Source organism: Lutra lutra, chromosome 1, assembly GCF_902655055.1.
Source record: "Lutra lutra chromosome 1, mLutLut1.2, whole genome shotgun sequence".
NCBI lineage: Eukaryota > Metazoa > Chordata > Mammalia > Carnivora > Mustelidae > Lutra > Lutra lutra.
The window spans coordinates 5,703,513-5,771,196 of record NC_062278.1 but is presented as its reverse complement, the minus strand read 5'-3'; the positions used below and the strand labels follow the sequence as shown (position 1 = coordinate 5,771,196).

Genomic DNA, 67,684 nt, shown 5'->3' with positions numbered 1-67,684 from the left:
AGAATATGGAGTCAGGACATGTCAGCACTGACAGCCCGTTTTGCAACTTAGACAGGACCAGGACCTATTCTTCTCTGCAGCCTTTGCAGAAGTGATTTCTGCAAGATGTCCTAAAATAAGACTCCTTTTTTTTTTTTAAAGATTTTATTTATTTATTTGATAGAGCTCACAAGTAGGCAGAGAGGCAGGCAGAGAGAGAGGAGGAAGCAGGCCCCCTGCTGAGCAGAGAGCCCGATGCGGGGCTCGATCTGAGGACCCCCGCATCATGACCTGAGAGCCGAAGGCAGAGGCTTTAACCCACTGAGCCACCAGGCGCCCCACTAAAATAAGACTCTTAACCACAAAGCACTTGTCAATATCACAGGCAAAGGGCAGTTAAGACATACGCCCCCAGATGTCAACAGAAACAAAGACCATCAGCATGCGGACACTAACATAATAGCTAGACAGATAGGGGACAGGGACTTGATTGGCATGACTCAGCTCACCCTGATTGTTTAAGATAGTTCCCCGAAAGAGCCCATAAAACCCCCTAAACTTAGAAACTCTGAGAGCAGCCCACTCGGGCCCCCTCCCTCTCTGGAGGCTCTAGACTCCTGCTCAATAAACTTGGCGCTGCTGGTGCCCCATGCGGTCCACCTCTTCATCCTTCCGAGCGGCGTGACCAAGGACCGCGGGCACTGAAGACGGGAGAACCTGCAACGACAGCAGTCCCATGAAAATGAACCGGCAAAACACCCCAAAACAAGATCCTAAGGGTAACCAGGGATCAGAGTCAGGTGACCCACGAACAAAACCGAGATGCCGCCAGACTTCTCAAGGGCCATGGTAGTGATTGAGGTCAGGCCAGAGTAATGGTAAGAATAGGGCAGGGTGGGCTCGCAGTGCTTTATGTTCTCTATGGTGTTCGGTTCCACGCCCTCGAGGGCAGGACAGGGGTGGTTTCCCACGTGGCCAGTTTCGATGCTGAGCTCAGGCTCTGGGAGTCCCGTGTGAGCGAGGTCCTAGAGCGAGGGATCGGGAAAGCCCGCCGGATTGCGGGGATTCTCCACAGGGAGCCCGTGCCTGTGAGGATTATGCTGCAGCTAAGAGAAAATCCCCTTCCATCTGGAATTCTGTGGCTGACCAGGAACCACTGAAGACTGAGGGCGAAATAAAGATGTTTTCAGGACAAGTAAAATGTAAAGACCTTTCACTGAAAAGGTCTTAAAAGAAAAAAAGCACAGACTCTATAAAATAACAAAAATAAGGGGATGCCTGTGGGCTCCAAATAAGGGGAGGCTGAGAGTGGGCAAGGGCCGGGCGGACTCTGGACGGGGAGTCCTGGCGTTGCGGGGAAGGCGGGAGGGCTGGTGGATTTTGGACTGGGTCATGCATGCCTACTCTCATTTTAAGAATGACCACCCAAAGAAGAGAAAAAGAAAACATAATTTCCAAACCCATGAGGAGAAAAAGGGAAATAGAGGAAACTTAATTTATCCAATAATTGTTTTGGTATAAAATATTCAAGATCCTATCAATCCTCTTTTCATAGATTTCTATTATTGGATATAAATGTAAGTGGGACTCATGTCGACAGGAAGGACACTAGCATTTATTGAGCGCCTGCTGAATGCCAGCTGATTTGCTTGTGTTGTCTCAGTCAGTCTTCACAGCAAACCTATTAGGAATGAGCAGGGCCTCCAAGTTACAGATACAGAAACTGAGGCTCAGAGAGCTTATTAACTTGCTCACAATCACACAGCCTTTTCCAAGGCGGGAAATGTCTTTGAACATGGTTGTCTGACTCCCGGACAGGGTATTCTCACTTCACTGGGGTTTCCAAATTCCCAAGGAGCAGAAAGGTTGGTAAAGAGTTTGTCTAGTCCCTAAATGTTCCCAGCATTGTGTTATCCAGGTAAAGTCTTGCTCCCACGTGTCTTCCGTCCTTCAAATACGTGGAGAGGCTGTTGTGAAACAGAAGGTACAAATTTACGTAAGATGGACAAGTCTTTTTCATCAGTATTTATTTTCCTAGACAACACACATCATCACATGGTGGTAGGGGTGGGGGATGCAGTGTATCTTCTTTATGTAAAGAAAGGAGAAGCAAGCAGTCCCTTTACTAAATATGTGGGATTCCCGGAAGTTGGCTTTTCACCCAAGACCCTTAAAGACTGTTGAGGTACCTTCCGTGGCTGGCATGGACCCACTTTCTCCTGTGCACAGACTCATTTTGCCTTTCTGCAGGAAACCAAATTCTTTGTGCCCCCCATACCCCCAAACCCCTTTTAAAAATAGGCTCCATGCCCAACACGGAGCCAATTACAGGACTAGCACTCATGACCCTGAGAGCAAGACCTGGGCTGAAACCAAGAGCTGGATGCTCAACTGACAGAGCCCCCCGGGTGCCCCCACCCCTTTTTGTTTTGATTCCGCAGGCCATGCCAATCTTCATCAGATTCTAGTCAACTGTAAAGGTTTTACAGGGATCTTTCCTTGGGTTTTAGCACCTGCTGCTTGGACTCTCAGCTCACCCTACACTCATTTGCTCGTTCACTCATTCACTCATTCGCTCATTCATCTGGGCCTTGCTGAGGGCCACTGTGTACTAGGCCCTGTTCCCATGAAAACAGCAAACAACCCTTACGTCTGAGAGCATTTCAGTGGCTTCCTCAAGGTTATGAGTTTGTATACAGAAGGGCCTTGCCTTTAGCTTCATTTTATGGGGTTCTCCTGTTCTATAAGTACCTATTTCTGCTTAATCTCCTTTCTCGGCCTGGTAAATATTTATCTTAATTGATGTGTATTCAATACTGTGCTTTATTGAAGGACTGGGGTAATCTGCTATCTGCAATTCTTCTTTTCTGGACCCAATATGACCTGCTGTGTTTGTGGCTGGGCCCTGGTGGGGACTAAATCAGTCTAGGGAGGAGGTGGGTTCCCAGACAATGCAGGGGGTGGGGGTGGGGAGGAGAGTTCAGGCTGGCTTCTGGTCCTGACAAGGTCACAGTAGTGGGGAAGTCATCAAGGGCAGAAGATGGTGCCAGATCTAGAAGGAAAGGAGGTTCATCCTCTTGGCAACCTGAGGGCCTATTTCTGGATGAAGGGATAGAGTCGCTGAAGAAGTGTGTGGAGGGTTACATTGCGAGAATAGAGAAGGAGGGCCAGTGGTACCAGGCCCTGAAGGCCCATGTGGAGGAGAAGCTACAACTAGCCAGCGAGGAGATTGCCCAGGTGCGCAGCAAGGCCCAAGCGGAATCCTTGGCCTTCCAGGCCAGCCTGAGGAAGGAGCAGATGCGCATCCACTTGCTGGAGAAGACAGTGGAGCAAAAGACTAAGGAAAACGAGGAACTGACCCGGATCTGTGATGACCTCATCTCCAAGATGGAGAAGATCTGACATAACCCCACCCCGTGTGTGTGTGTGTGTGTGTGTGTGTGTGTGTGTGTGTGTATGCGCGTGCGCGCGCACACCTATCTTTCTGTCTGCCTGTCTGTGGAAGTTTTCCTGTTCTTCTCTCTTGATCTCTTGTTTTTAAACTAGACTGCTTTAAAAAGAGTAAATAAAGATTGCCTTTGGTTCAAAAAAAAAAAAAAAATCCCAGGGGGCCATGGGATCCGAGTGGAAACGGGCTCCAGATGTCCTGCTTTTGCCTGCTGGGTCTCAATGTCCTGCCTTACTGAGCACTTGTCCTCGCTTTCATATAGACTTAAGCTTGAGAGATGACCAGCAATAAGCTGTCCCTTTCTACCTGAACCTTCTTTTCAATGACAAGTACAAATGCAACCAGGCAGGTAGGCCTAGGGGCCATGACTCATCTCTTGAGGGACCTAGCAGTGGTGTTTGACCCCTGCAGCCCTTGCTGGCCACTGTCAGCCAGTTGGCCAAGGCCTGTGTACAGATGCATGGAGTCCCTCAGCCACAGCTATGGGGGTCCCTGGGAAAGTGAGCTATTTTAAGTTGGGTCTATGTAACTGTAATATCTTCTCTCTTCTATGAGAGTTAATTGAGAAAATGTACATGTCACAGAATAAATAATAAAAAAAAGCACTGAAATCATTACAAAATAGATAGGAATCATTACAAAACGCATCAACAGAGTGCATACCCGGTTGGTTAAAAGAAGACCCATCGGGTACTGGTCAGTGTGGATAATTCCTGGACAAGGGATGCTGTAAGTCAAGACAAAACTCCTGGGGCCCTCCCATTTCCTGAGGTGATGGGCTGACCACAGAGAAGAAGGCAAATCATCACACTTCGGGTCTACACTACCAACTTGGTTTCAGTTTGTCACAGAAGTTAGAAGTAGGAATGTCACGATGAAATAACTGGGTGATGGGCATTAAGGCCGGCACGTGACGTGATGAGCACATTATATGCAAATGATGAATCACTGAACGCTGCATCAAAAATTAGTGATGTTCTATATGTTGGCTAATTGAATTTAAATAAATTAATAAAATGAAAAAACAAATAATGGTGAACAAATTAAGTATAAATCATACCTGTCTACATGTATCATAATAATAATAACATCAGAATGAAAGAAAATATTTTCCTTTAGGGCAGAATATATATACACATTTATAAGATATTATTATCAATAATTACCTTAAGATAGGAGCATATTATAGCCAGTGGAGATGGGCTTTATTTTTTTTAATTAAAAAAAAAATTAAAATAATCTCTATACCCAACATGGGGCTCAAACCCCGAGATCAAGAGTTGCATGCTGAATGAGTTAGCCAGATGCCCTGCGATGGGCTTTATCTTAAACCATAAAGTGTAAACCATAAAGTTGAAAAGGGTACTTACATGTAGAAACAAATCCTTCTTAAGACACATCAGTTGGTAGACAGTTAACACATGTGTTTTCATACTCGAACATGAGTATCCTTCTTCTCAGCCTGAGAAGTATATAATCACTAAGACATTGCTACATTAGCAACAAATCACTTCTATAAAATTAAGCTAGGAAGACTAAGTTTCTTATTTATTTATTTGTTTGTCTGTTTGTTTATTTGTGTTCTGGGTCCGATAAACAAAAGAGCTCTCATGATAGTTTTGACTTAATTAAAATCTAGAGAATGCCAAACAAACCCAGTTATTTTTATTTTTGCTTTTCCTCCTTTTGTAAGACAAAAGAGGCAATATTCATGTTTACCTCGTGGCTGTCCAGGAAACTGCAGAGATATTTTAGGTGTAAAAGACATCTTAACAGCTTCATGATTCTAAATTTGGGGCCTGAATTTAGGAAAACAATATTCAAGTGACTTGTCAAAAGAGATTGGCCGCAGGACCAGAAATATGTCCTCTTGGCATCCTCATTAGTGAGGCTGAAAATACGCCATTTAATATGGACATGATGAAAGCTAACATAACCGTAATTAAGAATATTAATCCTCATCAAGGAAAAATCCCCATAGCTGCATCTGAAATGACCTAAGGCACCCACTTCTGACGCCGCCAATATGGAGTAAGCTTCTCTCTACCACAGATGATACAAATTACCCTGCAACCCACCATGACAGCTTTTCTCTATCACAGATTATAGCTCAAAACTCTGGACAAAACATACATAGAAATTACCCAAGGACTCCGAAAAGTAAAAATAGCAGATAGATTAAGGAGAGGGGTCAAAGCTTGAAGTGTTGACCCCTATGGGGTGAATTCTCTGTTTTTTTTTTTTTTTTTTTTTTTTTTCATTTTTTAATCTTTCAGCTCTGACCTGGGGATGGTACTGGTTGTGGAACTGTGCAGTGGGTGTGGGCAGAGAAAATGAAGAGAAGCCCCATGTTTCTGGCCACGGTGCCTTGAGAAGCAGCCTCTGCAAATCTGAGAGGGCGGGATGGGTGAACTCCTCATCCTCTTCCCGCTTGACCATGTCCCGGGTTGTGGCTCCACTGCAGTCCCCGTATTCCTGGCAGACACAAGTACCTGGAGAAAGGGGCCCCTGAGTTCCCTACTTTTCTTCTCCCCATTCTCTTACTGCTTTGCCCTGAGTAGAACCCAGTTGCATCAGTGCAAGCTGCTGACACTCTTCCAGAAATTTGCTTTTCTGTGTGGGACTAGAGGAAAGGGGGCATCCAGGAGCTGGAGAATGTAGAGACAATTCTGACATTGAAAACAGAATTGACACTGAAGCCACTGCCATAGAGGGTGAAGCAAAATTCGTGGTCTGAACTTAACCAGGTTGGTTGACTGCTAAGGTAACAATAACAACAACAACAACAATGATAAAACATCAACATTCTCTGGAAGATTTTCACATGACCCAGAATCTCACAACACAATATTTGAACTGTCCAGAATATAGTGCATATTAATTCAACCTACAAAGAACCAAAAAAACATGACCAATCCTCAAGGGAAAACACAGTCAAGAGATGCCACCCCCAAGATAACTGAAATGTTGGAATGATCACATGTACACACTAAAGCAGCTATTATAACCATGCTCTGTGAAATAGTCTTGAAGGGAATGGAAAGCTAGAACTTCTCAGCAGAAAAATGCAGAGTAGACAAGGTAACACGGAAAGTTGAGAAGTGAAAAATGCAACTCTCTGAAATTTAAAAAAAAAACACAATAAGCTAGATAGACCCAATAGAAGAAAGGAGCTGATGGCTGAAAAAGAAAAGAATGAAGGAACTTGAAAACTTGGAGAGACACACAAATAGAGACCCCGGACTTCTCAGATTTAGTAAGACGTAACTGTATAGAGTCAAGACACCCAGCAAACCTCAAACAGGATGAAAATAAAGAAAAGCATATCCAGACACGGAAAAACAAAGCAAAAAAAAAGAAGAAACCTTGAAAGCATCCACAGAGAAAAGAAACTTTGCATACAGGGGAACAAAGATTCAGATGACTATGGCGTTCTCATCTGAAAACCTGGGGGCTGGAAAGCAGTGGGTACAAGGCTGGCTCAGCTGGGCCCTGAGCTGGGTGGGGAGCCCTGAGGCCAAGAGTGGCTGGTAACCCGAGACATGGGGGTACATTCGACAGGCTGAGCCAAGAGATGCACAGAAGAATTGGGGTTCCAGTGCCAGAGAGGAGGCAGGAAGGGATTGCTGTCCACAGGGTTTGGAGGGAGGATGGAAGCCTGGGCATGTGTGCAGCAAGCAAAATGGGAAGGAAGATTCTGGAACCTCCCTATGGGGTAGGGGAGCTGAGGTCACCTGACTGATGGCCCAAAAGGCTGCCTCTGCATGCAGTTTGCTTTGCTGGCCAGGAGGTGAGACAACCTGGTTTGGAAACTGGGTTTGTTGGGGGGGGGGGGTCCCTCGGGCTACTTCCTTCCTGACACTCATCATACTCGTGGGAATTGTGACCTGCACACTTCTCTCCCTTGTCACATTGTGAGCCCACCATGGGCTGGGACCCTTCTTCCTGCAGGACACACCAGGTTGCACCATTTGTTTCTTAGTGTCTAGCATGTGCCTGACATAAGATAACTCCCTGTAGATCCACGTTGAACAAAGGAATTAATAAAGAAATCAAGTTTGCAATCACCACTTTCTGTTGTACAATTTTTATTCATAATGCATAGTAGGTTTGGGGCAAGGACCAGCTGAGATGGCAAAGCCAGGAGGAAGTTGTAGCAGGGATTTTAACACTGACTTTAGATTTGACAGGAGCAGGTAACCCGAGGTGGGAGCTCAGGCTGATGGCGAGAACGCCCAGTAAAAACCTTCTTGGCTCCAGTGTTCTCAAGAGCTCTGGAGGCCAGTCAGATGTAAAGACTGGAAACAATGGTCCTGCCCTGGCTCGTCCTGGTAGAACCCATAAGGAAGAACTCTGCTGTGTAAAGTATTAAGTAACAATTTCTTTTACCGATGAGGAAATCTCACCAATTTTAAACAGTTATCAGTATCACGAAAAATACAGACGGAATGAAATTTATAGGGCTTCATTTAGGCATGGAACACTTAAACAATTTTCTAACACTATAAAATAAGATTAGTGATGTGTCTTTTTTATGAGCTCTTTTCTGAGATTAAAACCTTTGATGTGGAAAATACCAGCTACCGTCCACCGGAGACCTCGTGAATTTCTTGAAACTCTGCTCATGACAGACGCCTGTGCCAACTGCACTATTTTGCCCTTCCTTCATTTAAATACATAAAATTGTTTCTTCAGTTTCTAAATTTGTTGATTTAACACCAGTAGTTCAATTTCTTCCAGAATTTATCCACTGGCAGCATGACACTGCACTTTCTCATAGGAGGGAGTCCTTTTACGGTTGGTGATAATTCTATCAAGACAGACCCATGAAAACCTTCTGTTTATAGTCCTGGAAGTGGAGATCGGTTACATAAGGGGTCCTCATTTGTTTGTTTGCAGCTCCTGCCAGGATGTGTTGTCGAAATATTAATTGTATGATGCTACTGCTTTTGAGCAGGTAAGTAAGATAATTTCCAAAGTCTTCTCACTGTGAGCAGGGCTTGAAATAAGTGGCAGAATGAACAAAAACACCCTCCCCCAAATATGGAGCATGACCAGAGTCAAAAATGACAAAGGGAGGCACAAGTTTTGCTGTTCTTCCTGGACATCACAGGCATCCCCTCCCCTCCCTGTGTCCCCAGCCCAGTGATGCCTGGCTCTCCAGAGTCCTCGCTGCAGCGAGACTGCTGTCCTCCACAGTGCTGAGCATGGCCTCCTATTGACGTGGACCAGTCTTGTGTCCCAGCACAGTCTTAGGTGCCATCGCTTCTGCAAATAATGCTCTCGTTTTCAACGCAGCTCTTCCATATTTTAGTCCAGATGGCTGACAAGTGGCTGTGTCCAGGCATAAAAAGAGCTGCCACTTCTTCCCTCTCTTCCATCTGTGTGATACAGAGGGTGGGCTTCTTGGGGGTCATAGCAAGGCAGGCAGGGATTTCCTCTGTGTCTACCTGTGCATGATTTAACACTTCTGTGCTAACCTCACTTGAGGTTCAGGGACATTAAACCAATGATGTGAGGTCTCTTTGTTCTCAAGTGAGCTGACAGGTGTGTGAGCTGATAGATGGGACCCTTAGGGGTGCAGAGTGGGGAGGCTGCTGCAGACACATGACAGGATGGGAGGATGAAGTCACCGACTTGGAGCTGGCGAGAGAAGGTGGCATTAGATGTGGGTTTTGATAGGTAAATAGAAGTTTTCTAGGGACCCTGGAAAGGGCAGAATGGGCAGAAGGTGATCAATCATGTCAGAGTGCTGTGTCACAAATAACAGACTGTCAGGAATGGTTGGTAAGTGGTGCCATGCTCCTCATGGCTGGTACTGAGGCTGGGTGAGGATTGGGGCCAAGTTAGAAATGGACTTTCAGTGTGGGCACGCATCTGTCCAGGAGCAACCAGAGTTCTCAAGCAAGGGCCTAATTTAGTGAGGTTCGATTCCTCTAACAGTGGGGGTCAGAGAGAGACTGGTCATGGAGTGGCCATAAAACCACTGGACAGTGGGGCTGGGATTGGGGTGGGAGGAGGGACTGGACTCAAAAGATTTGCTTAGGGAAAATGGACTGGGTTGTGATGGAGAGATGTGGGAGCTCAGACTTCTGATCTGGGTGTCAGACTGGAGGGTAACGTGTAGACCCAGAAAGATCATCATGGGAGGTCTGGATGGCTGGTTGGGAAGCTTATGAGCTCAGTGATGATGGCCTGCCTGATGGGTCCCTTCCCTCATGGATGGAAAGATCTCAAATGTATGTTTGCTTTTTCTGCTTCCCACTTCTTGTCCAGCCTACTTCCCAGTCTTGTGAGCCTTGGTAGTTGTTGGAGAACAAAGAGACAAGGGAACTTTAGAGAAAGGCTGAGCTGTGGTCTAAACCATACTAGCATGCCTGGGCTCCCAGGAGATGCAGCCAGACGGAGGTTTGGCATGGCCGGAAGGAAGCCTGCCCACACATCTCTGTTCATGGTAGGAATTTTGGCTTGTGTTGGCATTTTCATGCCTGGGCATTCTATAAATAGGAGCCAGTCCATGGATGAGGGGCTGCGTCTCATCCAAATGGGTAGATTTGGAGCTTCCTGCTTTGTCACTCATTATTTCTTGGACAGGGCATATGAGAACTCCATCCTTCCCTGGCTGCATCAGGGGCACAAAAGGGAGTGCTGAGAAAAGCATGTGCTCCTGGTTCTGGGGAGAGGGATCCAGTCCCTGAAAACAATTCACATGAACACTTTTTAAAAAAAGTTTTATTTATTTATTTGACAGAAAGAGAGATCACAAGCAGCCAGAGAGGCAGGCAGAGAGAGAGGAAGACGCAGGCTCCCCATGAGCAGAGAGCCTGATGGGGGGCTCAATCCCAGGACCCTGAGATCATGACCTGAGATGAAGGCAGAGGCTTAACCCACTGAGCCACCCAGGCGCCCCAACACTTGGCTTTTTAAGCACTCAAGTTTTCTTTCCAAATGTAGTAGTTATTCTCTGGCTTGTGGGCTTTGAGGAGAGAGTGGTCCAGCCCCACAAATGTCAGAGACTCAAGTTCCCACCTCACCAACGAACTTCCTTTCCTCTGTGTTCATGAACTTCACTGTCCCATTACTAGATTAGAGCAGAAATAGCAGATGTATCACATCTTTATTTATTTATTTATTTATTTATAATTTAAATTCGATTAGCCAACATACAGTACATCATTAGTTTCATTTATAGTGCTCAATAATTCATCAGGTGTGTATAACACCCAGTGCTTGTCACATCATGTACTCTCCTTAATGCCCATCACCCAATTATACCATCCCCTCACCCATCTGCCTTTCAACAACCCCAAAAGATCTGTACTTTAAAAACTATAGAACATTATGAAAGAAACTGAGGAAGACACAAAGAAATGGAAAAACATTCCACGCTCATGCATTGCAAGAACAAATATAGTTAAAATGTCCATGGTACCCAGAGCAATCTACACATTCCAGGCAATCCCTATCAAACTACCATCAACATTTTTCACAGAGTTGGAACAAATAATCCTAAAATTTGCATGGAACCAAAAAGACTTCGAATAGCCAAAGGAATGTTGAAAAGGAAAACTAAAGCTTGCAACATCACAATTCTGGACTTCAATTATGATGTCCATTATTACAAAGCTGTCATCATCAAGACAGCATGGTACTGGCACAAAAACAGACACATAGATCAATGGAACAGAATAGAGAGCCCAGAAATGGACCCTCAACTCTATGGTCAACTAATCTTTGACAAAGCAGGAAAGAATGTCCAATGGGAAAAAGACAGTCTCTTCAACAAATGGGTTTGGGAAAACTGGACAGCCACATGCAGAAAAATGAAACTGGACCATTCTTACACCACACACAAAGAGAAACTCAAAATGGATGAAAGACCTCAATGTGAGACAGGAAACTATCAAAATCCCTAGAAGAGAGCACAGGCACTAACCTCTGTGACCTCAACCACAGCAACTTCTTGCTAGACATGTCTCCAAAGGCAAGGGATACAAAAACAAAAAATGAACTATTAGGACTTCATCAAGATAAAAAGCTTCTGCACAGCAAAGGAAACAGTTGACAAAACCAAAAGACAACCTACAGAATGGGAGAAGATAGTTACAAATGACACATCAGATAAAGGGCTGGTAACCAAGATCTATAAAGAACTTAACAGACTTGACACCCAAAAAACAAATAATCTAATCAAGAAAGGGGCCAAATATTTATTTTGCTTTAGAGTGTTATTACCCAAAGTGGGGACCAAAGTTGGAACTTCAGCCCCACAACAGGCTCTTTGGAAAATGGGTTGCATTATTTGGTAAGTTTGGAAAAGGCTGCATTCCTTAAGTCCTTCTTGAAAATTCACAGTTCATAATAAAAGCCCTGAGAAGTCCTGGCTAAAAAGACTGCATAGTAACAAGCACATGGTGATGTAAGGGCCTATTCAGCCAGAGTGGCCCCACCCCGGTTGAACTGCCATTTTGTTGTAAAACTTAAATTGACTTTGCCCCTCCCCCCCCAGGGGAACTTACTTCAAAACAAGTCCTAGAAACCAGTCCCAGGTAACAAAGTCCAAGTACAAGGGTGGGTCAGGCCAGGTGGAGGTATTTAATCGGAGGTATTTAACAGGGTGCATACTGTCTCCTAGCTACCAAGGAGTCATCTACTAGGGTAAATTGTAATTCAATTGGTCACCTAGCATGACTGTGCAGCTTTCTCTGTGTGTTACAATTTCACTGGCCACCTATGTGTGGCCAGGCCCAACCACTTGGCCTTTGCTCTATAAAAGTTAGTCTGGAAAGCAGGGAGGAGTCATCCCTGGCCCCGAGCGGTCTGTTTGATGGTCGGTTTGATTCCTGATGCTTGGCGTGAAATAAAGCTTTGCTTGACTTTCGCTTTGTATCAGTCTTGCTCCTTCAATCACGGACCCATTATTGGGGTACCCAATTTTTGGGGGACCCAACAGTGACATTATTACCAACAGTGTTTTCAGCGTTTTGTATATTGAAAGTCGCTAAAAGAGTAAATCTTAAAAGTTCTCATCACAAGCAAATAAAACTATAATTATGTGAGGTGATGAATGTCAACTAAATGTATTGTGGTAAGCATTTCATAATATGTAGGTGTATCAGATCATTATGTTGTACACCTTACACCTATTCAGTGTTGCGTGCCGGCTACATCTCAGTTAAACGGGGGAGAACTGTGTAGACAGGGTCTCCCAAAGTTAGTTGTAAGTACCTGAGACACTGGACCCTATATTTTGTTTTTTAAATACATTTTTAATGGTCAGGGATAGACTTTTGTAAAGGTTTCCCTGGCATAAACCTTAAGAACCTTAAAAACCATGTTCCTGGGACGTCTGGGTGGCTCAGTGGGTTAAGCCACTGCCTTCGGCTCAGGTCATGATCCCAGGGTCCTGGGATCAAGTCCCACATGGGGCTCCTTGCTCAGCAGGGAGCCTGCCTCTCTCTCTGCCTCTGCCTGCTTGTGTGCATTCTCTCTCTCTCTTTCTGACAAATAAATAAATAAAATCTTAAAAAAAAAAAAAAACAAAAAAAACCCCCCATGTTTCTGAGTCCAGATGAAAGCAAGGGCCAAGTACCATGGACAATGGGCGACATGGCTGGTCTGGGGCCTTGAGAGAGGATCCTACTGTCTTTGGTATTGAGTACTCTTTTCCTTTATTACATTGTGTCCACTTCTTATTTTTTTTTAATTGCTTTCTACCCTATTTCTGGATGTTTTGCCTCAGGCATAAATAGGGTAATTGGTTCCTTATATCTTTTTAAAAGGTATCTCAACTAACTTCCTGCCTAGGGGCTAATGGTGGATTAACGGGTTTCCTCCTTTGAAACAAATCTGAGCTAACCTCTGCCAGCTCCCCATTCATTCAGACTAGAGTGAGAGGCACTGCCTCCTTAAGTCTTCCCCTCAACCTTAAATCCGTAACATGTGTGAGAAAAAGTAGGGGGAGGAGTTGGATGGGCTAATGAACTAATGGGCATACATTATAACTTTTTAGGTTATTTCTGGCCGTTAAGAGATTGTGTTTTGTGCGCCAATTCTTTGCCCTCTGTGTGGTTCAGTATTCTCATCTGTAAAGTGGGGATCTATTAGCCTCTGCCTCACACAGCTGCAATGAGAAATAAGTGAGTTAACGCATGTAAAACATTTAGACTACTGACTGGCATAGAGCTCTAATAATAACTAATAGTAATTCTCTTTCGACAAAAGATGGCTAAGTGAGCTTCCCTGTGTGGGCTATGATCAATGCTCTCTCCCAGGCTACACGCAGTAAAACCAATAATGAGAAATGCTGGAAAATAGAGTCTTCACACAACAGCATTATTTTTTCTTTCACCAAGCATGGCTAGCACTTCTTATGTTATTTTGGAGCTCAAATGTGCTTCTATGGGCATGTTCTGTGGGTTGTGTGGGAACAACAACAGAAAGGACCCTGGAATAGCACGGCTGGGGAGGAAGTCCAAGGGGGGAGTCCGAGGCCTGGGTCCTGGACCTCTGCCCCCCACCCCCAATTCTTGGGGATGTGCTCCTGGGTCACTTAGCCAACCCTCAAAGCTGGCATGTTTGGAGGGCTCCACGCATGCCAGACACAGTTCCAAGCTCCTTCCTGATATCTTCATTGTGGATGCGGGGCAGAGGGGACAGGGCTGGTAAGGGGCTTGGAAGCCCGTGCTGCAGCCCCCGTTTGGCTTGCCGAGTGGCGTTATTAGAAGCTTGAATGAGACTGCTTGAATAAAAAGTGCTTTGGAAGCTGGAGTGTCTAGGGAAAGTCAGTTTTGGTTCTAGTGTGATTCTACCCTATGGAAGAAGGCCAACAAGAAACACAGAGATGAATGTTCTGTTTCCTTGTCCCACCCTGGCATGGCCACAGGTGGGCGAAGGAAGGAGTTACCTAGAAGGTAGGAGCCTAAGAAGCAGCAGAAGGACCCCAGAGTAAATCATCAGAACCTGCCAGTACTTGGCTTCCCTTGGCTTCCTCTGCTTGCTACTGCGGTCCCATTAACCATAGTGCTGAAAACCGGAAGGAATCCCCCATCCTCCCACGTAGACATGTGGAAGGATCGTGGGGCAGAGTCCTGGGCATAGCATGATATCCCGGAGGCAATGGAAGGAAGGGGAAGCGTTGCGGGGTCTGGTGACTGCCTCCACCCCCCAATAGAATGGTTTTAACCTACCTCACTTCTGGACGTTGGAGGCCCACACACAGAGCATTTGAAAAAGGAGCTTCCAATGCTAAAAAAAGATAGAACACAATGGATCAAGTCCAATGACTGGTTAGAATCAACTGGCTCTGTGTACTCCCACCACATTTCGTTAAACGTCTGTTAACTGTAAGGGCGTATTCAGCCAGAGCAGCCCCACCATGGTTGACCTGCCATTTCGTTGTAAAACTTAAATTGACCCTGCTCCCCTTCCCCCAGGGGATTTACTTAAGAACAAGTCCCGGAAACCAGTCCCAGGTAACAAAGTCCAAATACAAGGGTGGGTTAGGCCAGGTGGAGATATCCAATCAGTGGGGGTGCATACTGTCTCCTAGCTACCAAGGAGTATGGGCCCTGCCCTTTGGGCACCTTTTGGGCGCCAATTCTGAACAGGTGATAGGCTGGTTCAAATGTCTACTAGGGTAAATTGTAATTCAATTGGTCACCTGGCATGACTGTGCAGCTTTCTCTGTGTGTTACAATTTCATTGGCCACCTGTGTGTGGCCAGGCCCAACCACATGGCCTTTGCTCTGTAAAAGTTAGGAACGCAGGGAGGGGTCGTCCTCTCTGTAAGGGGCGGCCCCAACTGCTCTGTTTGATGGCCGGTTTGATTCTTGATGCTTGGTAGGAAATAAAGCTTTGCTTGACTTTTGCTTCGTATCAGTCTCACTCCTTTAATCACGGACCCATTATTGGGGTACCCGTTTTTTGGGGGACCCAACATTAACGTTCCTGTCCAGATCCAACTCCTAACACGATCACTTATTAAAAAGTTGGTCTTCTTCTGACACTGGCTGTCTCTGAAGGAGAAAGAGAATAACTCTGTGTGTGTGTGTGTGTGTGTGTGTGTGTGTGTGTGTGTGTGTCCTCCTCAAGAGATGATCAGTGTCTTAAGCCAGTGCTCCAGAATGTATACATTTGAAATGAATGTCCTGTTGCGCAAAAATGGTCCCTAGCACTCAACTCTCTCTTTGAAGGGCTTTCTCCAGGAGCTGTTTGCTGCGTGAGCTAAGGGTTCATGAAAATCTCCTCAATTGTAGAAAAAACTTGGAGTGTGAAGTTGATTTTCAGTCTGTTAAAAAATCATTTAGCACCACACACACAACTTCTCTGCCAACGGTGATGTGTAGCTCTGAAACCTGGGCTTCCTGAGAAGCTGGCAGGTGCTCTGAGGGCAAGGCTGAGGTAAGGGTGTGGCTTTGCGCTCCAGTGACAAAATGTGGAATTAAAACAAAAAAATGAACAAACAAAAAATACCTCAGAATTAAGTATTCTAAAAAACAGGAGCATGGGGTGCCACAGGGGCGTGCCCAGCCTTGACAGCACCCTTATGTAACCCTTACAACAACTGTCATCACAGCCATCAATGGTGGCGCCAACTTACTGAAACGAGGTTGGCACAACTAGGTGACTAGCGTCTTTATGTTCCTACGTCTCCATCACCTCCCTGTTGTGGAACTTGGGTCCTTAAGATTCAAGGTGAACATCTGTTGTTAGACTCCAGGAACTGGTTCTGTGTACATGCTCCCTAACTCTTGGAGACATCAGGGGGAACACAGACCCGAGCGGATAATGGTGCACGGTGCTAAGAATTGAGTATCAATAGCCCACCGACAGCTGAAAATCAGTGGTTATTCTCTAAAAATCCTTTGTTTTTTCATGTGCCAAAAATTGCATTATTCTGTAATAATCCCAAAATAAGATAAAATATCTAAAACAAAATAAGAAACACAAAGCTTCCTGTAGAAAGTTTGTGTACTGTTCATTAAATTCTGGCCCTCACCTGATGGATAGAGGGCTCTATTTCTTCAGATGTGGCCAGGGTCATCAGAACTCAGCCTTCCTCCCTAATCTGATCCTTTTTTTTTTTCTTTTTAAACCAGCGCAGACTGCCCTTTCTAGCCCCATTCTGGATGTGGATCCCTTCAGTGACTGGGAAGGTGTGAATGTGGGGCCCCATGCACCCTGACCTGGAGTTGTGGCTGGTGCAGGCTTATCACGTTGTGACCCTGTGGGCCAGCCTGGCTCTGGCCAGTATCCGGAGGGCCCCTTCAAGGGGAGGGGATCACAATGACACTCTGTAGTCCCCCTTCCAGGTGGTGGGCGCCACCAGCCCAGGTGGGGCCGACTTTTGTGGGCTATGCAGGTAGGGTGTCCCCTGATGGGCAGTCACACAGCCAGCAAGGACCCCAGACCCCAAGCAGCAGCCACTTCTTCCCGGGCCCTGGATCTCAGTTCCGACAGCCTTTCCCCTTGCTCTGTGAGAGCTTTGTTTAACAGTTCATTAAGCTGCTTTGGACCTGAAAAATGTAATTCTAATTAGTACAGTGGCTTCCCTGGGAATACCATTTGCCAGGCCTCAATGAACCTCCGATGGGTCTGTTAATTTGGTTAGAGCCCTTGGGACTGTCTCAGCTGAGATGTTGGTTCCTCCCAGGTCAGAAATGCAGGATTTCCCACTGACAGAGGCTCTAACCTCTCTGAGATGGGTGAGAAGTGGGCATTCTCCAACACCCCCCCCCCCCCGCCCCGGCCCCGTCATCACTGGCCTAATGATTTGTGGAAGGATCCTTCTCATTCTCCGCCTCTCCCAACCCCCGAGACCCAACCCAAGGACATAAGATCTCTCTGCCCTTCCTATTCTCTCCAGCTACTGCAAGCGTTTCTGCTCATTTACAACCCCCCCCGCCGTCCCCCCCCCTCCAGGCCCTGGCCTTATTTATCCAACAAGTACTGTTCAAGCACCCTGTCTGTGCTGGGCCCTCTGCTGGGAGGCCCTGGTCTGCTTTGAAGTCCCTCTCTGGGAGGGGAGGCAGACTGCAGTGTCAGGCAGCGAAGCAGGACCAGGTGGGGTAACGGGATGTGGAGTGACGAGGGCAGGAGGGTGTGTGCCCTGAGGGAGGGCCTGCCTGGGACCCGCATCAGAGCAGAGAGAAGGAAGCCAAGGAGAATCCCGTGAATATCTGGGGAGGAGCATTCAGATGGAGGGAAGAGGTGGCCTACAGATCCCGCCCTGGGGAGGAGCTCAGCCTGTTCAAGGAGCCCAGGAAGGCTGGAGTGACGGGAGGAAGTGGACTTTGGCAAGGGCACCATTATGAAGCATACTGTTCCAGTCTGCCAACTGGCCCTTTTGAATGGGGCATCCCTAAGAAATACGTGCTCTGGAGCTATTTGTGGAGCACTGGCTTCCATTCCTTCCTGTGAGAGCAGCCCTTCTCATATGAATTTTGCTCCGTTCAGGACAGCTGAAGACAACTCCTTGTGTGTGCATGTGTGTGCTCCTAGCGTCTGGGGGTAGAGGCCAGGGAACCTGTTCTGTATCCTGCAACACACAGAACCGTCCCTACAACAAAGAATTGGCTGACCCCTAATGTCTATGCCGAGGTGTGAATCTCTGTTTGGGGTCACAGCAACCTGGAGTCCCAACGTTGGACTGGCCGTCACAGGTGTTCTGCTCTGGAAAAGGTATGGGGTAGGGGTGAGAAACAGCAAAATCTTTCCCCCAGTGGACCTCTGCATGGCTCACAGGTGAGGGCCACCTCATGGTGAAAGGGACAGAGCAAGGTCTTTGCTAAGGTCTTGACGTTTAGCAAAGGCCAGTGTCAGAGCCTTAACTATGAGCTCTGGCCCGTGAGACGGTGCTTTATTTTCTGAACAGGTGTGTCCAAGGCTATGAGATTTGTGTGCACTGACCTACCTGGTCTGCCCTGTTCTATTAGCCCATTTCCACACGGTAATACTGAGCCACAGGCAGGTGAATTCCTGTCTCAGAGCCCTCCCTGGGCCTGGAAGGCGGTGTGCTCTTTCATCTGTCTGGTCTTAGCTGGAATGGTGTCCCCATCCTCCCCTGACCCCTTGTTCTGGATCCTGCTTCTTCCTTGCTCCCTTCATCTTGGCTGAAAAACACCTGCCCGGTGTCACATCCCTCAGGGTGCCGGAAGCCAGTGTGATGAGTCTGCTGAGCTCAGGTTGTCAGTAGCTCGCAGAGGTGTGGCTCTTACCGACAGCTGCCACATTGGAGGCGGTGGGGCAGGTGGGAGAGGTGGGGAGAGGCCTTAGGGAAAAGGCAGGGGTGTGTGTGAGTTTACCTTATTCACCTTCCGGGCACCGCCTGCTGCCCCTGATGGCTCTCTAGGCGGCATCCTGTCAGGCTGGGCTGGCTAAGAGCGCTGGGCTGTGAATGCACCAGGCCCATCTCGTTACCCCAGGAAACTGCTGTATAACAGCCGGGAGCCTAGCAGAAGCGCGGGGGAGTTTAATCAGGCCTGCTGGTGATTGTTCTACACTGCTACTATGTTCTTACTCATCAGCCTCTTCACAGGGGGCCCTCCCTCCAACCCACAGCTCCGCAGGCTCCAAGCTCCTTCCTGGGGGGTGGGGGGACTCCACTTCTCTCAGAAACTCTGGAAGGATGCTGCACCTTTTAGGTTTTGGCACTCCATCTCACGCAATATTTTGGAGTCTCCTTTACCCTTCTCCCCAACGTCAGCTTACTTCACCTTTGTGTGTGCAAGAAAGATCAGGCTAACAGGGTGCAGGGGAGTGGTGGTGACTGCGCCTGGCATTGTGCTGAAACTATGGCAGATAGGAGTTTAAGGAAAAGAAATCGGATTACTTTCGTCTGGGCAGAGCCTGGGGCCCTGGGAATGTCACTGTGCAGCCGGGGCTGACAACTGCTGAATTAGATGATCAATGCTCTGTCTCCAACTCTTAAAAAAATACATGTACATAAATGCATGCATATGTTGCCTGCCAGGGAAAGCGGGGCTCCCGATGGCACCACCACATTGATGTCTCTACTCATCTGCTCACCCTTCTCCAGTCTTTCCCTTCTCTGGGCCCTCAGCAGCCTCATCCATGAAATGGGAATGGGACTAGAACCTACGTCAATTGATGGTCCAGAGGATTAAACAGCCCCCCTCCCCAACTCCCCATACCTTTAGCTGACCTTGACTCCATTGCTGCTAATCAAACCACTGGCGACACAACTAGCCTCTCTCTTCTGAAAGGGGGGAGGTATTCTTTCCGAAGGCATGTGGGGTTTGAGGAGCGCAGGGCCGCATTGCCTTCCCCATACAAAGTGTTCTCGAAGTTAACTTTGGGACCGTCCCCTGGGAGGCCGGGAGGAGGGGAAACTCAAAGAAGGGGCCTAAGCATGTATGAGCAGATGTCACCCGCGGGGAATGTCTGGTGCTCCTTGAAGGATGCTCTTCCCCTCGGGGCTACGGAGGCGGAACGCTGTGGACAGCTCCTGTCGCCACTCCTGGCGCTCTCCCGGGTGGTCCTGCCACTCCCCGAGACCCGCGCCGGGCTGCTGGGGGAGGGGGGATCCGGGGCGACCCCCATCCCAGCTCCACCCCCGCCGCAGCGCCCAGCGTCCCCGCCCGCCCGCCGCCTCACCTATCAGATTTCCCGTGCGCATCGCCGCGCAGCTCCTCCCACCTCCTGAATGCCGTGCGGAGGGGACAGCCGCCCTCGGCCTGGACCCAGCGTCTGCGACGACCGGCCGCGCGCCCGTGGCTCTGTCCGCCGCGTTGCGGCTCTGAGCGTGCGGTGGCTGCAGCCCGACCGGGCCGCGGGGGAGTGCGGGGCGCACGGTGAGGCCGGGAGGTGCGGGCGCCGAGAGCGAGGAGGGCGCGGGGGTGCGGGCGCAGGGGCCACGAGAAGTGCGGGGGTGCGGGAGGAGCGGGGTGCTGGGGGCGCGGCAGATGCGGAGAGGGGGTTCAGGAGGTGCGGGCGCTTGGGACGCGGGGGTCCGGGAGGTGGGGAGCGGAGGTTGTGGGGAAACGCGGGGGTCCGAGAGAGGTGCGGGCACGGGGGCACGCAGGGGTCAGGGAGGCCCAGGCGCGGGGGACGTGGTGGTCCAGGTGAGGGCCCCGGGGGTTGAGGGAGAAGCGGACTAAGGAGACTCCCGGGGCGCGGACCCTGCGGGGCAGCGGGGGCTGGGGTTGGTGGAGGCGCGGGGGCTCTTTGGACTGCCCTGCGTTTAGGAGGAGCGCGGGGACTGCTGGCTTGTCCTGTTTCTTTTTTCTTTTTTAAATTAAGGAAAAAAAGATGGTTACAGACCAGATCTCATGAAACTTGGTCTAAAAGTGCCTTTATTTATTTTTTTTTAAATTTACCTTTTGTGTGTGTGTGTGTGAACATTTAAGTTCGACTCTCAGCACTTTTAAACTACATAACACAGAACTATCTATTTTACTTAGGCGTCACACATACATCCTCAGGACCTCTCCGTTTCCTGCACCCCCTAGCCCCTGGCAACCGCTTGACCATTCTATGTTGAGTTCCACTTTTTTTTTTTTTTTTAAATTTTGCGTGTAAGTGATATCGTGCAGTGTTGTCTTTGCCTGTTTTCCTTTTCCTCGCACTTAGCACAATGCCCTCCAAGATGATTGACGTTGTTGCAATCGGCCGGATTTCCTTACTTCTTAAGATTGAATACCATTCAGTTGTTTAGTTATTTTCCGGGTTTATCTGTTTTTTTGTTTGTTTGTTTGTTTTTAGTGGGTTTATCTGTCCACAGATACTTGGTTGTTTCTCTGTCTTGAATATTGTGAATATGGCTGCGGTGAACACAGGAGTACAGATGTCTCTGAGATCGTGTTTTTGTTTCCTTTGGGCTATGTACTAAGAAGTGAGATTGTTGGGTCATATGTTCTAGCCTTACTTTCCCTCTACGGCTTTCCCTGTCGCTGTGCCGTGTGTGTTCCCACTGATGGTGCCCCCGGCTTTCCTCCTCCCTGCCTCCCAGCAGCACTTGTCATGTCTTGTCTTTTTGATGATAGGCATCCGAACAGGCGTGAGGTTATCGTGGTTTTGACTTGCATTTCCCTGATGATCAGTGATGTTGAGCATCTTTTCAGGTACCTGTTGGCCATGTGGATGTTTTTGGAAAAATGTCTATTCTGGTCCTTTGCCCTGTTTTTAACGGAATCATTATTTTTATCTTTGCTATTGATAACAGCATATTCATTTACAAAGTATCATCTGTATTCACACCACACACTTGAGGAGGTGGTGTTTCCGCGGTGGGCACGGTGCAAATGTGCGATCGCAGAATTAGCTTGGGGTAGAAGCACCTTAGAGTTAAAATGAATAAGCCCATCTGAGAAAAATACCTCGACCCCTAGCAGTCTGCGTGGATGGCTTTCTGCAGTGGGGGGTTATGGAGGGGGCTGGGGGGAGGCGGGGGAGGGTGCCAAGGGTGTCTTCTCATGAAGGAGCCACAGTAGTGGTTTCGGCTTTGAGGAGAGGACTAAAAGGATGTCTCTTTAGGTCATTCCTAAGTAAAGTGAGATGCCCGAAGATTTTATAATCAGTGTTTGTCATCATATATGTGTCAGTCATGTGCATGCGTGTACACCCATGTGTGTCTCATGCAGGGTAAATATGTGTGGTAAATATTATACCTGACTTTATTCGATCCTATTTGATTCACTTTTTTTTTTTTTTTCCTGTTTAGGTGTTTGACTTGGGAACTAATACAGCTTCCAATAGAAACCCCTTTCTGAGTCTGCAGTAATTGGATGTTGTGAAGTTATTTTTCACCCTTCCTTTATGTTAGCATGACAAACTTACAGAAGTCCCTGTTAGGTATTTGCCTGTTATAAATATTAACATCAACTCCCCCCCCTGCACTGGCATCTCCCTCATTTGCTGTTTCTGCCCTTACTTCATGAGATGGAGGAGGCAGATTTAATGAAGACAGGCATCGGGGGAGGTGTCATTTTCCCGGGAGTGCTGGGGCTGGGGATGGCTGTAGAGTATTTTATCGATGGAAATTCCTAGAGTCACATTTGTGGGTAAATGCGTTCTGATTCTGCCCATCCTCACATGTAATAAAATACTTCCGTTAAGTTACGTAGTCTTGTATGTGCACATCTTTTATGGTGTTTCTTCTTTAACAGGTGCATGTAATATGCAAATTGTTTCAAAGAGAGCATTTAATATCTTCCTTTTAGTGGAATACATCAGACAGAGGAATACACATGTTCTCACTTACATGTGGAATCTAAAAAAAAAAAAAAAACCAACCCAAACTGAATTCATAGAGGGAAAGAATGTATCAATGGTTGCCGGAGGCAGGGTGAAGGCGGGTGGGGAAAATGGGTACAGGGCATCAAACGGTACAAATTCTGGTTATAAGATACATAAGTCTTGGGCATGTAATGTGCAGCATTAATGTACAGTAATGTACAGTACCTATCTCTTCTTGTAAGGAATGGCTGCATGTGTATTAAGACCTGTTTTCTGTCTTTCATGTTTCCCTTTTCAAGTCAATTCATATTTTATAGTTCTTTTGTTAGGTAAATTAAAAAATAAGTAAATTTTTGTGGTCCATTGGCATTAAGTTCCTGCACATGTGCTTCAGAGCATAAAGACATTTCACTGAGTTGTCATCTCCAAACAGTGGCAAAGACAGTGTTGTCTCCACAAAGGTTGTTCCAGAACATGGGCACCATTTCTCTTGTAGGATTTCTAAGTGGGTGCTTTAAGAGACAAGAACCATGGTTGATGTCTGATTTTATGAGAGTCTATGTACCTGACCAAGCTTCCTTGAACAGGTGCTGGTCTTCATCGTTTTGTCAGAGGATATCAGTGGGCAGTCCTCCTTCCTCAGCCACGCCAGACTGGCAGTAGTGGCTGCAGACTTGGGCCAGTTCCCACTGATCCTGAAGGGGTTTCAGGGGCTCTGACACTGCCTTCCTGAGCACGGAACTGGCCTTGACTCTGAGTCAGGATCTGGTGTCCCAGGGGTTCCCTTTGCTTCATCAGGATGCTTGTTCATTTGAACGGTATTGGATCAAATTTCTACCTGGTGTTCTGCCAGGACTAGATCCTCATCCTGAATCCTGGTTCCAGTGGCGGTGAAATGCTGCTTGGGCCTTGTCATCCTCTCTCCCCAGATGACCGGGATGCTGACTCAGATGAACCTGGCAGACCTTGAATTACCACATCCCTATCCACCTGAACATAACTGTCTATAGTCAGGAGATCCCAGAAACCTTGTTTCTGCTTGTTTCCACCATTGGTGCCCTTGGTAGACCCCAGGCTTGAGACATCCTGTAGTTTTCTCCTGACCAGTGGAATGCTTCTGCTTCCTCTCTCTGTCCCCAGGGAAGCCCCTTGAATGGGTGAGGGCTCCTCCCAGCCCTCCTAATTCCAGGCTCTTTTTCTTTGCCCCTGACCTGAGGATGGGGTTCCTTCAAGCTTTGTGGTTCGTCTCCTGTGGGTTTTGATGACTTTTCTTTGCCTACAAGGCAGTGAGAGGTGTCTGAGCCTGTGTCTGAAGAGGACAGGTGAATGGGTGGCCAAGATGACTTAGAGAGATCTTATCCAACAATGTGGTCTGCAGATGAAACCCAGAATTAGGAGATTTGGGTGTTAGGTAATGAGATTCATTTGAAAACAGATCAACCAGAATTTTTACCAGAAGTTGTTTGAGACCAAGTTGAGTGTGTAAAGTAGCTGCTTATCCATTTCCTCATTCAGTATATAGTCCTGTGGAGATGAGGGGCTTGGGCTCTGGACCCTGACGCCTGGGTTCACAGTCCCAGCTCTGCCAGATGCTTGCGTGACCTTGAGCATGTTCCTTAACTTCTCTGTGCCTCAGTTTCCCCTGTTGACATCCAAGACAATAGTGCTTATTTCATACTGGGAAGGGATAGGAGGATTAGATAGATCTCTGTAAATAAAGTTTTAGAACAGTGTTACTGTGTAAATAAGAGCCACACAAGTAGCCATTATATTCTTCTTCTTATTATTATTGGCTCATTTTGTGCCAAACATTTTACCATGTTGAATAAGACTGTCTTGGGTCAAGAATAAGGCATGAACATAATGCAACAAAATTAGTTTTCTATTATTGAATTAAAAAAACACACGAACCTCGCTTTTAAAGGTCATTGCCAGAAAAATGTGCCCATACTGTTATGTGCAACAGCATTTTGCTGGAATAAAATGAACAATGTCAGGGGCACGGTATTTAATTTTTGTCTAAATTTTGGTCTCCGACTCTTTTATTGAACCTCTGGCCTTCTCTAGTTATCTGAAGCCATTCCTGAGCATCCTGTTTGGGCTTACAGCTGTGTTCTCTGTTTCTGCTTCTTTGTCTCTCATTGGTTTGACTTGTTTGCTTTGGCTCTACACATGTTGCCTGAGCTCTGCAGGTTCCCCTTTTCATCTCTCTCTTTCACGTTGTCATCTCATGCTTTTGTTCTTGTTTTACTGATTTCATGTTCTTCATGTCTTATAGCAGGAGATCGTTTATTGTAAAACCTTTCATTTCATTTTTAAATTTTTCTTTATTCATTTTTTAAAGATTTTATTTATTTACTTGACAGAGAAAGAGACTGCAAGAGAGGGAACATAAGCAGGGGGAGCGGGAGGAGAAGCAGGCTTCCCGCTGAGCAAGGAGCCCGATGCGGGACTTGATCCCAGGACCCTGGGATCACGACCTGAGCCGAAGGCGTCCCCTGTGGTCAACATTTCTAAAGCTTAAAGTGCACCATATTACACCAACAGCTTTTAAAATCACCGTTTATTGTAGTAATCATTCAAGTTGCTAATGAAATACTCTAAATCAACCTCAAGGCTAAACGTGTTCATCTAGAGATGGAGACAGGGATGGAGAAATTTCATCCCATCCAGGGATATAGTTCCCTCGTGTTCCCTAAGGATCACAGCACCCACGTGAGAACTTGTAACCCACTGCTGGGAGTCTGTTTTCTTCCAGACTGGCTTTTTCATTCACACATTTCCTTCCCTTTGCTGTCCCTTCTTTTCTGTGCTGTTACACCCATTTGCTGTTTCTCCCTGTCAAGTATATTTAAGAAGGGCAGATTCAGCTATACCTTCAGACGTAATTTGAATGAATTGTCCTTGGCTGCTTCTCTCCTTATGTGAGAATTATTATTGTTATTATTTCTTGCATGGAGCTTTATGTTGTGTTCTGGATATTATGTTTTATCTATTTTTCTATTGTCTGAGGATATGAAGGAGGAGGAGAAGGACTTGGAATTGTGGTTAATTATGATTGGTGGGTTTAGTCTTTGTGCATCCTGTAATTGTATAAAAAGTTGTTTTCGGGGCACCTGGGTGGCTCAGTGGGTTGGGCCTCTGCCTTCGGCTTGGGTCATGATCCCGGGCTCCTGGGTCTTGCTCAGCAGGGAGCCTGCTTCCCGGTCTCTCTCTCTCTGCCTACCTCTCTGCCTACTTGTGATCTCTCTGTCTGTCAAATAGATGAATAAAATCTTAAAAAAAAGTTTTCAGCATACACTGGGTTTCAGATTGCCTCCAAATTCATAATGTAGCTTGGAATCACTAATTTTTTTTTCAAATTATGAAGTATTTCAAATATACAGATGAGTTAGGATTTAAAATATATTAAGCATTTAATTCTAGAAGCTACACAGAAGACAAAGTTAACATTTAAAAGGCAAGAAAATGGGCGCCTGTGTGGCTCAGTGGGTTAAGCCTCTGCCTTCGGCTTAGGTCATGATCCCAAGGTCCTGGGATTGAGCCCCACATTGGGCTCTCTGCTCAGTGGGGAGCCTGTTTCCCCCTCTCTCTGCCTGCCTCTCTGCCTATTTGTGATCTCCATCTGTCAAATAAATAAATAAAATCTTTAAAAAAATAAATAAAAGGCAAGAAAAAGGAAAAATGAAGATACAAGTTACAATGAATGAAATAGAGAATAAAACAGTTTGTGGACTCAAAAACTCTTTGTTAGAAAAACCAATGACATAAAGCCCAGCAAGATTTAACCAAAAAGAGAAAAGAGCATAAATAAACCATATCAAAAATAAATAAGGTCCACAACCATGGAAAAACAACAATTTTATTTATTTATTTTTATTTTTTAATTTTTTAAAGAGAGAGAGCACGTGCACCTGAGTGAGGGAGGGAGGGGTGAAGGGAGAAGTAGAGAAAATCTCCAGCAGACGCCGTGCTGAGTGTGGACCCTGACTTAGGGTTTGACCCCAGGCCCCTGAGATCATGATCTGAGCCTAAATCAGGAGTGGATGCTCAACCAGATGAGTCAGCAGGCGCCCCGAGAAACAGTTTTAAATCATCATAGAATGTTAAAAACAACTTTATGCCATTACATTTCAGAACTTAGATGAAATCATTTTGTAAAAAATCACAAGTGACAAAGTTCACTGAAGAAGAACTAGAACTTGAATAAAAAATAGCAATGAAAGACACAGAATTTGTAATCAAAATTGTACCTGTTTCCATCCTAAAAGACAATAACCCCCCAAAATTTAGAGGTGAACTTCATTAAATATTAAGGGAACAACAACAAAAACAACCCTTCTGTTGTGCAAACTATTACAGAAAACAGAAAAATTCCCAACTTCAGATAAGGACAGTAAAAGAAAAGAAAATTATTAATGGTATCTCTTCTAAATATGAATGGGAAGTTCCTAAATAATGCATCAGGTTTTTATTAATATATGACATCAGTAAACTAAAGAAGGGAGAAAACACTAGATTACCTCAAACAATGCAACCCAAAATAAAAGAATCAATGAAATTCAGCACTAATTCATGACAAAGAGGGAACTTTCTTAATTTGTCAAAGGTATTTATCAAATACCTAACATAAACATCATATTAATAGTGAAACTTAAAAGAATTCCTGTTAAAGTCAAGAGCTAGATAAGGATCTCATGATCACTGCTTTTACTAAATGCTGTACTTGAGGTTCTAGTCAGTGTGATAAGAGCAGAAAAGAAACTAAGTCATTCTTATTTGCAGACAGTATTGGATCAGATCAAATAGTCTAGATTATGCCACAGTAACAGACAACCCCCCCATCTCAGATCTTAAGGCTCTAAGTCTATCTTCACAGAAGCAAGGTCTACTGCTGATCCAAGCAACTTTTGGGGGAAGTTCTCCTTCATGTACTGATGTATCAACAGTATCAACTGTATCAACAGTATCAACTGTTGTATCAACACTCAACACTCAACACCATTTGGATCTTATGGCATATTTGTATCAGGCAGAACAGAGAGCTAGAAAATCAAGCATCTGCCATGAAGTCTCTCGCCATTCAGCACTTTGGCTCCCATTTCACTGGCCAGAAAAAGTCACATGGCTGTGTCTAACTTCCCAAGTTTAGGAAGTGAAGCCCTCCCAAGAATAACCAAAATATTAAAGTTATCTACATTAAACATTAAAAAGAATCTATTAGATTTATTTATCCTCTGTTGCCCTAGTTATTGAATAAAATTTACTAGTATTCTTCATCAGATCATTATTGCTACTAGTTTTTGGTTTGCTTGTGCTATTTTCTGAGATGTGTAAAAATACAATTTATCCCTGTAATACTGTCAGTTTTTGTGATATGTTTTGAGCTATGTTGCAACAAGTTTGTAAGTTTATCAAGGATTTATATCACAAAATCACATAGTGAGCTGCTGTGTTGTATTCATGCTTTTGGCCTGAATTCCCTTCTGTCTGCACTAGGGCTGCACTAGGGATCTCCCTGACCTAAGTTCTTGAAGGTGTCTTTCCCACCTGGCTTTGTGTCTTTACTTTGGTGTGTCATTTGAACCTGCATATGGAAGGAATTTTTTTTCCAATCTGATAAATTCTGTTTTTAAATAAGTGAGTTTAATCTATTTATGATTTCTGAAGTACTTGAACTTATTTTTATTATCTCCTGTGTTTTCTCTTTACCCAGTTTTTTCTTTAGTTCTCTTTATTATTTGTTTCTTGTTGAATGAGTAAACTTTGCTGTGTTCCCAATTTCTCCCTTTGTTTTCAAGTTGCAGACTGTATTTCCATTCTTTCAGGATTATCCTTAATTTTGAGTGATGTGCTTTAACCATATATAAAGTTTTTCAGTATTTTTATCAATTTCTGTATCATGACAAGGATCTCAGCACGGTTTAACTGTCAAATGACCTCTGTCATTTATTTTATAACTGTTGCCTAGTGTTTGGTTTTAAATGTGAATGTTTTAATGTGTTTTAAATGTGAAAAATTAGTTATTTTTATGGACATAAATTAAATTTAACCACATAATTGGTCAATTTCTATGCTTATTGTTGTGTCTTATGTTCCTTGATGTAGGCCTGGGTTTGTATATCTTGCTTAAGTGCATCCATTAATAATTCTTTCAGTAAGGCTACATGGTGGTAAAGTTCCTATTTGTGTGTCTGAAAATGTTTTAACCATGGCTTTACTCTTGCGTGTTATTTTAACAGGGTATAAAATTCTAGATGGACGGTTATTTCCTTCTGGTGTTTTGAAGGTAACACTGCATTATCTTCTTTTTTTTTAAAGTTTAATTTTATTTTTTCTGTGTTCCAAGATTCATTGTTTATGTACCAAACCAATGCTCCATGCAATATGTGCCCTCCTTAATACCTACCACCAGGTTCACCCATCCCCTACCCCCCTCCCTTCTGACTTACATCATCAGTCATGGGAAATTTCTGTGCCTCTAATTGTCAGGATTTTGTGGGTAGTTTGCCTTTCTCTGATAGGCTTTGAGACTTTCTCCTCCCTCTTGACGTTCTACAGTTTCACTAGAATGTTTTGAGGTGTAGATTTACCTATATTTATCATGATGGGTACTCAGGCTGCAGTTTTCATTTGAGGACTCCCATCTTCCATTCTGGAAGATTCTCAGCTGACATTTCTTTCATAATTCTTCTTTGTTGTTCCTTTTATTCTTTTCTGCAGGAACTCTTATAATACTAAGTTGACACTCTTAACCTGTCTGCTACATCTCTTTTGACTTTCTGTTAGGTCCTGGTTCTGTTGGAGGCAGTTAGCTTTGGCGGTGGTAATAATTCTCCTTTCTGTTAGGCCTTCTTTCACTCTGTGGAAAATGTAAAGGCAAGTGTAGAAGTTTGACCTGATTTTACTCTAGAGGCCCATTTCCCTTCGGTTTCCTACTTACCACTCTGTTCATTTTTCTCTGGCTTGGGAAGGGAGATGAATAAAAATAAGACTTTTATGAATTTTAGTTCCTCACCTTTCCCCTAATTTTACCACCCCAATTAAAGGTTAATGTAAAATTCTGGCATTTTCAGTGTTTTACCCTGGCTACCATGTTTAAGGACCATACTAAGAGCTATGTCTTTCGTTTGAGTGTTGCCTGTCTATTTTTGGCTAGTTTGAACTTACTGTTTTATGTTAGTGTGGACAAAGTAGAGAAACAAATGTCTCAATATGCTATTACACATTTAAGTAATAATAATTGATAATATTATTCATCCCACGAGCCGTAAGTTCAGAGTGGGTGTTCAATGCCCCACTTTTCTGTGAAGCCTGGCACAATGCCCAGATGTTTGACAGCGTTGGAGGGAAACAGGTACCTATTTGAATGAGGCAAATAAATGGTAGATTGGTGGATGGAAGGATGGTAGTCAACATATCATAGATACAGCCTGTTACCAAAGCTACTTAGCTCACTCTGAGTTTCCTGGAGCATCCATAAATAACTGAATTTGAATTTGTTTTTGATACTCTCATTTGGTTTTCTCAAGGACATAAAGCTCAACTTCCTTCTTTTCTACTTAGTAATAGTCAGGTGACGCCCTCCACATGTGAAAATAAGATTTATTATCTAGGACTGTAGTTTATTCTTCCCATCCTGACTCTCTTGTGAAACTTGGCTTTACCTCTAAGAGTCAGGTTACCAGCTGAGTCTCCCATGGGAAAAAATAATATATACCAAAAATAACTAAACAACATGCAAAAAAAGTAATCGCCTCCAGATTTTTACTTACATTGTAACACTTGTGTCCAATATTGTCTGATGGGCACTTTTCCCTGACTTCCTGACTTCTAACACACAGTATTAACACTTTTCTCATTGACACTCTTTCTTGGGTCATCTGCAGGACCCTGTGGCATGTCAAAGCAAGGTGGTTTGCACACGTTATTCCATCAAGTAAAACATGGAGGAGCTTTTTCAGACTAATGGAAATTGATAGTGCCAAGCACCACGGGGGAGGTTTAAATGATTAGAGAAACCAAGTTATGAGGTCAGAAAGGCATTTTTAATGTGGTTGGTTTCTAGTTACTCAGATTTGTAGAGCCTGTGGCTCTCACCTGCTGAACCACACCTCACCTGTGCTGTTGACCCAGCAATAACCCCACTTGGTCAGTCTTTTCTTTATCTGTTTACTTTCTTCATTAGTCTGTGGGCTGTGTTCCTCACAAACTGTTCTAGGATCAAAGAAATTTGGGCAACCCTGCCCATGAATCTTCTTTTTTTGAAATTTGTTCTGAATGTTAACTTTGTAAAGTTTCCAAAAAGTCCCGCAGTGAAGAAGCCTGTCTAATTTTGTTTAATCCACGGGTTCTCCCACTTGCAATCTACCACTCTCCTAGCCCCAGGCACACATAGGTCCTCTCAGTGTCTGGTGGGCACGGTTTGGGAAAACTTGCCCTATAGTGATAGAAAGGTCTCACATCCCCTCTAGCTCTGATCATGGCTTCCTTTCACCTCTTGATTCTTTTTTTCCTTTTTTGTGCTTTACCAAAGTGCAATATCAATATAAATTTTATGCACAAAGCTTCTAATTCAACACCCCCCCTTTTTTGCTATTGTGGTAAGAGATATATAAATTAAGTTGGTTACATTAGTTTTAGTACGTTCGTGATATTGTGCTACATTCCCTACTGTCTAGTTGCAGAACTATTTTATTGTGCCTGAAGGAAACCTTGTGCCCCTTATCAGTCACCTCTCCCCACAGTCCCCCTACCCCTGGCAACCACCATTCTACTGTCTGACTCTATGCATCTGACTACTCTTGGGACCTCATATAAATGGAATCATAGAGTATCTGTCTTTTTATGACTGGCTTATTGCATTTAGCATTATGTCTTCAAGGTTTATTCATGTTGTAGCAGGTGTTGAATGTGCTTCCTTTTTAAGGCTGAAGGCCATTGCACTGTATGGGTAGACCACATTCTATTATCCATACATCTGTTAATGGACACTTGGATTCCTTCCACCTTCTGATTGTTGCAAATGATGTCACTATGAACATGAGTGTACAAATATCTCTTTAAGTTCCTGCTTTCTTCTTTTGGGTAGATACTCAGAAGTGGAGTTACTGGATCATGTAGCAATTCTGTGTTTCATTCTTAGAGGAATTGCCATACTGTTTGCTAGAGTGCCACACCATTTTTACATTCCTATCAGCATCCCACAAGGGTGGGCTCCAATTTCTCCAAAAGCTTGCCAACACTTGTTAATTCTTTACAATTTATTTTTATAATAGCTGTCCTGGTGGGTATAAAGTGGGATTTCATCATGGTTTTGATTTGCATTTCCCTGATGGTGAGTGATGGTGAACATCTTTTCATGAGCCTCTTGTCCATCTGAATACCTTCTGTGGGGGAATGCCTATTCAAGTCCATTGCCTGTTTTTTTTTTTCTTTTTAAGATTTTATTTATTTATTTGATAGAGAGAGAGAGAGAGAGAGAACAAACACAAGCAGGGGGAATGGGAGAGGGAGAAGCCGGCTTCCTGTTGAATGTAGCTCAATGTGGGGCTCAATCCCAGGACTCTGGGATCATGACCTGAGCTGAAGGCAGATGCCCAATGACTGAGCCACCCATGCACTCCTTATTGTCTTTTTTTTTTAAAATCAGTTTCTGGTTTTGTTGATGAACTCCTACTCGTTAACACATAAGACTCTCTTCCAGTCATAAACTTTACTTCTGGGAAAGATGTTGCCAGCATTAATTTCTTTGCTGCCATGCTCTCCTCCTCCTGTTCTATCAGCCATCATTTATCATGGTCCTGCTTGTCCTATTGTCTGGCTGGACCAACCAGCTCCTTTCCTTCCCACCCATGTTTTGGACCTTACAGTCCATATTTTGAACCCTCATCTCTTTAGCTGTTGGTTCCTAGGATGGACAGTTTTGTTTAAGCCCACTCTGCCATCACCTCCTCTTTCTTTCTGAAGGATTGTCATCTGCTGTCTAATTTTAGCCACAGTTATTCCACTGAAGTGCATTGTGGAAGTCTAAGCACTCCTGGTCCCATGTCTTCTATCGGATTGACCCGATGATGGCCCTTCCTTCTCTAGGCTTCTTTGGTCCCTGAGACACTTCCCTGTGACACTGAGATGGAGAGTGAGCAGCAAGTGCAGGACTGTGGGCCCTGGGGTACCTTAGCTTGGCCATAGATGCTGACTTTGACCATGAACTCACTCCAGGACCCAGGTTGATGACTTCACTCTGCAAGTTTCTCCTCAAAAACAAACAAACAAGCAAAACCCCCCCACAATTAGTGTCCACCTTGTCGATGTGTGGGGAGGACTTGTGAATAATCACATGAAAAGCTCTTGGGACAGTTGCTGGCATGCAGGAGGTGTTCATGTTAGCCACTGTGGGGACGTTAATGTGGGGTTTCTCCTGTGTATCCAGCTGATCCTTTTCCACCCCCATTTCCCTCTCCTGACTCATGTTTTCTAAATTCTATTCTTTGCTCTTCATTATTATGTTCCTAGACATTGTCTCACTCTTGCCATTTCAGTGTCTCCTTTATGCAGTCAAATCTATCCAGGTCAGTTCTCTACACTTTAGTAGGGAGGCTTCTTATAGCACATAACTGTGCTGTAGGGACATATGTTTTGGAGCACATTTGACTCTTGTCAGATCACTGCACACCAGCTGCCCCCTCACCGGCTCATGCACAGCCGTGGCAGTTCCACTTCAGATCTGGAGGAATTTGGATTTCCACCAGTTTCTATGACTTGCATTATTTTGAAGATGAAATTACAAATATCATCCTGCACAGTGGACCTGTGGGACCACATCAAGTGACTATATCCCGGGAAGGGTTAAGATGGGATTGTAGAGATTTGTGAATCAAACAGACTAGCATCACGTAAGTCTTAGGAATGATCTAGAGTGTTGCCTGAGTGCTTACTAGTTCCTGGGAACTGTGAAGTACTTACCCGACTTTCACAAAAAGTTTAGGAGGTGGTTAGCATTATCCTCTCATTTTACAAGTTTTGTGTTTTTCATATATAGGGAAAATAGAGACTTAAGAAGGTAAATATTCTCAGTCTTATAACTAGCAAGTGGCTGACTTGAGATTTGACCAGTTCCCTTGGGTTCCAAACATAGAACTCTTAACATCTTGATTATCTTCTCATTTTTCATTTTATTTTTTTCTTTCACCTTTCCCTGTTTATTGGATATGCTAGGGCTTAGTCCATTTTAAAGAGAGAGTGTATGTATATTTCTTAGTATTGTATTTTTTAAAGATTTTATTTTTTTGAGAATGAGAGAGAAAGAGAGGGAAGATGAGTGGGGTGTAGGGCAGAGGGAGAAGCAGATTGCCTGCTGGGCAGGGACCCTGATGTGGGGCTGGATCCTGGGGCTCCAGGATCATGATCTGAGCCAAAGGCATACACCTAAGCAACTGAGCCACCCAGGTAGCACAGTCATATTTTGTTTTAATGTTTGAATTAACTCAGTCTTGCTTTTGGTTTTGTTAACCCTGTTCTTTTCTGTAATTTTTATTTGTTTTCTGAATTCTTTGAGAGCTTAGTTTCCTTAAAATCTTTCTTTCTTTCTTTCTTTTTTTAATAATGAAACTACTTAAGGCTATGCATTTGCCTCTGGAAGCAACTTTGAACACTTCCTAAGGAATAATATGTGGTGATCTCATTTGCTTTGTTTTATAGGTAATTTGTTATTACACATTTAATTTCTCCTTTGACCTCTTAGTCAATTTTCTTTATCTCTAAGTGTTTGGGATTTTGGATGACCTTGATTAAACTTAGTGTTATTCCTTTGTTGTTTTATGGTCAGGATGATGGCCTACTGTTTTCCTCTTTAGTCTGTATGTAGTTGCAGTGCTATTGAGAAGTACATGTAGTTGTGATAATGGAAATACTGATTAAAAAGAAAATGAGTAGGATTTGAAAACGGTGCCTGTAAGTCACTTATTTTAGTCTAAATTTTTGTTCTTGTTTTCCAACTGATGTATTTTGTTTCTTTTTATTATTAAAATAGAATATATATTCTCAATAAAACTCTTGGAGCTTATTTCCAGTTTCGGTTTTTTATAGGAAAGTAGTCCCCGCCTGTTGTGTAATGACCAGCACTCGGAGCCAGATACCAGTGAAAAAATGAGGAGGTGTTGTTAAGGGGAACAGGACGACACTCTAACAAACCCACCAATGTTTAACAATTTTAATGAACTTTAAAAAAGTGTCATATTTTTACTGTGAATCATTTCACATTAAAATCTGGTTTTCCTGCCAGAGTTATCTTTAGTGAAAGCTGTGTACTTTCAGCCAGATTTGGAGCAGAAGGAATATTAGTGAGCTGGAAGCAGCAAATCCCTCAAGAAATCTGGGTGTCAAAGGGGGAATTTCCTGAGTATCTGTTTCTTGGTTAATATTCCCTGTGACAGTCTTAGACACACTCCCCGATACACGCATGGTAGTTACTCAGTCGGTACGACTTGAACATGGGTGCTTTAGGCTCGTGAAATCTTTCTCTCACACATTTCTGGCTTCTCCCATTGATTCATGGCATCCGTGCTGGGTTTTCAAGGAGAAGCAGTGAAAGACATGAGGGAGTGACTGGCATTTGACTAGAGATGATTTTTGCATGTTAGCGTTTTCTTTTTGTGTCTCTGGGAACATGGTTTCTGTAGATGCACCAAGACGCTGTGGTTGCCTAGAGGCGGCCTGAGGAGAGAAGGCAGTCCCGGGGAGGCAGGACGGGGCAGAAATACCCAAGGAAGGGCAGGACACAGGTGAATGCACAGAGCCTCTGAGCTGTTCTGAACTCTTACTGTAACCATTTGTCTTTGATAACTATTCCTCCCTGCCGAATTTTCTCCAAACAGAAACAAAAATCTAGTGTGGAAAAACTATGTGGAAAAAAAACATTTTCCTTTTCAAAGTCTTCACAGAGAGAGGAGGAAGAACACGCTGACAGAACTCCTTGCTCGTGGGCAGAATTCTGTCTAACACTGCTATTGTGTTTGCTGCGTCGCAAAGCACACTAAAGGCACATTACAGATATTCAGGTAATCACTGCTTTGAGTCATCTTACCCATTTATTCCTTAGTAAAAGTGTCTAGGGCTGCCTTAAGACCGAGGGGCTTAAACAAGAGAAGTTTATGGTGTCACACTCTGGAGGCCAGAAGTCTGAGGTCAAGTCTGAGGTTGGTTCTGAGGGCAACAAGGGAGAATCTGCCCCAGATCTCTCTCCCAACTTCTGGTGGGTTGATGCCAGTCCTTGATGTTCCTTGGCTTGGGAAGCATCACCCTGATCTCTGCCTTCATCTTACCTGGTGTTCTGTGTGTATGTCTGTGACCACATTTCTTCTTTTCATAGGGGCACCAGTCATACTGGATTAGGGGCCCATCCTACCCTGGCATGGCTGATTTTACTGCATTTTGAGTGACCCCATTTCTAAACAAGGTCACATTCTGAGGTCCTGGGGGTTAGGACTTCAGCATATGAATTTGGGGGGAGAAACAAAGTCTGGCCCATAACAGTAAATATTTATTTACACTTAATAAATATTTACTGAGCATCTCTTAGGGAAAAAGTGTGATAGGAGGTATTGAGATCAAATAAATATCAGTGAAATATTTTTCTGTCCCAAACCACTTACAGTAAAGTATGAAAGAAATAAACATATAGCTGTGATCGGCAGAGTTACAGTAAAGGTAGCTACAAGGAACTGTGGTGTCAGGAAGGGAAATGGTCAAGCCCACTCACGGAGGGAGATGCCTCTGTGGGGACAGAATTTGAACTGGACGTGAAGGGATTCAAAGGACTTTACTAGATAGACAGTATGAGACAAAATGGCGCATTCACTGAACTTCAAGCTATCTTGTGGCAGGAGTATAGGGTATGCTAAAAAGATTTAAGCAAAGCTTTAAGCAATGTTGTTGGACTTCTGATTTGGGGAATGTTCTTCTGATGGACAGCATGGAGCTGGAATGCAGGTGGTTAAGTCTAGAGTTTGTGAGATAAAACAGTGGAAATGGCCATGGTCTTGTGCTTGTGTCACCGAGTGGATTCCAAGGCCCTTCATTTTGAAAAGATGGAACTTGAGATGTCTATGGGATGTCCAGTGGCAGTTGGATTTGGAATTCGGCAAAAAGTATGGGAGGAGGGTACGACTTTGGGGATTATTTTGTGTATAGCCACGGGATTGGATAAGGGGGACTGTATCAAATACAAGAGAGGGTCAGGGGCACACCTGAATTTCGGGGCAGAACGAAGAAAAGGAGTCAACACAGGAGAGCCAGAGAGAAAAATCAGGGAGGCTGGGACCAGGGGGTCCCCCACTGAAGCCCAGGAGTTGCAAGAAGAAAAGCTTGGACAGAAGCACCTAATGGCACAAGTAGGTCATGGAAGATAAAGCCAGTAAAGCTAATGTGCCCTGTGGTTCAGTCTTGACATTATGTTTTCAAAGTCTTTTCTGATACGTATGTATCGGTTTGATATTCAAAAGACAATTTGAACCTTTACTGAGATCTTTCAAAGGACACCAAAGATGATTCCATTTATAATGTCCAGCAAAATGTTCAATTCTTGTTACTCTTTCTCTGTATCTGTCACTTTCTGAGTTCCCTTGTTCCCCTCCTAAATTTTCAAAATATTTCTCTGACCTAGCCCCCAACAGTCCTTCTTTTACTGTAGAAACTCTTATCCTCCATGTTGATTTCATTCTGTTCCTCTAGTTATTCTCTCCCTTTTCCATTATTTCTCACTTTTTCCCTCATCTCCTACCCAAACTCTGTGCAAGGAACAAGTTGGTAAAGGCAGTGCTCTTGGTAGATCAGGAAAGAGGAATAGGCTCTGTGTATCCCTGTGTTAAATCTTTCCCGACCCAAGGCAGGCTGTTGGTCATCTTTGGCAGAGCACTCTCCGATAAGCAGTGGGAGTGGAAGCAGGTTGCCGTGGGTTGAGGATTAATTAATTAATTGGTGGATGATTTAGTACAAGTGGTGAGTATAAACTGTTTATTCCAGGAGCTTGATTTGGAAGGGAAAGAAAATAAGAGGCTGACCAGGAGATGTCAGGCGATTGAGGTAAAGTCCTTTAAACATTCTTTTGGAGTGAATTTTTGTTTTTCAGTCATACTTAGAGCAGAGATCCACACAGGCACTGACTGTCATCTTAAGAGAAAAATCAACACTATTTGCTTTGCTCATTATTATTTATTGTCATTGGAACTGACGAGGAAGTTCACCAGACCTGAAGCCTGGATCCCAGACTAAGGGCAGGGTTGGAGATGTGAATGTGGATACACCTTGAAGGGAAGGAATGAGCTGAGCATTGGACTTACTGATGTAGTGAAAGAGGATTTTTTGTTTTATGGGCATAGACGCTGCCCAGATATTCACCTCAGATCAGTTATTCAACAAATATTTGTACACCTCCTGCTATTTCTTAATCACTGTGCTAGGCCTTGAGGTACCTGGAGCTCTGGGGGATAAGCAGGACAGGTGCATATTCCATCATTCCTGTCCCAAAGATTCCCAGTGGGAAGTGACTATGGGGCTCTTCTATTAGAAGGTGGAGTGTTTGAAGTCTGAGAGTAGGGCAGTGGTTGCCATGATTCACCTCAAGGGGGAAGCGGATGTAGACAGCTGGCTGCAAGCATCCCTTGAGGGCCATGAGACCTTGCTTTGACTAGCTGCCTTCCACCTTGGTCCCTTGGCAATAAGGGAATCCTAAAAAGTAGGTGTGACTCAGCATTACTTGTCACCACCATGGTAAGGTTTTCTGAAGTTCAGTAGTTTGAGGAAAGGTCAAATTTAACTCATGAAATAGTTATTTTGAATAATGACATTCACTTTCTCTGCGATGGAGGTGTCTTGAGAAGGCTTGCACTATGATCTGGGTAAGAGTATTTGAGACAGTATTTATATACAAATGGCAGTTGTGAAATTTGTTTCTACTGTGTCATGTAGAAATTTGCTTTCTTAAGAAGACTACTAAGATATTTGCCCAGTCTCCCTTCTGTGTGCTAATTCTCCTCAAATACCTACTGTTTTACCCTTCATGGCTCATAGTGGTAAGTGAAAGTTTAACTTGAACAGTCCTGGGAGGTGGAGTGAAGTCTCTTGGTGACTGTGTAGGTGTCAGTATTTGAATCATGACAAGGGAGCCTTCACCCTCCCTGATGAGTGTGTTTCTTTCCCAAGCGTCATGGCCTCAAAATTTTGTCTAGAGCCTGGGCAGAAGCATCTGCTTCAGGCCACGCCAAGTGATCTTGGGCCAGCAAGCAGAGATCATGAAGTTTTGCTTTACTTCTATTGGAAAAACAAAGTTCATTTCCTCACCACGTGTTATCCATGGAATCCTTCCCGAAGACAACCAGCAAGTAAGATATGCTGGGGGACTCATGTGGTCATCATGTAGGAAAAAAGGACAGGTCTAACGACAGGTTTTCATCACCTTGAGGTAGAAATTGCCCAGCTGTTATAAGAGCATCCATATGAAACCAGAATCCTCTACTCCACCTCCTGTGGTGAAATCAGGGGCCCATGGTCCAGGGGCATTCTTTGCATCAGACAAATGGTCATAATGACATTAGCATTACTAGAAGTCTCAGGAGTGTGCCTGCTGGTCTCAACCCAACTGTAGATGCTTGGATTCAGCTTTTTGCTCGTTTATAGATTTTTGTGATCCTCTTCTGTCAAGGTTGAGAGGTAGCTGTGAGTGACAAAATCCATGGAGAGAGAGTTTTCCCATCATCTGAGGAAGTAGCAGGTTGAGGGTGATCTTCATATGCGCTCATGAAGAGTGCACTCGTGAGAGGGAAGGTGTTTGGGCCAGGGGGTGTTCTGTGGGGGGGGTCACCTGTTTTTGGAAGAGTCTCTTCTGCTGTATTGACAAGTCATGTATGCTCTTGACTTTTGTGTCTGGAAGGCCATGGTTTATTATTTTGTATACGTCCTATTTTCTCAACAAAAATTGTCTTCCATCCTCTTACCTATATGCCTACCTCCTGGGACCAACAGGCAACTTAATGTGGCGAATGTGCTGTTAGTTCCTGCTTTTCTTCTCTGCACAGCTTTTGTTCCCTTCCCTGCTAAAGCTCTGAAATTATTTCTGAACACCCTAATAACAGTCCACAGGCTGCTGCTGGGGACCCCCCAGCCTCCTCAGTGTGAGCTATAGGGGGTGAATCTCTCAGTATTGCTTTTTCTTCCGTTGAAGTAAGCCAGGTTCTATTTCTTCTGAGACATAATTGAAGTCTTATGAAATGTACACAGAACAAAAATACCTAAGGCACTGAAATATTCTGTGAAAAAATTTCATCCCAAGGAGATGTCACATAAAGTGAGTGTTTGCTTTCAAGTAAGAAAATGTCTCCATGTCACAAAGAAGCATGCTCTGGCTTTTGGAGACATGGGTATCTTCTCAGGGACTCAGTCAGAACTTCCCTTTGCGCTCTCGTGTGCGGTAAATAGTGTGTGTTGGCAGGTGCTGTAAGGGTGGAAAATACGGAAGATGGTCCTTGATCTGTGCCAGAGTTGTCAAGCAGTGGGAACGCTAGTCGAGGGTTTGCACAGAGAAATTATAATGTATGATCTATGAATGAAAGTGAGAAAGTACCATACAGTGGGTGCCGTGAGTGGTAAATGAAGAAATGGCTTTGCTGAGGAATTGGCGGGGTTGGAGGTGAGCTAGAGGTAGCTTAGCAGAAGTGGTGTGATGGTGGGGGGCCCTGGTGGAGGAGGCCAGAGCGCAGAAGGGAAAGAAGTTCTGTTCATGGGGCTGAGGGGGACAGGTGTAGCCTGAGGGTAGAGGCGTGGAGGTCTGTTGGAACAGAGAGTGCAGGGCATGGGCTAATGATAAGTAGCTCTGTGAGTCATCATCTTAAAGATCAGCTGAACCTGTTGGTCAAGAAATGAAATTTCAAGCCGCGAAGACACATTGTAGGCAGCACAGTGCGACCCGAACACTGCCTGTTGTTTCCATTGCTTCTTGTTTAGGACCTTCATGTAAATTGAAATATGGGCAAGCCCCATTTCCAGAATGGTCACATGCACCGTTTTTTTTTTTGTTTTGTTTTGTTTTTTTTTTTTTGGTTTTTGTTTTTACTAAAGATCATTATTTTTATATTTATTTTTTAAATTCAAAATTCTTTTCCTCACCATAGAAACAATGTTAGAAATAGGATTTGGATTCCTTGACTAGTTCACAATCTTTTTAAAAAAAATTTAATTTAATTTAATTTTTTTTTTCAGTGGCCTGTTGGTGGGTATTCAGGAGGGCACGTATTGCATGGAGTCCTGGGTGTGGTGCATAAACATGCACCGGTTTTATTTTTCTTCCTTCTCTCCCCTAGTCCGTGGTTTGCATGCTGAATTCCTGTCACTGCGCAGTCCTTTAGTAAGGGCACTCAAGCAACCTAGAGTCTATGTCTCTACCATTTGGGCCACAAACATGAGGAAGAATCGGGGAGAGATGCTCCCTAAGAGAAATCTCTCGTATTTGTTTTCAAGGTGTTCTGTCGGCTGTTGAAGGATGCTAGCCTTCCTATATTTCATCAGACCCAGTCAGTCAAGGAGCTTTTTCAGATTTTCCAGATTTTTCTAATGTAGTTGATTGCACAAAATAATCAGCAGCCCTATTAATGACATTCTGCTGTATCTCTTCTGCTATGTTATTAATTTGTTTTGTTTAATTTTTGGTTAGAAGAAGGGCCGTAGGTCTTAGCTTACTGAAATAATCCAAAGCTTGTTTAAAAACAACACTGTAGATTGGCCTTCCTAAATCTATGGGCACCACTTTGTTGTCGTTCCTTTTGACACTGTGGATAAAACTGTCCCATACAGTTGTTCATTGTTGTTTGGGCCATTCGGAAGATAATGCTTTGGAGGTTTAAAGAAATTGGGTTTTAAAAACCTTGAGTTGTGTTTTTTGGTTTCCAAGGGTTTGGGAGCAGCAAGTAAAGCATTTTTTTTTTTTTTTTTTAAATAGAGAAAGCTTCAGCAAGGGTAGGTTGCAGAGCGAGGGGACTGCAGGGTTGCCTCTAGGCCCTTCCAAAGCACATTCACGCTGCTCCCTCTCAGTGTCAGAGCCCAGGTCACCAGCCCACTACTGTTGTCATTTCTGTGTTCAGGAGAGAATCAGTCTAGAGGCTCTGGAAGTGGCACTTCCCAGGGGAAACCTGGCGGGTAGCCTGGGAGAGTGACGTGCCTCAGGGTGGTAAGTTCATGAAACAGGACGATCTAAGGAATCCAAGGAGACCCCTGGCCACTCCCAGTGACCAGCATCCGCCTTCACATGGTGGGTGCTCAGTAAATGTTTGGAGGTGATCCCTGCTACAGACTAAACTGCACTCCCCCCATTCATATTTATGTGGTAGCATTTGGGGGTGGGACCTTTGGGATGTAATTAAGTTTAAATGAGGTCATGAGTGTGGGGGATTAGTGTGTTTGTAAAGAAGAGACCCAAGAATGCAGGAGGGCTCTCGTGCACATTCTCTTTCCCATTTCCTCCCTCCCTCTCCTTCTCTCTCCCCCTCCATCCCTCCCTCTGCCGTGGGGACACAGGGAGAAATCAGCTTTTGCGAGCTAAGAGTGGGGCTCTCACCAGAAGCCAGCCATGCTGGCAGCCTGATCTCCAACCTCCGCCTCCAGAGCTGTGAGCAAGAAATGTCTGTTGTTCAAACCACCCAGCTGTGGTATTTTGTTGCCTAAAATGTCAATCCTGAAAATGCCTTCCTCAAGCTCTAAATTCATCGACTCTGAGACCAGTGATCATTGGTGAGAACCCTGTGCTGTGTCTCCTCAGATTGGAGCGGCCATATTCAAAGTTAGTGGGAGGCTTGTCTATTGTATTTTGAGTAGGAGAGAGAAGCCCCATCAGACCCCAGACTCGTCAGTGTGTAAAGCCTAGGCAAGGACTGTGGACACCCTAGTGTCCTCAGAAAAGGCCAGACCCAGAGCCCGTCCTCTGTACACCGCCCTGTTTCTGGAACCCACTAGGCATTTCAGATTCCCTGCCTCTGCCCATCAGCCTCCCCAGAGCATCCCCCCTGCAGACCTCTGTCCTTTCATCTCCCCTGTCAGAGAAAAACCAGAGCAGGACAGCAGATAAGGAGCAAACCAGGGTGGATTCTGGAACTACTGTAGTGGGGGAGAGACCCCAGGATAGAGCTGGGTTTGATTACAAACAGAGCAAGACGAGCAGGATGGATGGTCAAGAGCAGGGTGGTGGTGGGGCGGGCAGGGTGGTGGTGGGGCGGGGGCAGCTGATGAGCGATTCCTAGGAGGAGACATCAGGGCTCGGGGTGCTGGCCAAATCAGCCTTGCAGGATTCTAGCTAAAATTGGGCAGAATTCTGAAGGTCAAGGCCTTTTTGGGAAAGGAATTGGAGCCCGATGGAACCCTGGGCAGGAGTGCTGGGCTCACACTCCACCCTGCTACACTGAGCAACAGATCCGGTTCTGCTGGTGCTGTGGGCCGTGAGCCCCTCGCAGGTCTGTTTTCTTCATCGTGGAGCCCCTGGCCCTGGGACCCTGCCTGCCACACGGGAGCCTCTCAGGACTGGATTTCTGAGGCACAGGAGGGCCTGGGGTGAACACACAGTGCTCGCTGCATCACGATGGCCATGGGCTACGCCGAGAGCATTTCCAGCAGAATGTGTTTCTGTCTTCATTGGCCAGCCTGGAAGGACAGGCGCAGGACGCCCCTGAGGCCATGCCGACCCACAGCCGCAGCCCCACGAGAGGTGGACGGTGAAAGGGTTTTTGTTCTCAGCCCCTGGTGGGGCTCATGAGATGATGTGAAAGGCAGAGTGACACTGTTCCTCACTGGGTGGGACATTTGAAGGTGCTGCTCACCAAAGAGGAGCCCCATCCAGGGGCCTGCGTGTGCAGGGCTGGGCTGCTGGCTCCGACATGCCAACGGCGGTCGGTGGTCGGTGGTCGGTGGTCGGGCTCCTGGCAGGGAAGCCCGCAGCCTCCACCGCCCCTGGTGGGCCTCCAGGGAGCCACCGTAGGAGACAAGGGGGTAAAACAGTTTGTCAGCGTGAGAGGGGTTGAAACAGACTTACGGCTTATTTTATTAAATAGGAAAAAATTGTAAAACTAGAAGCCACTGTCACCAGTTAGAAAATACAATTAAAAAGCATGTTCCATCCAAAAAAGTTGTTAAAGTCTGCAGCTCACAGACGTCCCCATGCTGCTCGACCCCAGCACGACTGCCAGGCCCCAGCTCAACTGTGGCCCCGGCATCCTGCGAGACCACAGAGAAACAACAGCGGGCACAAAAGCCTTCTGGGAGTAACGGGCAATGTGGGGCCACCTGTCTCCTCCAGCACCTCCCATTTCCACGGTGTCGGCTTCCCCTCCAGGCACCTCACTGCTAGTTCTGAGTGTGACCACCCACAGCTCCTGTGTGTGACCTTCTCCAGTACAGGCTGTGTGGGACCCTGAGTACCAGAGCCGAACTGATTACCTGGGGTCCAACACCTACGATGGGAAAAAGCCCTACATTCTTATTTTCATGAACTTCTGACTGAAATTTAGTACTTTCTTCCATTATGAATGTGGGCACCATATTGGTTTCCTGGAGCTGCTGTAGCAATGTACCCCAGGTCGGTGGCTTAAAACAACGGCAGTGTATTGTCTCACATTTTTGGAGGCCGGAAGTCTGGGATTAACCAAGCAGTGTTGGTTCCTTCTGAGCTGTGAGGGAGAATCTGCTCCAGGCCCCTCTCCCGCCTTCTGGTGTTTGCCAGCCATCTCGGCTTTCTTTGGCTTGTAGAAGCATCACCCCATCTCTGCCTACATCTTCACATAACATGCTCCGTGTGTGTTTCTGTGTCCAAATATCCCCTTCTTAATTTTTTATTTTTTTAAAGATTTTATTTATTTATTTGACAGAGAGATCACAAGTAGGCAGAGAGAGATCACAAGTAGGCATAGAGAGAGGGGGAAGCAGGCTCCCTGCTGAGCAGAGAGCCTGTTGCGGGGCTCAATCCCAGGACCCTGACATCATGACCTGAGCCAAAGACAGAGGCTTAACCCACTGAGCCACCCAGGTGCCCCCAAATATCCTTTTTTTATAAGGACACTAATCCTAACTGGATTATGGCATGCTCTACTGACATTACTGTAATTTGGTAAAGACCCTATCTGTGAATGAGGTCATATTCTGGGACACTGGGGGCTAGGACTCCAGCATGCCAATTTGAGGGGGACACGAATCAGCTGATAACAGACACTGACCCACACAGTAGAGCCTGTGACTTTGTCTCTGAAAGAAATCACTGATATTTTCATATCATGTGGTTTTAGTTTTAGACATTTCCAAAGACGGGCAAAGCTCCTGATGCCTTCAAAACAAAGGTTGTCATCATACCTGGAGCCGGATGTTGTTAGATGCAGTAATACAGATGTGCATAGGACTCTGGCACACTTTAAACTGATTTTGATACATTTTTTTCAACATCATTGATTTCCTTTGTAATTCTATATGTTTGGGAATGGATAGCCAAGAGGGAGGCTCACTGAACTCCTTCCAGACGACTCTGCCTGCTCTCCTTTGGTTTTGGGTCACCCAGTAGACAGCACACCCCGGCCTATCTAGGACCCAGAGCGGGCTGATTAACTGGGGAGGTGGAGCTTGAGGAGAAGTTGGATTATGAATTGATACTACCAGAGGGCATGCTTGGCTTAGAACCAGGACAGAAACAATTACTGCCATGTGTAGAGCCCTTTCCAGCCACCCTGTAAGGCACACAGTATGTGATCTCTATTGGAGACAGACACAGGTCTGCAGCGTAAGTGCCCTTGTGCCAAATTACACCACTGTGTTCACAGAGCCGTATGTGAAGAAGATCTTCTGTTTCCAAATTCCTCCGTCTTTCCATCCCTGCCTGCTGCCTGAAGTTAATAACAAGGGACTTTTATTTTTATTCTATTTTATTATCTTTTTTATTTTAAATTTTGTTTTATTTCAATTAGCCACGGTACAGTACATCATTGGTTTTTGATATAATGTTCAATGATTCATTAGTTTTAAGATCTTCTCCACAACACCTTAAGCTGACTTACAATGGCAAGTGGAGTAGGTACTGATTTGACAATATGCAATATTGCAGAATTGTCTTAGGAACCTCACACTTTGTTCAAGGGGCTGCCTTCCTTACCTGGCCAACCGATCGTGTTAAAGCAGATGTCAGCACTTTGGAGCTTTCAGAAAAAGCAAGTCCCAGACTTTATTTCCCAGGGTCAATATAAATCCTGTTTTTAATTTTCTTACTTACTATGTTTTGGTATCTTATTTCTGGCTGGGGAGGAAGTGCCCCTCCCAGGGGGACCCCTTTCTTAGAGATAAGGAAGCATCCAGCCTGGACCAGCTCTTTAAAATGCAAATGAACCCACCCAGGGCCATACTGTCTCTGTCTGGTCTTTATGACTCAGGAGACCCAGGGCCAGGTAGTAGCTAGGGGCCACCCTATAGCCAGCTGCCACAATTACTCAGACTAGCCAGTCCCAATCTGTTCACCTTGCCATGTGTCTCTTTGTCTACAGAAATACTCAATAAAGGCCATGATCCGGACCTGTCTGTTGCACCTGTGAGCCTCCCGTGGCCCACCTTGGCCAACCATGTCTTTTGTTTCCAAGAGAGCTAAAGTAATGTTAATGTTTTCTTTTAGTGACATTCACTTGTCTGGGTTGTCATTCAGTCATCATTATAAATTAACACCCAGACACAAAATGAGTTTGTTCTGTGAGGCACTGTGCCCCATGAAATGCACTGTGTAAAAAATCAGAATAGGGGTCAAATAAATTCAGGCTATTTTATAGAAGGTATCACCATTCAGAGATTTATTTTTATTTAAAATTTTCAAAAAATATTAATGTGGAATAGCTTACATACAGCAAAGTACACAGATCTTCGTTGGATGATTCAATGAATTTTTATCTATGTAACCACCTCCCAGACCAAAAATAAAATATATCCAGCTCTCCAGAAGGACTCTTATGCCTGTTCCTGGTTAATAATCCCTCCACAAGAGGTAATTACCACTCTGACTTCTATTATTGATACTTTTTGCTAGGTTTGAACTTTTTATCAATGGAATCATTCAGAACATATCTTCCATGCCTGCCTCCTTTCATTCAACATAATATCTATCAGGTTAACACATAGTGCATTTATCAAAAGTTTGTATTTTTTAATGGTTATGTAACATTTTATTGACCCACTCACTACTGATGGATATTTCTTGCTTACATTTGTGCCATTTATTGATGTACTGCCTCTTGGCTCGAAATTCTTGTTTTTTTGACGACTCTGTGAAAATGGCTCTGGGCCCTCAGTGACTTCTCTGCTGTTAGTGGGCCAGGCTGTGGCTTTGTCATGGAGGTCTGCGTCTCAGGCTGGGGTTGGTGGACTTTCCTGGAGCTTTCATAAGCAAGAGGCAGTGCTGTTCCTTATTCCTGCTTTTCCTGTGTTCTTAGAGACTTCTTTACTTCCTGCTAATCACTCATCATTCAGATCCCATGGTAGAGGAACAATCCTTTATGTTAAACTTTCCCTTTGAATTACCAGACCCAGACGGAGGGGAATTTTTGGTTACTGTGTGCAGCAACATGCTCTGCACATTCTTGGCCACACCTCATTTTTCTTGGGTACGAGCTCAGGTGTGGTTGGCAGGGTCAGAGTGTATTGCGTTCCCTGCAGCAGATACTGCCAAATAAATACGGCTTTCCAACATCCCACTTCCTTTTAGTCATCTCCATGGGTGGCACTGGTTTTATTTGCATTTCCATCATGACTAATGATTCCTACCCTGGGTTTTGGCCTTTTGGATTTCTTATTCTGTGAAATATCTGTTCACAATTCATCTTTTAAGATTGTGGGGGTTTTTTGGTTTTGTTTTGTTTTTATGCTTTCTTTGTTTATACATAAAAGTTCTTGATATATTCTTGATATACTAGTCCTTTGTCAGATTTATGTATGACATATATTCTCCCTTTCTGTGGCTTGCTTCTGAAGTCTTTTGACAGTATTTTTTGAAGTTCCATTCATCATCCTTTTTTTCAGATCCAGGAGGCCCTCCCCTGTCTCCACACCCCTAGCCCCACTAAACTGCATTTGCAGACTGACTCTTTGGCTTTCTAGCTCTTGGGGATATGGACTTCCAATGCCTTTGTCATCAGGCCCTGTAGCCCTAGGTCAGGAGTCCTACCCACCTGGCCTGGGCAGGGAGGGACCCTCTGGTTAATGGAGTAAAGACAATGACTTCTGGACTCCCGACAGACAGCCTTTCCCTGCCCTAAAGAGCTAGCTTTTAGGGCTAGCTTTGTGCTGTTACTTACTTCTTGTTCTGTAATTTAAATGCGCCTAGTCTAACCTACACACAGCCCTCTGGGGTGTTAGGTGGACATGCCCCTGGCCCTCTGGGTACTCTGACTCAGAAGGGGCACAGTGACCCTGGCCTGGAGCTGATGTGACACCTGCAGAGGCGGGAAGCAGAGGAGAAGGGAGGGAGGGACCTGCCACCTTCTGGCTTGTCTTGATCTATAATTCATGCACACTGCTTATCTACTCCAGTTCCGAGGCTCTGTGTCTGTGTCTGTATTGCTCCTAGGTTGAAAGAGCAAAGCCTGGTATCCAGAACCTGCTAAATAAGCTGTTGCTCCATAACTGACTGGAAAGCCAGGTGACACAGGCTGGCCCAAGTGTGTTTTGAAGGTGGGGTTTCCATAGCAGAGATAGTTGCCTGTTCATGACTCTGTCCATGGAGCTGCTTTATGCTTCGGGCTCCTGCCTTTAGCCAAACTGTGAGGGACAGAACCTGGGGGATACATATTTCCTTTTCTAGAAACATGCTCTTCCAGGCTCTGTCCCTTATTGGTGCTAGGTGTCCTCCCCAAATCTCCTTCAGTAGGTCCTTATGGCACAACGTATAGACTCAGTTGAAGGTGTAAATGGGGATATGAGGTGTAACTTGCTGGTCACACACTGGAGGTAGGAAGTGTGTTCCGACGGCACATGAAAATAAATGACCTCAGGAAGCATTGGCCAGTCAGACCTCGTGGGTGCCGTTTGGTGTCTAGTGAGAGACCCATGAAGTGAGTGAGCTGAGCGTCCCTCCCTAGGGATTGAGGTCCATGCGAATGACCCTGAGAAAAGGTACACTAGGGGAAAGAGGTCTTAAGGCTCACCAGTGAGGCCACCCGCTGAAGAAGAGCAGACTTACCCGAGAAAGGAAGCAACATAGAGAAATATCATCTTTCTCTTGATTTGGTTTGTGCATTTTTTTTTAAATTTTATTTTCAGTGTAACAGTATTCATTGTTTTTGCACCACACCCAGTGCTCCATGCAATCCGTGCCCTCCAATACCCACCACCTGGTTTCCCCCAACCTCCCACCCCCCACCTCTTCAAACCCTTCAGATTGTTTTTCAGAGTCCATAGTCTCTCAAGAAATTAAAAATAGAGTTTCCCTATGACCCTGCAATTGCACTCCTGGGTATTTACCCCAAAGATACAGATGGAGTGAAAAGAAGGGCCATATGTACCCCAATGTTTATAGCAGCAACGGCCACGGTCACCAAACTGTGGAAAGAACCAAGATGCTCTTCAACGGACGAATGGATAAGGAAGATGTGGTCCATATACACTATGGAGTGTGATGCCTCCATCAGAAAGGATGAATCCCCAACTTTTGTAGCAACATGGATGGGACTGGAAGAGATGATGCTGAGTGAAATAAGTCAAGCAGAGAGAGTCAATTATCATATGGTTTCACTTATTTGTGGAGCATAACAAATAGCATGGAGGACATGGGGAGTTAGAGAGGAGAAGGGAGTTGGGGGAAATTGGAAGGGGAGGTGAACCATGAGAGACTATGGACTCTGAAAAACAATCTCTTTTTAAAATGTGCTGTTGGGGGGAAAATGCAATTTGGTTCCCCTTACCCCTTATTCAGCCAGAGCAAACTACACATCCTACCCCTGCAAATAACTATTCTCAGAAAGATGACGGATGCCTGGGTGGCTCCATCAGCGGAGCGTTTGTCTTCGCTTAGGTCATGGTCTCGGGGTCCTGGGATTGAGTCCTTCATCGGGCTGCTTGTTCTTCAAGTAGCCTGCTTCTCCCCCTCCCTCTGCTACTCCCCCTGCTTGTGCTCTCTCACTCTCTCTGTCAAATAAATAAATAAATAAATAAATAAATAAATAAATAATATCTTTAAAAAAAATGAAAGGAAATAGAATTCTCAGCATCCTGCCAGCCACGGCTCAGAAACGTTCTTGTCATCCATTTGCCTCCCACAGTGATTTCTCTGAACTGCGTGGGGCCTCCAGCTGAACAAAACCTCCTTGGGGCCATGAAGGACAGGAGCCAGACTAAGTCAGCCTCCAGAGAGTGAGGAGGTTCTGGAAGTTTCCATCATTATTCCATATCTTTTATGGAGAAGGTATTTGGAACAGAATTTTAACTGAATGAAATTTCAAGGTCCTGTTTTGCCATGAAAATAAGTGACCCTTTCTTCCTTCCTCTTGGGTTTTTTGTTTGTTTTGTCTTTTTTTTTTGTCTTGCTGGTCCCTCTGAGCTCACCCAGGATGATATTTTGAAGACAGGGACACTGAGTTGAGAACTGATGGATCTCTTACCCATGTCAAATTCTGTAAACATTAGCCACGGGCTCTTAGGTAGGAAGGTCACTTGTTAGCATGAGACATTGGACTGAAGCTGACTTATGGGTCCCCTGGGTCCCCTTCCAGAGCTCTGGGCACTATCTTAGTGCATCAGGTTCAACAGGCTTCTTGGAAATTCACATGCTCTTATTGTTGTCCATAGGGGCACCGTGTGTGAAATCTGTCTTGATCTCCTTCACTTAGCAGAAGAGAAGAGTGGGGCTGGAGTGGGCCCAAATGACCCTTAAGGTCACCTGGGTAGGTAGTGAGGTGGGTATGCAGCATGCTGGCATGGCCTATGGGGAGGAGCTCTGATGAGCTGTGGATGATTTGAATGGTGCTATTCTTTTTGTTTTTTCCTTACAGTGACTCTGGAGGAAGGGAATCATCGTTTTGGGTAAACGAAGTGAGTCCAGAACTGGACAGGGCCCAACGGCATTCGCTCGCAGCTCTTTGACAACTTTCCTCTTGGAATCTACCCTGTAGTTTAGCTTTCCAACCAGAGGGTCATCAGAGCCAGAAAAAAGTGAGTTATTTGTTTTCTTAATGTTATAACATTGACATGGGTGCTCCTGGATTTGGTGAGAATTTGCTGAGAATAACAGAGGTGTGTGGGCACAAGAAGAAAGAATCAGGAGATTTAAAGAAGTAACCCCTAAAATAGAATAAGTACCTCTAGTAGGGATGGATTCCAAGGTACAGTGTTCCCATCTTATCTGAGCTTCTGTGTTCTGAGGTTTCAGTCACCTGTGGTCCACTGTGGTCCAGAAGCAGATGGTCCCCATTTGGACCTGTTGTCAGAAGATTGGTAGTAGCCCAGCGCGACATCACACGCCTGCGTCACACACCTCACCTCATCTCATCACGTGGGCATTTCATCATCTCACATCATCACAAGAAGGGTGAGTATAGTGCGGTAAGGTATTTTGAGAGAGAGACCACATTCACATAACTTGCATTATAGTTTGTTGTTATTGTTGTCCTATTTTATTAATAGTTATTATTGTGAATTTCTTACTGTGCCTGATTTAAAAACTAGAAATTACAAGGATGTATATAGGGTTCAGTACTGTGGTTGGCTTCTGGCATCTGCTGGGGATCTTGGAAGTTATTCCCACAAATAAGGGGGATGAGTGTAGTTGTGTAGATCAGAACATTGGTCTTACTTCTTTCTGGATGCGATAAAATGGTTCTTGATTCAATTAGAGAAGAATGCAAACAGTTCATGCCTTTACATCCAGAACATGTGGTTTTCTGTCTTGCAGGCTCTCTAGCTGGACTTCATTATGAAGTCAGGGATGGACAGAGCTGGAAGGACTTCATGGGAGATCTGGTCCCATATTTTAGAGGGGAATCTGAGAATCCCATAGGTGAAGGGTGGGTTGGCCTGGAGCCCCGTGCTCTGATCACACACTGTTGGGAGTCCATGCTCACTGTTGGACCCCCGTTCTCAGCTCTGTGTGCTGTGAGACCCCAGAGTCTCTGGCACTTGAGCTGTGAGGCATGAGTGTCTTCCCCCGCATAAGCCTCCCTGGGGCAAAGCTAGACATGCTCCCCTTCTCCTGAGGTCTGACCATCCCACCTTGTTCCTTCCAGATGGCTTACACGAAGATGTGCCTGCTCTACATTTCCCTGGTGGTCCTGGGAGCCCTCTGTTTGTATTTTAGCATGTACAGTCTGACTCCTTTTAAAGATGAGCCATTTATTTTCAAGAAAGAAATGGGGAACTTCCTCCAGCTTCCAGATATCAACTGCAAGCAGGATCCCCCTTTCCTTGTCCTGCTGGTGACCTCCTCCCATGAACAGATGTTTGCTCGCACGGTCATCCGGAACACGTGGGGGAAAGAAAGGAATGTGAACGGAAAACGCATAAAAACCTTCTTCCTTCTGGGAGCCACAGCCAGTAAGGACCTGTCAAAAGTTGTTGCACAGGAAAGCCAGCGGCATCACGACATTATCCAGAAGGACTTCATGGACACCTACTTCAACCTGACCCTGAAGACCATGATGGGTATCGAGTGGATCCACCGCTTCTGTCCTCAGGCGGCTTTTGTGATGAAAACGGACTCGGACATGTTTGTTAACATCTACTACCTGACCGAGCTGCTCCTCAGGAAAAACAGAACCACTCACTTTTTCACTGGCTTCTTGAAACTGAATGAGTTTCCGATTAGGAACAAGTACAGCAAGTGGTTTGTCAGTAAATACGAGTATCCGTGGGAGAAGTACCCGCCCTTTTGCTCGGGCACTGGCTACGTGTTTTCCAGTGATGTGGCAAGTCAGGTGTACAAAGTGTCCGACAGCGTCCCGTTCATTAAACTCGAAGACGTCTTCATGGGGCTTTGCCTGGCGAAACTGAAAATCGGGCTGGAGGAACTCCACTCCGAGCAGACCTTTTTCCCAGATGGGTTGGCCTTTTCCACGTGTCGTTTTAAGAAGATTGTGGCCTGCCATTTCGTCAGGCCTCGCAACATGCTCAGATATTGGCATGCTCTGGAAAATTCCCTGGAAGACGAGTGTCCAGCTGTCTGAGGGGAGCCCACGTGGACACACTTGAGGCAGCCCGCACTGAGAGTGTCGGAAGATCTTCAGGCGGCATCACTGAGGATCATTGTGAGAGCAGGGAGGGAGTGAGGAGGGAGGAGGGGGAGTCAGGTGAGGGTGATTCCCTGTAGGGCTGCCTGTCTAGTGGAGTCTGTAAGCCTGAGTGAAACCACTTGGTGCTCAAGCAATAACAGATGCCATCTCTTGAGTCCCTACACCTCTGCGCTGAGTGTCTGACGCACGCCTCCATTTTCCCATTTCCAGGATCAGTGTCTCCATGTCACGGTGGGTGGTAGCATCCCCCTCTTACACACCAGGCAACAGCAGCTTACAGAAACACAGGGCCTCGTCCCATGTCTCCCAGCTAACAAATTCTGGGGCAGGGATGGAAATCCAGTGCTCTAAGAACCCAGGCACAGCCCCTGGCTCGAGCCCACCCTTCAGTCCTGCCTCCCTTGGCAGGGAGTGGAGGCCAGGAGGGCTCAGAAGCAGGCCCGATGGTGGCCCCTTTGGTCCCTTTCAAGAGTCCCATCCACTTTAGCTCCCCGGCCTTGAACTTTCAGGGCCGTCCCTGGGGAAATCTGCACAGCTTCACTCACTGCATTGGACGCAATCGGGACGCCGAGTCCCTGTGAGCACTCGGCATTCAGCTCATGGCAGAGCAAGCCCGTCCCCAGCCATCGCCCCTAAGAAATGGCCACCTTGAGGCAGGAACCGTGGTTATAGCTTTGGTTTCGAAATAACTGCAAAGCCTGGCCTGTTGATCAGACTACTTGGCCAGCGTCCCCAAGGGCACTGCGTGAGCTCACTGAAAGGAACTCTGGTCAAGGGGGGCTCTCTTCCTGTGCCTGCTTTTCACGCCTGGCCCAAGCTCATCTTTTTGGAGTTTCTCAGATGGCCAGGGAAGAACTGAGTTTGTGGAGTGGAGGTTGACCTTCGATTGCCTTTGGCCCATAGGTTTGTAGGAGCCTGTTCTGTATTCAGGCTGTGGAGGCGAGACCCTGCTTGGCTGGGGTATTCACCCACCCAGCTGCTGTGGGATTAGATGCAAAGTTGCCTTGCTCCTGGTCCTAGGAATGATTCGAACTTAGTTTTTACTTTACCTGACTTGATTTTACCAGCACACACAGTGAAGGCCTTATATGCCTGGGTAACCTACAGATGCCAGACCAAGCTCCTACCTGTGCCCAGGAAGAGGTATTTGCTGCAAAATGCCTGTGGCCACATTAACTTCAACAGCATTTCTCGTATCTGCTACTTCTCTGCAGATGTGTTTCCTTATCCTGGCTGCTCGCACATGCTGGGCCATGTTCAGAAAACCTTCCTTCCTAGCTGGGACAGTCAGGGACTGAGCTTACTGTTGGAAGCCCAGATTTTGCTGGAGCCCTGGTCCTGCAGGAGGGCTGTCCCCTGATTCGGTAGATAATGGTGGTAGGGGGTGTTGAGGGTGAAGGAACTCATCTGGGAGCAGGGCTGGGTCTATGCCTAGATGTCCAGCCCTTGTGGGTGGGTGTCCGTGTGGCCACTGGGCTCTGTGGGCGAGGTGTGGGGGACTCAGGATTGGGCCTTCTCATCAGCCTGTAGTTCAGTCACAGGGACCATGCGCACAGGTGTGGGTCTGCTGCCCGAGCTGGTTCTTGGGTCCAACAACTATAGAAGTGAGACAGGATCCAAAAGTCTAAGGCACAGGCAGCGTTCTATTGGACAAAGGTCCCACTAGTGTTCCCACTCCTGTCTCTTAAGCTAAGGGATGGAAAAGTGCCTTGTCCCAGTTGGTGGATGTGAGCAGGCAACCCAGCAGCTCACGGTGTTTTTGGAGCCACGGTCTTTCAGGTTGATGGTGCCTCCGTTTGTTCCTGCCTCAACAGGATATGGCCCCGGCTGTTGTTTGAAGTCCGGCTGGTGTGGGGTTGGACCCTGGTTCTTCTCTGTGAGAAAATCAGTTCAGGAAGATCAGCTGACTGGAAGTGCCCCACGTGCATGTTTTTCATTAGAGTCTTGTTCTTATGGTCCCTGACTGCCTTATGTTCCCCCCAGAGACGTTTCATCCACCTGATGCTTATGGGGAACGTGGATGGAGGTCTCATCTCCTGTGTCTACATCCTGCTGATCAAGGACGTAGATGCTGCCTCTCATTGGAGGTCATGGCAATGTCTCGCTCTCTGATCTAACTCAGCTGTGGGAACGTGGTCCCCAGGGGATATGGGCTGCATCCCTGTGTGAGTGTCAGCTGGATCTGGGGCTGTTGTCATCTCGAGGACACAAATTTGACAAGTAAATTAAAGAAACATGGTCCAAATAGAAACAGCAGTGAAATGGCTACTAAGGTCATGAGGAAAGGCAAGAACCAGGTAACACTTGGCAGGTACCCCTTGATGGAGTCCCAGATGGTTTGAACGTGGGGGTCTTAAAATGATGCAGCCAGGAGGCCTTTTGGAGGATGATGTCAGCCCTTTGATCTCTTCTCCAGAAACATGAACGTAGAAACAACAAGATGGGTTTGCAATAGTACATACTCGCCCTGGTCCAGCCAGTAAGAGTCTGAGGCTAACTGATGATCTAAAACCATGGAAGCCAGAGTCTCATGATCTTAGAAAAGGTCGAACTCCTGTCCGGTTTCAGCCCCAACCATGGACACAGGGGCTGTGACATTTTGTGTGGCAGCATCACTGTACATTGTTCTCCTGCCTGGTCCTATCACGGATCCAAACCAGGGGAATCCTCTGGCGATCAGCAGTCCTACGGCTCCCCTGGACCTTTGTGGTGATAGCTGAGTGTTAGAAGGGTTATTGGCAGGGGAAGGTGCTTCATGTCTTACAGCCCAGTCGCCACTAGTATTACTGGTATCAAGACATTGAACTAGTGTCCCCTTCCCATCTGCCATTTCTAGGAAGACCGTTCCTTTAGCTAGACCAAGAAGCCCTGGGGAGGGAGGGGTGGGCACTGAGGGGGCGAGTGGTGGTGAGGTGTCCACAGGGAGCACTTGTCATTATCCAGGTCTCCTTCATCAGCACTGCCATACACCTGTGGCCCTGTGTGACAGTCTGGGGAACCAGGACACCAAGGCCATATGTTCTAGATCATATGCCATGTTTGAGCTATGGAGGGTATTGCTGCATATAAAGGGGGGCAGGACTGTGGGTGGGGTTAACCACACTTTTTGGGGGGCAGCTGCATGAAATGGTACTAAGTATGAGGGCTCCTTTGGCAGTCAGATTATCGGTGGAGGGCCCAAAAGGATCACAAGAAGGGTCATGTGGGGGTGGCCTGGGATCTACCTTGGTATACCGGTGATGGCTGATCGATGGAAACATGTTGTAATCAGGTCAGTGGGTGTTGGGTGGATGCAGAGGACGGGGTTTGTGTGAGGTTTGGCTTTGTAAATGGGGTGGGCTTGGACCAGGGACCACTCTGCAGGCTTGCCCCACCGAACATCTTTATGTGCCTCTCCATGGACTTGTTCATGACAACCCAGTGGTCTGATAAGTTTCTAGTGTGGTCTGAGACAGTGTTTTTACAGTGTTTTAGTAATTTGGAGCAAAGAATTTTCTTCCCCTTTCCCCATGTTTTCCTTACACCCTATTACGATCAGGGAAGACATAAGCACCAGGACAAGAAGGGATATGATCAGTTTTATTTTTCCTTCACCTAGCAGGGACAAAAGAGGATGAAAGGACAAGAGAACAGACCCAGAGCCATCCCAGGAAATGTTAGACTGAACTGGACCCCTTATCCAGCAGGGGCAAACCAGGTGCTTTACAGGGAGTGGGGCTGCTCCAAGCAGCAAGATTATGGGAGACACAGATGTAAGACAAGAAGGTGTTGGGGACAGTGGTCCACCATGTTCCTTACGTGTTTGCAGTGATGACTGTCTTTTTTTTTTTTTTAAAGATTTATTTATCTATATGAGAGAAAGAGAGAGAAAGAGAGAATGAGCATGAGGGGCAGAGGGAGACGGAGAGGGAATCCCAAGCAGACTTTGCACAGAATGCAGAGCCCTGTGCAAGGCTTGATCTCACAACCCTGAGATCATGACCTGAGCCGAAACCAAGAGTTGGACACTCAACTGACTGAGTCCCTCCCCACCAAGGCGCCCAATGTCTGTCTTTTGAACAGGTTATTTCCAAGCTTTCATTGGTTCCCAGGTGTAGGTGTGGTTGGCCAGTGGGTCCTGTAGAAGTTTTGGGCGGGGGATGGACAAGTTTAATTCTGGTGAGATGGACCCGGCAAGGTACTCCTTCCAGCTCTGTGATGGTGGGAGTCGCCAGGATTCCCCGGTTGGGTCCTTTCCGTTTGGGTCGGAGTTGGTCCTTTGTGATCCCTCTTTCCATGTCCTAAGCCCTGCTTGTCCCCAGGGCCCAACCTTTGTTTTCGGGGGACAGAGGGATCCGCATGGGATCTGGCAGGATTTTATTGCCACATTGTTGTAGGGCCTGTTGAGTTTTGCTTCAGTTACCCTGGTGGAGAAAGAGGCCCCGCTGTCGCTCTGAAGAGACTTGGGCAGCCCCAGATCTTGGAATGATTTCTTTTAGAAGACATTTGCACACCTCAGTAGCCTTCTCTGTCCTTGAACAGAAAGCCTCTATCCAACCGGTAAAAATGTCTCCAGACACGGGAAGATGTTTACAACCAGCGTTGGGAGGCATCTGAGTAAAATTAGTGCCCGCGCCCTCAGAGCTTGTCTGCCGGGGACCCAGGTTCCAGCTCCAGCTGTGTTCCTGATGCCATCTTGCCTGACCACAAGGCATGCTTCACCCACCACAGGGCCTTTGTACTGGTTATTCCCTTTGCCAGGATTACTCTTCCCTCAGAGTGTCTCATGGCTTACTCCTTTGCTTCCTTCAAGCCTTTGGTCAGATATCACTTTCTTGGTGAGGTTTACCTTACCCCTTCCCATGGCCCCTTACTTTGTGCTATTATAATATCTTTCATTTATTGTTTTTTCAACCGACTTTTTTTTTAATTTTTTATTTTTTCAGCATAACAGTATTCATTATTTTTGCACCACACCCAGTGCTCCATGCAATCCGTGCCCTCTACAATACCCACCACCTGGTGCCCCCAACCTCCCACCCCCCACCCCTTCAAAATTCTCAGATCGTTTTTCAGAGTCCATAGTCTCTCATGGTTCACCTCCCCTTCCAATTTCCCTCAACTCCCTTCTCCTCTCCATCTCCCCTTGTCTCAACCGACTTTAATGAGAACTCTGTGCAGGCATGGATCTTTGTTTCCTTCATTGATGTACCTTAAATCTTTTTTAAAAAATTAATTTAATCTTATTTTTTCAGTGTTCCAAGATTCATTGTTTATGCACTACACCCAGTGCTCCATGCAATATATGCCCTCCTTAATACCCACCACCAGGCTCACCCAACCCCCCACCCCTCCCCTCCCCTCCAAACCCTCAGTTTGTTTCTCAGAGTCCACAGTCACTTACGCTTCATCTCCCCCTCTGATTTCTCCCAATTCACTTTTCCTTTCCATCTCCTAATGTCCTCCATGCTATTCCTTATGCTCCACAAGTAAATGAAACCATGTGATAATCGACTCTCTCTGCTTGACTTATTTCACTCAGCATAATCTCTTCCAGTCCCATCCATGTCAATGCAAAAGTTGGGTATTCATCCTTTCTGATGGAGGCCTAATACTCTATTGTATATATGGACCATTTCTTTTGATGATTATAGAAATCTTTTCCTCAACTGTATCCAACTTTTATTTATTTTAATTTTTAAAAGATTTTACTTATTTATTTGAGGGAGAGAGAAGGAATGTGTAAGAGAGGGGCAGAGGCAGAGGGAGAGAGAGAGAATCTCCAGCAGACTCCCCCGGAATGTGGAGCCTGATGCAGGGCTCGACCTCACGACCCAGAGATCATGACATGAGCTAAAACCCAGAGCTGGACACTTAACCAGCTGAGACACCCAGGCGCCTCAACTATGTCCCATTTTTAGTCCCAGAAGAATGAAAACAGTAAACCAAATTGTCAGGAAACTCCCATAGGATCACTAATATGACTTTTCAGTCCTACTGTTTTCTGTATGTGGATAACTACATACATAGCATCTTTGGGATGCTAAAAACTACACTCTGGATTTGAGGTCAATTTTCAAAACCATGACTACAAAGCAATGCCAACTCTCTTGTGCTGTGCAGGTGCATTCGGGACATGGGGTTATTCCATGGTCAGTCCAGGCATAAGGAATGTGGATGGCCCACAGTTTACTTGGGAAGGGTGTCACTGGACTCCTATACCTCATGGGGTTGCTTTGACCCCTTGAAAGGGATTTAGTTGCTGAAAGCCAGTCCTGGCTCAGGAGACAGTTTCCCTGGTCAACAAACCTGTTGCATGGATTTCAAGGACCATGTTTGATAGCAGAAGACTGGAGTTTAATCATGTACATGCTGATTGAAGGAGCGACATAGATGTTGTGACGTCGAATAAATCGTTCTCCTCTGACAGCAACAGAAATTGTAGGGTATCCTAACTTTACAAGCCGCAATGCCTGCCATTTATTGAATTACTGATATTGTTCCCTTGGTCTCCAGTCTCGGAGAATCAAGGACAAATCACATCAGTCATTTGGGTGGAAATCCTGATACTGCTTCTGCTTTGCGTAGGTGGCACTTTTGTCCTCAGGTCTAACTGAATTATCCTGAACCTTCAGCTCCTCTTTTCTGCCAAGTATTGAACTCTTTGACACCTTTATCCGCCTTCAATATTGTCCACATGTCCTGTCTCTCAAAAGCATGTCCTCGCTCAGAACTCAGACTCGGAATGCTGCTCTCACTTGCTGGTGCACTCTGGGGTGACCACCTTCTCAGACAAGATCACTTGTGCTGCAGCTCTCGTTCTGGAAGCCCTAAGATTCTCTGGCTTTTCTTTCCTGCTGTCAGGGCTTGCAGCTTGCATGGCTGGCAGTGACGGTCCTTGTACCTATGTTCTTTGTTCTCCAGGTGATGACACCTGGAATAAAAGATGTGAAAACAGTTTCCAATGCAAGTAGAATCTCTGGCTTCTAGACATAAGGAGAATTTGGAACTCAGTCCCATTCCTCAGTTTGTGCATGAAAACCAAGATTTGCAGCTGGTGCTTCAGCTTCACACTCAGAGGGACCTTCTGACCCTCAGTCTGACACCCTACCTACTGTGACATGTTGCTTTTTTATTTTTTCATTCTAAAGGTACTTAATTACTACTAGTCTTAAAACACACAATTGCAGCCCCATAGTGCTCTGTGTAAAAAGAAAGAAAACTCTAATAGAACTTGTCAGGCCTCCTCTCCCTGAGTGCCATTCAGTAGTCTGATAAACATCTCCTGGGTACCCCCAAGATGCATGCAATGCAGCCTTGCTACAACCAGACTCCATGGCTCCCTCCCCTGCACCTGGTCTCCAAAGTTGGAACTTCCCATTCTCAGGAAATGGGCCACTACCCATCTGTCCATTCAGTTCAGGTCAGGGCTCACCCTTGCGAATTTCCTCTCACTCATTTCACCATGCATGTCTGGTGGTTGCTGCTCCCTGTGGATCTGGCCTCTTTCCATGTCCACCATTGGAATCCCAGTCTGGGCCACCATCTTGGTTCTAATGAACTCATGTTGCATTCTCCTGGTTGGTCTCATGGATCCAGTCATGCCGCCTGCCAACCCATCCTCCACTTTACATCTGGAGTGATTTCTTAAAAAGCAGATCTCTTTGGGAAACTCAGAGACCCAGGGAAGCTGAGCGATTGTTGCTGGACAACTGCCTTCCTGTTCATGAGCTGCAGGCCATTGCAGAGGCCAGAGCAGTGGCCGCCAGCCCCAGCTGGGCATCCTGTCACAGCTGCACTTATTCTTAAAGTCTGGCATAGAGTCCTGAAACTGACTTTTAGGACAAAAGGAATAACTTTTCAAGCAACATCTTTTTTTTTTAAATTATTTTTAAAATTTCTTTTCAGTGTTCCAGAATTCATTGTTTATGCACCACACCCAGTGCTCCATGCAATATGTGCCCTCCATAATCCCTACCAAAGGCTAACCCAAACTTGCACCTCCCACCCCTCCAAAACCCTCAGTTAGTTCCTCAGAGTCCACAGTCTCTCATGGCTCATCTCCCCCTCCAATTTCCCCCAACTCCCTTCTCCTCTCCATCTCCCCATGTCCTCCGTGTTATTTTTTATGCTCCACAAATAAATGAAACCATATGATAATCGACTCTCTCTACTTGACTTATTTCACTCAGCATAATCTCTTTCAGTCCCGTTCATGTTGATACAAAAGTTGGGTATTCATTCTTTCTGATGGGGGCATAATACTCCATAGTATATATGGACTACATCTTCTTTATCCATTCATCCATTGAAATGCGTCTTGGTTCTTTCCACCATTTGGTGACTGTGGCCATTGCTGCTATGAACATTGGGGTACAGATGGCCCTTCTTTTCACTCCATCTGTATCTTTGGGGTAAATACCCAGTAGTGCAATTGGAGGGTCATAGGGAATCTCTATTTTTAATTTCTTAAGGATTCTCCACACTGTTTTCTAAAGTGGCTGCACCAACTTGCATTCCCACCAACAGTGAAAGAGGGTTCTCCTTTCTCCACATCCTCTCCAACACATGTTGTTTACGGTTTTGTTAATTTTGACCATTCTAACTGGTGTAAGATGGTATCTCAGTGTGGTTTTGATTTGGATCTCCTGATGGCTAGTGATGAACATTTTTTCATGTGTCTGATAGCCATTTGTATGTCTTCATTGGAGAAGTGTCGGCTCATGTCTTCTGCCCATTTTTTGATATGATTATCTGTTTTGTGTGTGTTGAGTTTGAGGAGTTCTTTATAGATCCTGGATATCATCCCTTTGTCTGTACTGTCATTTACAAATATCTTCTCCCATTCTTTGGGTTCCCTCTTTGTTTTGATGACTGTTTCCTTTGCTGTGCTTTGCTTTTTTTGGATGAAGTCCCAAAAGTTCATTTTTGCTTTGTTTCCTTTGCCTTTGGAGACATATCTTGAAAGAAATTGCTGTGGCCGATGTTGAAGAGGTTACTGCCTATATTCTCCTCTAGGATTCTGATGGATTCCTGCCTCATGTTGAGGTCTTTTATCCATTTCAAGTTTATCTTTGTGTATGGTTAAGAGAATGGTCGAGTTTCATTCTTCAACACATAGCTGTCCAATTTTCCCAGCACCATTTATTTATTTAAAGATTTTTATTTATTTATTTGACAGACATCACAAGTAGGCAGAGAGGCAGGCAGATAGAGAAGAGGGGAAGCAGGCTCCCTGCTGAGCAGAGAGCCCGATGTGGGGCTCGATCCCAGGACCCTGAGATCATGACCTGAGTCGAAGGCAGAGGCTTTAACCCACTGAGCCACCCAGGCGCACCCCCAGCACCACTTATTGAAGGGACTGCCTTTTTTCCATTGTATATTTTTTTCCTGCTTTGTTGAAGATTATTTGACCATAAAGTTGAGGGTCCGTATCTGGGCTCTCTACTCTGTTCCACTGGTCTATGTGCCTGTTTTTGTGCCAGTACCATGCTATCTTGGTGATCACAGCTTTGTAGTAAAGCTTGAAATCAGGCAACGTGATGCCCTCAGTTTTGTTTTTCTTTTTCTACATTTCCTTAGCAATTTGGGGTCTCTTCTGGTTCCGTACAATTTTTAGATTGTTTGGAATGACATTGAAAGTATAGATTGCTCTAGACAGTATAGACATTTTAACAATGTTTATTCTTCTGATCCATGAGCGTGGAATGGTCTTCCATCTTTTTGTGTCTTCTTCTGTTTCTTTCATGAGTGTTCTGTAGTTCCTTGAGTACAGATCCTTTGCCTCTTTGGTTAGGTTTATTATCAGATATCTTATGGTTCTTGGTGCTATAATACACCAGCTGTCTGTACACCTTTAAGAACTAGAGAATCAACAAAAAATTAAGCCAACCCCACACACCAGAAGGGAAATAATAAGGATTAGAGCAGAGATCAATGAGATAGAAACTAGAGATACAGTAGAACCATCAATGAAACTAGAAGGTGTTTTTTTGAAAGAATCAATAAGATCAATAGACTATTGGCCAAACTAATCCAAAAGAAAAAAAAGAGGGTCCAAATTAATAAAATTATGAATGAAAAGGGAGAGATCATGACTAACACTAAGGAAATAGAAACAATCATCAGAAATTATTATCAACAGTTACATGCCAATAAGTTAAGCAACCTAGATGAAATGGATGCATTCCTTGAAACCTATAAACTTCCAAAACTGGATCAGGAAGAAATTGACGACCTGAATAGACCAATATCTAGTAACGAGATTGAAGCAGTGATCAAAAACCCCTCAAAAAACAAGATCCCAGGACCTGATGGATTCCCTGGGGAATTCTACCAAATTTTCAAAGAAGAAATACTACCTATTTTCCTGAGCTGTTTAAAAAAATTGAAGCAGAAGGAAAACTTCCAGACACTTTTTATGAAGCCAGCATTACCCTGATCCCCAAACCAGGCAAAGATCCCACCAAAAAGGAGAATTTCAGACCAATATCTCTGATGAATATGGATGCTTAGATTCTCAACAAGATCCTAACTAGATTATCCACCACGACCAGGTGGGATTTATCCCTAGGTTGCAACCTGGTTCAACATTTGCAAATCAATCAATGTGATAGAACAAATCAATAAGAGAAGAGAGAAGAACCACATGGTCCTCTCGATTGATACAGAAAAAGCATTTGACAAGATACAGCATCCATTCCTGATTAAAATGCTTCAAAGTATAGGGATAGAGGGAACATTCCTCAACTTCATAAAATCCACAGCGAATATCATCCTCAATGGGGAAAAGCTGACAGTCATCCCTTTGAGATCAGGAACAGGACAAGGGTGCCCACTCTCACCACTCTTGTTCAACATAGTATTAGAAGTCCTAGCAACAGCAATCATACAACAAAGAGAAATAAAATGTATTCAAATTGGCTATTAAAAAGTCAAACTGTCTTCACAGATGATATGATACTTTATATGGAAAACCCCAAAAGACTCCACCCCCAAACTACTAGAACTCATACAGCAATTCAGTAATGTGGCAGGATACAAAATCAATGTACAGAAATCAGTTGCTTTCTTATATACTAACAATGAAAATACAGAAAGGGAAATTAGAGAATCAATTCCAAGCAATGTCTTTGATCTTTTAGTGTGGCTATTCTGGGTTCAGGTGGCTAAGTTTGAATTTTACCTTTTCCCCTCACTTCCAAAAGTAAGATACTTACTTCACATCAGTTTTCTCATCTGAAGAATGGGGCAACAGTGGCTCATAGCATCGTTGTTAAGACAATGTTAAGACATTGTTGCTGAGACAATGTGTGTAAACTTAGCAACATGGGTGTTTTTGATGATAGTATTTGGGTCGTGAGTTTTGGTGCAGACTATGTTGGTATATTTGTAGTGATCTGTGCACAAATCAAGAAATCTTTGGGTTTGGTCTTTAAGACTTTTTCCTTCCTCCTTGAGTCTTCCCTGGCACTTTTGGAAAAATTCTGGTATCTGTGGAGTTCTTCAGAATTGCAGGGCATAATGTTTTAGACTCGGTTAATTCAGAGTGTATAAAAATCTGAATAGGTTAAAAAAATGGAGCTGGAAGGTGCCTTAGAGATTATCCATGGTTTAAACAATAGCCTCCTTTTTACTGATGAGAAAACCAGGTCTAAGGAAAATGGGATGGCTTTTCCAAGTCCTTCAGTTAGCGGCATTGCCTGGGTCAGAGGTTAGCATTGGAAAGCTAATGTCAGTAATTCATTCTTTATTTATTTATCCCTTTGTCATATATGCTCAGTGTTTTTTACAGAATGTCAGGAAGGAGGGTCAAGCCATGGGTTCTTGGCAGTGGGTTTTGCAAACAGATTTAGTTATTTGGTAAGTACACAATGTCAAGAAGGTGATTGGGGCATCCATTCTCTTGGCAACTGAAAGAAAAAGCACTTGTTCAGCACCTTCTTTGTGGACAGACATTGTGGTCTATTTCCACAGAAGCTGTTCCAGTGAACCCTCACAACAATGTGTTGGGGTCTCCATTGTTATCACAACTAATGCCCTGGATTTGAGCTGAGGAATCTGAGTGGGGGCTCAGTGATTCAGTGGGGCTTAGACATGGCAGAAACTTGGCACCATGGTCTTCAATGCCTTGCCCTTCACCAGGGCATGGCTGGCAAGCCCTCCCACAGGGCCAAGGATGGACAGGGTGTCCTGAGTCTTCCACAGGAACCCAGGGCTGGCCCCACCCAAAGGGTCTGCCATCTTGTCCCTTTGCCTACGACAGCACACTTCTTTTCTCAGTGTTGACACATGTCTCCATTTGCTCTTTCCCATCCTATTTGACCTTCTGGAACTTGGGCCTTTGTCATTTGTGGTGTTCCCAAGAATCTCTTTTTAGCTGAGTCCTCTGACTTGCCCTGTCTCAGTCCCTCAGGTTTTCCCCCAAACAAGTATCTTGTTCCAGAACATGAACCCTCCAGACTAGTCAAGCCTCTGGTTCCACTTTCTTACTACCTAAAATCCTGGTGAAATGAGTAATCTGTCAACACTCCAGACATGCTGCTTCTCCCAGTCTGTGTGTGTGTGTGTGTGTGTGTGTGTGTGTGTGTGTGTGTGTGAGATCCAAGGCTCTAAGTGGAGGCACCATGCTCCACAGCAGCTGGTTTCCATGTGTCATCTGCCCTCCCCAAGAGTTAATGTAGTAAGTTATATAAAAAGAAGCTAATTGGTAAAAAAAAAAAGTTAATTAAAAATGGTACTTTACCATTACAAAACACTCTCATACACAATTTCATTTAATTTCACAACAGCCTCTGAGTTGGGCAGAACAAGTGTATTTTTTTCCCTTTCGCATTTGAAGAAGTTAATTGAGACTCAGTAGGAACATGACTTACTTTATACTGTATGAAGTCGGTGGCATTTCAGTTTACTTTGTTGATTCATCATAACCCATCCTGATTCATAAGCTCTTCTAAGGGTATCAGTAAGAGCTGTGTGTTTGGGGAAAAAAAAAAAAGCTGTGCGCTGAATCCAGAGAAATCAGTAGCTCTGAAATTAGAATGTTGAATCACAGTGGAAGGCTAGCAGTATCATTTCTGCTTTTAAATTTACATGAATTTTGCTATAGGCAGAGTTTAAAAAATCAATTATGTTTATCAAAATGATACATGTACACAGAGTAAAAGGTCACTGGTGCTTTAAGGCTTTAAGTAATGAAAAGAGCAGACTTTTGCCTTAGCTCTCCTCTTCCCAGACCTGATCCCTTCTGCAGTTTCCTTGGGCATTTATGTCTACATTTCTAGATGATATGCTCATACTGCATGTCCTAGGTTGCTAGGCATTTTCTGGCATCTTCCTATTGCCGCAGGTAAGGAGTTAGCCAGCTCACATGTCCTATCATTGCTTTACCTCCCTCATCCTCTCATTAAAATCACAATTTCTGGTAAATCTTTATTCACTACTACTACTACTACTACTACTACTACTACTACTACTACTACTACTACCACTACTTCTACTACTACTTGTTACTATTATTATTATTATTTTGCTTTTTTAAAAACTTAAAGTTAGTTAACACATAGTGTATTATTAATTTTGGGGTAGAATTTAGTGATTTCATCAGTTGGATATAACACCCAGTGCTCATTATATTACGTGCCCTCCTTAAGGCCCATCCCCCAGTTACCCCATCCCCCCACCTCCCTTCCCTCTGGCAACCCTTTGGTTTTTCTCTAAAGTTAAGAGTCTCTTTGGTTTGCCTATCACCATTTTTTTTTCCTGTGAAATTCCTCCTACTCACTGGAAAGAAAAAAATTATCCATATTTTTATTTGCTTAGTTTAAATATATAGCTGTCAATAATTCTTCCTTCCTCATTCAACTGCCTGTAAATGCTATTTTCCAAATGGTCAAAGGTAATGGATAATTTTCCTGTAATTTATACTGAAGCCTTCTCTTCTGGAACTCTGACCTGGTCTGGCTGATTGCTCCCTAGTCTTGCTACACAGCTGGCATCCTGGATCCTACTTCCTGGAGTCAATGTTTTCCTTCTGCTTGGTTTGCCCTCTTGCGTTGATGGAGCACACATTTCTGTAGCTTTCAGAGAAAGGATGCGTGAGAGGGATGATTTTTGCTGTCTTGCTATGTGATATCATTTCTTTGATATCTCACTCAGTTTCCTCACGTGGGTGTGGATAATTTGATTGGATTTGGAAATTGAGTTGAAAACAATTTCCTTTCTAGTCTGTCTCTGGAAGCAGGCCCTGAGCGCTCCTAAGAGTGGTTGTCCTTGCATAGGAACACTGGGGTTTAGGGGTGGAGAGGACTTCCTTCTTCACTATATAACCTTCTATACCATTTGATTATTTTTATTTTTTAGTAACATATAATGTATTATTTGTCTCAGGGGTACAGGTCTGTGATTCATCAGTCTTACACAATTTACAGCACTCACATAGCACATAGCCTCCCCAATGTCTATCACCCAGTCACCCCATCCCTTCCACTCCCCTCCACTCCAGCAACCCTCAATTTGTTTCCTGAGATTAAGAGTCTTGTATGGTTTGTCTCCCTCTCCGGTTTCATCTTGTTTCATTTTTCCTTCCCTTCCCCTATGATCCTCTGTCTTGTTTCTCAAATTCCTCATATCAGTGAGATCAATAATTGTCTTTCTCTGATTGACTTATTTCACTTAGCATGATACCTCCTAGTTCCACCCATGTCATTGCAAATGGCAAGATCTCATTTTTGATGGCCGTGTAATATTCCATTATATATATATATATATATATATATATATATATATATATATATATCATGTCTTCTTTATC

General features: G+C 45.1%; 2 protein-coding genes across 3 annotated transcripts; both read left to right on the top strand.

The window, feature by feature from the left end:
- The first annotated feature begins 854 nt into the window (after nucleotides 1-854).
- Nucleotides 855-4,458, top strand: LOC125087888 (uncharacterized). The gene is made up of 2 exons (XM_047708637.1): nucleotides 855-1,067; nucleotides 2,986-4,458. The coding sequence occupies exons 1-2, from the start codon at nucleotides 855-857 to the stop codon at nucleotides 3,379-3,381; spliced, it is 609 nt and encodes a 202-aa protein (XP_047564593.1). The 3' UTR covers nucleotides 3,382-4,458.
- Nucleotides 4,459-20,145: 15,687 nt separating this feature from the next.
- Nucleotides 20,146-56,748, top strand: B3GALT5 (beta-1,3-galactosyltransferase 5). 2 transcript variants are annotated; one of them, XM_047719816.1, is made up of 6 exons: nucleotides 41,816-41,840; nucleotides 49,933-50,075; nucleotides 50,459-50,565; nucleotides 50,662-50,821; nucleotides 51,032-51,197; nucleotides 51,892-56,748. In XM_047719816.1, exon 6 carries the CDS (start codon nucleotides 51,892-51,894, stop codon nucleotides 52,825-52,827), a length of 936 nt encoding a protein of 311 aa, XP_047575772.1. In that variant the 5' UTR covers nucleotides 41,816-41,840; nucleotides 49,933-50,075; nucleotides 50,459-50,565; nucleotides 50,662-50,821; nucleotides 51,032-51,197; the 3' UTR covers nucleotides 52,828-56,748. The 2 variants fall into 2 exon arrangements, with proteins under 2 accessions (XP_047575773.1, XP_047575772.1); XM_047719817.1 differs by lacking the exons at nucleotides 41,816-41,840; nucleotides 49,933-50,075; nucleotides 50,459-50,565 and adding an exon at nucleotides 20,146-20,241.
- The last annotated feature ends 10,936 nt before the right edge of the window (nucleotides 56,749-67,684 follow it).

Excerpts from the sequence above, each read along its gene's own strand:
- LOC125087888 (XM_047708637.1), top strand. The coding sequence starts at position 855 with ATGGTAAGAATAGGGCAGGGTGGGCTCGCAGTGCTTTATGTTCTCTAT. Across the intron at positions 1,068-2,985 it reads TCCACAGGGAGCCCGTGCCT|GTCACAGTAGTGGGGAAGTC; the intron begins GTGAGGATTATG and ends GGTCCTGACAAG.
- B3GALT5 (XM_047719817.1), top strand. The coding sequence starts at position 51,892 with ATGGCTTACACGAAGATGTGCCTGCTCTACATTTCCCTGGTGGTCCTG.